The sequence below is a fragment of the Miniopterus natalensis genome, chromosome 1, assembly GCF_054644295.1.
Source record: "Miniopterus natalensis isolate mMinNat1 chromosome 1, mMinNat1.hap1, whole genome shotgun sequence".
Taxonomy (NCBI): domain Eukaryota; kingdom Metazoa; phylum Chordata; class Mammalia; order Chiroptera; family Miniopteridae; genus Miniopterus; species Miniopterus natalensis.
In genome coordinates this window covers 81,279,550-81,351,638 of record NC_142081.1, presented here as the reverse complement: position 1 = coordinate 81,351,638, position 72,089 = coordinate 81,279,550, and positions in this window count along the sequence as shown.

Here is a 72,089-nt window from a genome sequence, read left to right as displayed (position 1 = left end):
CACTTACTGTCAAGATGGCAGTTTTGGTGGCTGAAATTAGATAAGTGGATAGAAAATCAGATTAATTAAGATTGTTGATTAATCTTGAAGTTGTTAGGAGACAAAAACTTGTCTCATACAAGAGAGCTTTTACTTTAAAAATGCTGTTTTATTATATCATCCCAGTCACCCAAATTATTGTTAGATTTATATGCCATACTGCACACGAAAATAGGATTCTACCAATGGATTGAAGACATGCCATTAAATTGAGTTAGGGATTTATTAAAATGTAACCAATCCAGTTTGGTGCATGAAGGGTTACAGTAGCTTTCTTCTGTCTGTTTAAAGAGTGATTTGGTATTGAGCAGTTACAAGTTACTGTTGCATTTGTGTGTAACTCTTGACTGCTAATAATATGAGTCAACTGTATTCCTTTAGCCATTTTAGTAACAAAGCAAAGATGTATAATTGATGGTGTTGACTGAAGATGTTTAATAAGCAGCTGAAAGTAAAGTGGCTCTGTTCAGCTTCCAAAAGTGATAGAAATAGCCTCCTTTTATTTTTGCCAAGGTTGGAGAGGAGAGAACCATCCTTTCCTTCCTGGGCTAGTAAAACAGTGCTAGGAATTGGTGTCCAATATTGCCAAAGGCCCAGAGTACTGAAGAAAGTAGTGGAAATAGTGTCTCAGAAAGGGAATGTGTTATTTCAAAAATGTCCCTGTACCTTATAGTCCTGTTTTGTTCTCTGCTTTGATATTTTCTTTAACATTCAGTAATTCAACAAGCAAACATTTATTACATTTGTTAAACTCCTACAGAAAGCCACTGAGCTGAGTTTGGAGGGGATAACAAGTGTGTAGAATGCATATTTACCCTTGAGAAGTTTGTAGTCAATCTGCTTGATAGGCAAAGATGTATTTACAATATAAAACTTTTAGGGTTCTTTGATTTAAGATAGAATTTAACCATGCTCTGTACTCTGTAACATAGGTGACAAGTGCTAAGAGAATCTAGAAATAATTTTTTCTTTTGCCATTAGCATGTAAAATAATTTCTGTCTTGTTTTCCCCCCAAGTTAAACAAAATACTTCCCCTCACCACATCCCTTCTTGTCAATGCACCTTTTGAAAAGAGTCTGTGGCATGGTTTTGAGGAATAGGAGAGTAGATGGGGTTTGGGTCCAGTTTCTGCCTTTCACTAGATCTTGGACCTTGGCTGAATTACTGAATGCCTTTGAGTCTCAGTTTTCTTATTTGTAAAGTTAGGGAAATGATGGTCATTACTTCATGGAGTTTTGTGAAGATTAGAGGAGGTAAGGTAATGTAAAGTACCACATTGCCTAATGCATGGCAAACACTCAGGGATGGCTTTAAACTATTGTTGTTCATAATAACACTAAAGAAATTCTTAAAGATAAGTTACTCCTAGAGTTAACTCCAAACTCAGCAATTGATACCATTTTGGTGTAATTTAGTCTTTGACTACATATAAAATTATTTCTTAAAACCTAAGGGTAATTTCTCCATTAGCTCAAAATGTTAATCTTGTCCATAGCAAAAGTTTCATCTACTGTACTTCCTTCTTCAACCTCTTAGGCACAGTGAGAATTTATTTGTTGACAAAATAAGGTCCTCTTTTGACTCAGTCTTCTTTTAATTGCCTTTAACTCTCTCTTGCCTTCACAGATAAACTTTCTGTGCACCTGCACCTGCACCTGTGCTTGATCTTTGGCGCTCACTACTTCCCCAGACAGCACTTAACAAGGTCATCATGCCTTCCCTTGCCCCTGAGTTTGAAGGACATTTTCAGTCCTTCTTTTTGACCTTGAAGGCGCTTGGGTGCTGTTAGCTGCCCCCCCCCCCGCCTCCTAGAAATACACACTCTAGTTTCTCCTGTCACCTACTGTTTCTCTACTTCTATAGTCAAACTGACTGTTATGGGATGAGTTGTTTCCCCCAGATTCATATGTTGAAGTCGTAATTCCTAGCACCTCAGAATGTGCCTATCTGGAGACAGTCTTTAAAGAGGTGATCAAGTTACACTGAGGTTACTAGAATGAGGTCTAATTTAACTTGGCTCATGTCCCTACAAGAAGGAGAGAGAGGACAGAGGCAAGCACAGGGGAAGACTCTACGAAGGCACAGCGAGAAGGTGGCCATCTACAACTCAAGCAAAGGGGCCTCTAAAGAAATCAGCCCTGTCGACACCTTGTTTTTGAACTTCTAGCTTCTAGAGCTGTAAGAAAATAAATTTCTGTTACTTGAGTCACCTAATCTGTGGTACTTTGCCATGGCAGCTCTAGCAGACTAATGCAGTGACCCTGCGACAGTGAGTCTGATGGCGCCACACCCCAGCCGAAAACTAACCATTCTTTATGGAGCTATGGATCAGTACCGGTGTTCTTTAACCGGCACGCTTTGCCTTCCTGACCCGGGCGCTGCTTTCCCGCATTTTACCACACCTCTCCCTCTTCTCCTTCCCCCACACCTTCTCTTGGCTACCTTTGTGAATCGTTCAGGTCACAGCTTGGAGACCTCTTCCTCCTGAGCACTGAAGTTGTTTCCCAACCCCCTGCATTTACTTCCACTCAGCACTTACCACTCTGTTACATTTTCTGGTTACTTGTTTGTATTTCCCCCTGGGCCATAAGCTCCACGAAGATAGAGAAAACATTCCCTTCACTTGTATCCTCAGAGACTGGTGGGGTACCCAGCATCTACTAGGGTCTCCAGGTTTGTTGAATGAATGAATGAATGAGAGCCAGTTGCTTAGCAGAAGAGAAAATCATTCTTCATTGTAGAAGGTACTTCTTATTCCCGGACTACAAATATGCCACTTTGCCTACTTCTGTGGGTAAATTTCTCAGCCTCAGATCTCTTTGTTCTGCCTAAGTACCCACTGCTGCAAGAAAAGTTAAAAACTGATACCATACAAATGTAAAACAGCATTTTTAAAAATCCTGTCTCCCCTTCCTCCTCCCCCCTCCCCCTTTCTTTCTCTCTCCACCCCCCTCCAGTCAAAAGTGAATCAGATATAAATGTATTACTTTGGAAATGATTAACTCATCTTCTGAAACTGCATAAATGGGGGCACATCAGGGAAATGAGTCCAAAAAGTGTTTGGTTTTCAGATGGTAATTTAACCAGTATTTTTAGCACGTAAGGAGACAGCAACCAGTATTTTTACTGGTGGAAGGAAGTGGGTAAATTTGTGCTTAAGAAAGGTCTAGAAGAGTTCTTGTGCTAGTGCCAATTTTACAAAAGTATTCGAAGCCCAGGAAATGAAACTCTTTCAACACCTTGGCATTAGAAATTCGGCACTGAGTGCCCTTCCGAGGGGAAGAGGGCTCTGCCTTAGGAACAGCTGCTGGCTATAAAGAAATAGTTTTGGTTCTGGCAATGAGGCAGAGTGAGGGATAACTTCATCCATTATCGATTAACATGTTTATAGTTAAAGCTGATTTTCTGTAACAGCAGAGATGGAGCTCAGGGTTTCAGGATATATATATTTTAAACCTCCGGGCACACTCAACATTTAAATTTTTTAAAGCATTACCCACACCGTGGATACTCATAAGCATCTAACTAAAGAGAATCAAAATTAGAACTTAGAAGGAAAAATATACAGACCACTGGCATATTTTAAGTGTTAATTTTAAAATATGGACTCCAAGTAAACCCCAGGATATCACAGGATACTGTCCATTATTTTGAAATAATAATAAAGAAAATTAGGAAAAGGAACATGTTCTCTTCAGTTTCAAATTAAAAACAAAAACACCAACCTCTACAGCTCTTTAAAAAATACTCGTTTATTTATTAAAAATAATCTGCCTCACTGAATTTTCTTTGATTTATTTTGTTGACCATGCCTGACTTATGGCACCTATAAAAACTGACACATGCTTTCATGTCCATGTGTTCCCAGAGCAGAATTATATCAGGGCCTGATGCTAAAGCATTCTGTAGCTACTATTATCAAATGCGGAATCTCATTTTAGCGGTAATAAAAGGCCCCTAGTATTAAAACACTGGGTTTATAGATGATAGATGAAAAATGTATTTTTCAAACCGTGGCCTTTGTGGTAGAACATGACTTGCTTACTATGGAAATTTCTCCAGCTGCCTAGAAACGTTGCTTAGCAACCCCTGGAAACACAGAAAACCTAATATCATTTCCGAGTTGCTTGTGGGTACAGGGATTATTAAAAATATCAGTTAGAGAAAAAGGACTACAAAGTTTGTTCTTGGGCACCATAACAATGAATACTTTCTAATTTGAAAGTTGCTCTGTGCCTCTTTCCCACAGAATTTCACGTGCTTTGCGTGTGTTCCCCGTGAATGCCCTAGTTTCTAAGTCTCAACAGTGCAGAAAAGAGGGTGATTTGAAAAGGTCACACTCTTGCCATCTGAGAACTCAGCTCCTTCCCCTGGGCCTCTGACTCCAGGCTGCTCCCTGCTTTGGTGAACAGCAGCCGGCCAGCTTTGATAGCTGCCTTGCCTCGGCTGCCAGCTTCCTTCAGACCCAGCGATTTCTGATTTCTGGGTGGACTGCGAGTGATTTGCAGCTGGCTGCTGCCCTGGCTCTGTTCTGCTGGTCAGCCAAGGCTGTGGGCAGCTTGTTCCCGAAAGACCACCCTATGCTCCTGCTTGCTGGCCCGACGCCCTTGCTTCTGCCCACAGGCTCCACTCAAGCGATGGCGCCAAGCTTGAGAAAGGCTCTTGCCTCTACAGCAGGCAGATAATGTTCTGTGTTGTGAGGAGAGTCAAATGGCTGGCTGGGCTCTGGCTTCATGCTACTCAAAGTCCCTGTTTCATTCATAGGATTAGAAAATTGTTTAGTTGGACAAATGTATTGATGGATTTTTTTGTGTGTGATAGAAATTAATCTCCCTAAATTAACTTGAACAAATGAGTTGTAGCCCAGCTGAAGCTGAATATAGCTTTGAGCATGAATATATTCTTCTGGCCAACTTTCAAGAGCCCATCTCCACAAGCATTTGAATGACTCCTAATAATTATAATAGCAATAGCAGTAGCAATAATGAATATAGCACCTTAAATGTTGGTAGCATTACAGTCTACAGATGACTTGGACGTCCGGGTCCTCATATGATGTGTGTAAGTGCCTTTGAGAGGGGTTAGTGTTATCATCTCTGTTTTGTAGGAGTTGAAGGGATGCTTGAAGAGGTAAGTGGCTTGTTCAAGGTGGAAAGAGTGTTCTTGAACCTGAGTTGTCTGGTTTCCAGTCCAGCGTGCTTGTTAATATTAAGACATTTGGGTTGAAGCCTGTCCATAGGAGAAAGTGCAGAAGTGAACAATAGAAAGATCCCTGAATTGGAAGAACTGGACTGGAATCTCCTGCATGATTTTGGAGTACTCACAAGCTCTGTGGATTTCCATGATACGGATTTCCTCATCAATTGTTAGAAGTTAAGCCACATCATCTCTAAATCTTAAAATTCTCAATAAAGAGTGAAAGTGTCATGGATGAAGCCACACACTAGTCACTACTGTGAAAAACTTCAGAAGTAGTGATGGCTCATTGATAGTTCAACCAGAGGCAATTCCTGGTTTTAGGATCAGCCTTCATTTAATTTTTTTTTTCTCATGAGAAATTAATTTTACTTTTTCAGCAAAAGCCTGACAGTGAAAATATCAGTCCCAATTTCCTGCTCCTTTAACATTAATTGAGTGCTTGCTGTTGTCCTATCTTGTGCTAAACACCTCTCATGCTTTACTGAGTAAATTAGTTCAACAACCCTGAGAGAGCTAACCATGTGGTCTGAGAACTACACATCAACCGAATGAGTTATAACCCTTAAGAAGGTGAAACCTTGGAATCTGCATTCTTAACAATCTGCCCAGGGGGCTCCTGAGCACATTGAAGCTTAAGAATCACTGAGGGCCACCCTGGCCAGTGTGGCTCAGTTGGTTGGGCATTGTCCTGTACATGGAAGGATTGCTGGTTCAATTCCCTGTCAGGGCACCTGTGGGCTAGATAGATCCCTGGTGGGGGTGTGCAGGAAGCAGCTGATGATATTTTGCTTTTATATCAATGTTTCTCTCTCTCCTTCTCCCTTCCTTGCTCTCTCTATAAAATCAATAATAAAATATATATATTTTAAAAGAATCTCTGAGGGGCAATTTATGCCTTTTCAAAAAATTAATCGCATGTGTGGTGCCTGCTCCCTTTCTTATCCTCCATTTACATCTTTCCTCTTTTCTACCTGGAGGGGAAATCTTAGGAGCCTTCCTCCCCATTTCTCCATTTACCTCTCATTTTTTGCTGCTATCATTCCTTGCACCGTCCTTTCTGCTTCTCATATTAGGAAGAACCACAGTTATGCAGAAAAGAGCTATTTGCTCCTTGACTATTTGCAAAGTTTACAGAGCACTTATGTATCTTTCAACTTGGTAATTGTTCAGTATGGTCATTGAAGAGGTTCTGTGGATGCTTCACACGCCACTGAATTTCAATTCCACAGAAATCATCAATCACTCCACCTTCTGGGATGGATGTTTGCATCTCTGTCAGCGAGAGTTACTAGACCTTGAATGTGAACATTCAAGGAAGAAGGTGTTCCTGTCAGTGTCACCAGATGGAGCACAGGTCTGCAACACTCGGAGTCGCCATCAAATTGGCCCCTTGATATTTCTCTTCTCATTTCATTTTTCCCCTTTCTTTACTCCCCAACATCTATAAGCCATACCCTTACTCATTCATAAATAACTCCTTTCTTGCATGCTTCTCCTCTCTCTTCTGCTACCCATGGTAACCAGGCCACAGCTAAAACAAGTGCCACAAAGAGGTCAGCTCATGAGAGCCCTTGGAAAGGCTTGACTTTCTACATTCTTATCTCTGTGTGAGGCTGTTTACATAGAAACTGCCAGAGCCAGAAAGAGGGAAGTAGGCAAGTTATTATGTACAGGGCCCTACTCCTTTGCCATCATTTGGGTTTAATCACATCTCTGGTTTCACTTAAAATCTCATGCCTTGTAGGGTTGAGCTGACTGTTCACAAGCCCTAGGGTGTTAGTCTCCTCCTGTCTGCTCCACAATGTAAACAGCATGTCCTAGAGTGTGTTCTCATAATTCCCTTAGGCTCTGCTGATGTGTGGAGGCTGCATGGGGAGGGACACTGCGTATTCCCTTCCTTTGAATGTCCCACTGAGGAGTCATTTGGAGAGAAATATGGTTACTTTAGCTTAATCCACAGTTATTCCATCAGGAAGCACTTATTAACATAAGGTTCTGTGGAACATAATCTTTTAGAATTCTCTGGGAAATGTAGCTGAAGAACCAAGGGACTTTGTCACTTTACTGGTAGGTTCACCATAATTGTTACTTCCATTCGTTCCTCTTTGGATCCACGGCTGGGCGTTTGCTCCTCTGTTAGAAGAAGACTAGAAGAAGAAAGGTGAAACTGACTTTGTCAGAAAGGACTATTAGGCTTTTCAATTCTCTTCTAAGTTCAGGATCCACTCTTTACCTCACCCTGACCTTGTAGGCTGTCTATATCATTTACTTTGTGCTACCTTTCCAACCATCACTCCTCCTGTGTTCCTGAGCACTCTCTCGCCTGCAGATGCCTGCTGCTCCGCATGATAATGCTTTCTCACATTTATGACCTTTCTCATGGTGTTCCTCTATTTTCATCCGTCTCTTTTATGAAGACTTTCCTGACTGACACCTTTTCTCCTCCCTTCTTAATTAACCAATGAATTCATTCAACACATGTCAATTGAATGCTTATTGTGTGAAACACTGCGTTGGGCCCTTATGATACAGCAATAATGAGGACAGACCTAGTCTGTTGCCACGGAGATGGGATTCTCTGTCTTCTCAACCCTATGTCACTTTGCTTATTCGGCCCTTACAGCAAGTGCCTTTATTCATTGCCTCTTTTTATAATTTCTATTTTGAAACAATTTCAAATTTACAGAAAGGTTAATTTCTATAAATGTATCCCATATATCCTTCACCCAGAGACTCTATTTTAGTTTTCCTTACAGCAGTGGGATCCAACCTAGGACCAACTTTACACCTTAGCTGTTATGTTGCTCAAATCTCCAAGCTGGAATCATTCTTCAGTCTTTCTTTGACTTTCCATGACCTTGAAGACTTTAGAAGATTATAAGCCAATTTGGGTTTATTTGATGTTTCCTCACAATAAGACCCAGGATTCTGGGCCAGGATTTCACAGAAGGGTTGCTGTGTTCTCATGTCATCCCATCTGGTGGCAGTTGCTGTCTACTTGTCTCACTGCTGGTGGTGTTGACTTTGATCCCTTAGTTAAGATAATGTCTTCTGGGTTTCTCCTTTGTAAAGTTACCTTTCTTCCCTTTTGTAATAATAGGTATTTTGTGGAGAGCTACTTAGAAACTATAAATCTAGTTACTTATCCCACATTGATCTACCATTGATGTTTCCTGCCTGAATCAATTATTAATCTAATGGTTGCCAATGGTAATTTTTCTAATTCTACTATCTATGAACTAGCATTCTATAGTACATAACTGTGTATTTGTGCATGTATGTGTGTATTTATATCAGTGCGTACTCAGAGACTTACATTTTTTTCAATGAGTTATCATTTATTACAATTATTATTTATTTTGATGCTCAAATTGTTCTAGATTTGGCCCATGGCAGCTTCCTGAAGCTGGTGCACTGAAAGAACCATAAGTACACCTTCTTTCCTTGTCACAGCCCACCCCTCCCCCAAATCAGCCACTTCTCCAGCTCATGATTTGTTTGTTTTAATGAAGGAATGCCGTTTAAAAGACAAGATCTGTGCTAGACCTATATGTCTGCACATGTATACATCACACATTTGCATTTCTATATATTTATCTATCTTTCTAGGTACACATTAAAAACTGTGAGTTACCCCCATACCTACGATTCCAGTCTAGGACTGCAGGGTTCATTCCCCCTCCCCGCTCTTCATATTTGAACCTTCCTTCTAGGACAGTGGAAAGCCCGCTTCCACCCTCCTCTGTGTATTCATGTATTCACTCAATTCCCCAGCCTTCTGACCTCACTCAGGAGATTGTAGCACCCTGCTCTGACACTCTCCTTGTGCAGACCCTGGGTGTCACTGGACTGTCTTACTACCAGGGAGGGGGAAAGAAGGCAGGTTCATCACTTTTGTGTGTGTAAAGAAAATGAGATGCTTAAAAGAAATCTCACCTTGACAAACTATAAAATGCCTCTACCTAACTCTTTATAAATAATATAAATATAAATATAGATATAGGTATAGATATAGATATATGTAAATTTGTTAATTTCCTTTAAAATCAACCAGTAAAAATGATAACTTTATTTGAGCAAATATGTTTCAACTTATAGTCATTCGCACACATATTTTGTTCCTACCCCAGGACTCTAGGTTCCTTGAGGTCAGGGGTGGACCTTTGTCTGTTCTTGAGTCCATGCAACACCTTATACCATGTCTGGAGCAGAATGTGTGTCCAATTTGTTAGTGATTATTTTCCTTTTCTCAGAACTGACCAGCTATTTTGCAGAATCTATTGAACTTAGTCATTCTTCTGACATTGCATAGCTTCAGTCTACCCAAATATCTCACCTGGATGTCTTAGGAAGCTTGTGAGAAATACAGAGGTCAGAAGTTTACATACTAGAAAATCTTTGACAAGCTGAATAATGTCCTTAATTAGGAAAATGGTAAGAAAAAAAATGGTGTGGATGAAACAAAGGAGGCATTATGGAAATGCTTATTTACATAAAATTGTTGGGCACATTTACTTTTCCTCGCATGTAAAATTCTAAGCAGTGAACAGATTCTGTTTAAAACAGAAATAGTCAGTTGATTAAGGCAGACATGTACAAAATTTTTACTTTGAAATTGTAAAATGGAACAATAGTAAATTATAAAAAATAAGTTATAAGCTTAAGGGTGAACTTGTTTTAGGTATAATTTGGCTTAAAAATTATACCTGTGGCATTTTGCTTGGAGTGTGGTAGTCTATACCAGGCTTTGAGTACGTGTTACACTATGTTCAAGTTATGACAAATTCAAACCCCCACTACAAGAATTCTTCTCCTGCAACAGTTCTCATGACCCATCTGTAAATTCATTGTCATTCTTTTTGTCACTGTCGTCTTCTTCAGATGACTTCAGACTGTGTCTTCCTTAAAGTCTTTCTCACTCCTCTTCTGGCCTCATAAATTAGATTTTGGAACCACTTAATTTATAACCTAGCTGAGATAGATTAAAGAAGTGATGACTGACACCTGATAGAACATCAACCAAGGTTAAAAATGCAATTTCCGTTTCATTAAACTCCACAGAAAAGGTCAACTTTTAATAATTATATAATCTACTAAGCTGGATCCTCAAGAGACTTCTGGTAGGTTAGCTTATTACAGAGATGTGCACATTTGAGAAAAGATGACCTCATTAAGCTTTTAAAATTATACTATATATAAAATATTTATTTATTTATCAACTTGAGGTTTATTTGAAGAGACTAATTGAGACACAGACTTGACCTGAACAAGGTATGAATTAATTTTCTTTTTCTTGCCGGCATCAGTGGGACTCTCTAGAACTGAAGATGGAGGCCTATCAGGTCTATACGATCATAAAATATATTTATCTCTTGGTATTGACAGCATTATGGGAGTTGGGAGAACATTTGAGGCCTTGCTTACAGAAATAAGCTTTCACAGAATGTTATGTAGATAAAATGTCTCTCCACAGCACAACATCGCTTCCCATTCTCTCCCGATTTGACCGTCTCCAATTGCAATGGCAACTCACATCCTACAATAAACAGTGGCGGCCACTATCCATACAAGGAGAGAAGTAAGCTGTAGTTTTGTCCTCACTTGTTTTTTTAGTGGCCCGAACTTGCTCTCCTGTCTTCCGGACACACCGGGATACACAAGCCTGGGCTGGTAAGCATTTAAAATTCCTATCTGGATTAGCACACTAACGGTAAATATTCACCTCAACATCCAGCATTCATACTTCAAAGATATGGTGAAAACTAGATTAATTTAGTTGTGGGGGGGAAAAAAAGTTCTTTTAGGGTAAAAATGATGTGCATTGGACATTGGCTCTGCTACTTCCAAGGCAAGTTTCTTCACTTCTCCAGGTCTCAGGTTTCTTGTCAATAAATTAGGATAATAGTATCACAGACAGTGATTGTGAGTATCACATGAGATTATGTCTCAATGTGTGCTTCACACAATGCCTGATATGGAGTAAGTGTTCAGAAGGGATAGTAATTTTTATAATTACATAACACATTTGTAGAAGGGGAAAGATTTTAATTTTTGTTGTCTACTTGTACTCCATTCTCCAGAAGAGATTGTAAAACTTTAGTTAAAGGATAATTCAAGTTATTACAGGGGAAATAATAAACCTATACACAAAAATACAGGAAGTTAGTGGTATCAACTAACCATCTTCAAAGAGGATCAGAAGAGGAGAGGAATGCAGGCAAACATATGAGGTTGAGTATATGGCACTTTCCCTTTTCCCATTGTAGATGGCCTACAGAGCTCTTCCCATTCAGCCGAATTGTCATCTCCTCTGGGCCTCCCTCAACTGTTCCATGGGGATTCTTTAAGATTATCATTTTAAGGCTTAATCAACCCTCATTACTACAGAACAAAACATAACAAAATAATCATAAACAGAACTTTCAAGGTGCTGTGTAGAGTCCTGTTTTCATGATCAGCTCACTAATTTAATTTAAAGTTCCTCTGAGTTTGAGTTCTGAGATATCTGGCTAAGAGGGTTAAGCAAAATCAAACCTATGTTTTCCAGAGCTTCTTCTAATTGCTTAAAAAGGAGAGGCCTCCCCTGACTACTTTAATACCTAAATAAAAGATAGATCACTTATAATTGTAATGATATTAAAAATATACTTGGTTTAGTATGCAATTTGGTCAAAATGATGCCTGATAATTCAAAAAATTAGTCATTTCTTTGTGTCACAGTTAAAAATTTAAAATCTGAAAAGCCTACTGAGTAGAAATCTTAGACAAAGCAGAAGATAATGTTAGAAACAAATACTTTAAGTTATTGAAAGAGGCTATGAATTGAAGTAGTCTAGTTAAGGCCACACTTGTTAGTAGGTCTACTGGGGACTCGGGGAGGATTTACAATGCATCCATATGGTCTCAGAAGGCCAGACATTCCCTATGTCCTACAAATGTTTCCACTTAAACCATACATCCACTTACTCAGAATGGGGTGTGCCTTACAAACATCACTCAAAGAAAAATGTAATTGGCTAAAAAAGTTAATTGTTGTCTCTCTCTGATTATCCCATAGACCTTGTAATATCTCATTTCCCTTCAAAAGCAAAATACTTCACTGTGGTCAATACTAGGATACTAATTCATGTAATAGAAGTAGATAGTATTCAGATATGTCATATGTATCTCTGAAATTGTAAAGAGAAGAGGAAAGTCAGAGAAATGCAATGTCCTGGAATCCAAGAGGGGAAAGGATTTTGAGAAGAAGGTGATAGTCAATAATGCCAAATAGAACAGAGAGGCCTTGAAAAGTAAGGGTTTGGGAAAAGCTACTGGATTTGGTGAGGTCATTGGTGTCCCTTGAGAGACTTCAGAAGAAAAGTGGTTTGGGAAGTCTGATTTTTTAAATGAATATGGGGTTATGGTGGCTGGTTATGATGGGGATTTTAAGGTGTGTGAGTGAGAACAGTACTGGATGTAGAATATCCTTTAAAGAACTTTGTGAAAAGAAGGATACTTTGAGGAAGGTAGCTGGAAAAATCAGTAGCAGCATCCAGGAAACACATCCTTTAAGCCAGTCACACCTGAGGATCTGAAGACATAAAGGCTCAAACCTGTGCAAGAGGGGTGACAGATTCTAAGGAGGGAATGGGAAGACAGAAGAACTAGATCCCCTAGGTGTAAGGAATGAATCTTATTTTATACTTTACTTCCTAAACATTAAAAATAGTATCAGTGTTTATTAGAATGCTGATGTAGGCTTTGCAAAATGATATCAGGTATGCAGAGGATCTACTCCACAGCTTATGACTAGAATTAATGCTGACAGCCCTGAGTAAGACTATCTTACAAAGCTTCCTGGTCAGAAACACTTTTATAAGCAGAATCTAAGCTGATAGAAATAACTTGTTAAAGTCTTAGGTTATATTAGTTCTCTGAGGGTGGGGCTGGTTATGGATATTTTACATCAATTTGTCACATTCTGCTGAACAAATACAGTAAACATTCCAATAGGAATGCAGACCTTAAAAACAATGCCAATAATGAGAAGTCCAGGCTGTCCATGTGGAGTCAACCAGCCCAGTTCCGACTCTTTCATTCTAAAGGGCAAATGAGTTCTGAGACTATTTACATTCTATTAGGATTAACTAATTGAGATTTTGGCCTTTTTCTCTAGTTGACTGTTCCTTTACTTAAAATTAATTTGTTACAAGGCACAGTGAGTTAATTGGTATGATTAGCTCCCTCGTCTCCATGCTTGCATTTTTAAGAACCTGAAAGTCAAGGTACTGCTTACACAGATTATTTGCAGATAGTTAATTCTTGAGTTATTGTCTTGGGATGGCCATTATCATATTATTAGCATGTTTTTTATATTTCCTGATGCTTTAGGAAGAAGCACCTCACCTTTAAGTCTCATTTTAGAATTTTGTCAGTAAATATTAAAAGGAGCTCCTGTTCTGTCAAAAATATTTTTGTGTTACACACTTTTAAAATATGAAATTTCAAGTCCCAAAAGAATTGATTTCCTATACCTAATAGGTTTAGGGAGGTGGTGGTAGTCAGCTTTTATTTTCATGAGGTTGTCATCATAATGAATAATCAATGAGTTTCAACTTGTACCTGTTGAAAATTTGAAGCTGAGGAGAAAAGCACACCACTAGGGGCCACTCTGACCTTAAAGCATTAACCAACTAATGACAATCCAGCAGTGACAACGAAGTGATATCAACAGGTAACTGTTGTGGTCAAGTGAAGGTAGTTTGTGTGAATTTAATATCCTAAATTTGGGATGTCAAGTTTCAGGCTTGATAGAATTTTTGTTTGAAAATGATTTTATTCAGATCCTACGCAAATATTTTGTGTTAGTTGACAATACTAAATCGTTCCCCAAATCAGCAAATTTGGAAATACTGCCAATTTTCATAAAAGAAAATGGTATGTTTTAATGATTCTAGGATGAGTCATCAATTTAGAATTGGTGTCAGCTTTCACTACCTCACTGGGAGAACTATTTAACTGTTCTATTCTAGCTTGATTGTCTATAAAAAGATAGGCTTATATGCCTCTTAAAAATGTTATAAGAGTTGATTAAAGTGTGTAGTGCCCTGATGACAGTAACTGTTAAATATTATTATGTAAAGCAATGTAATGATAGTAAAATCAGTATAATGCCTGAGTGAAGGAGCTGTTTGCAATCAAACTACAAATTAAAACATCAGTCATGTGTGGTGGATACTCTCTATAGTATCTTCTATGTAAAGAAGCAGCTAGTCAGCTGTTGGCTACTGGGGTTTATCCTACTGGGGACACTCTGAGAGCCCTTGGAGAATCCACCTCAGGTTTGACTACAGCTATGGTTCAGGACTGGTCAAGGGTTGCTCCATGCTGGGAGAAGTCTCACTTCAATGATTGTGGACATTTCAGAATGACTGATTAGGTTCCCCAAGGCATCTCTCCTTGGGGCAGCAGAAAAACCTGGGGTAGAAAGTTCTAGCTATCTGGAGCAGCTGAGATGTTGTCAGATTACAGATGTGCAACACTGGTTACCACAGCAATGGCTGGAGTAAGATGAGACTGACGAATGTCAGAGGGATGGAGGAGGGCGGGTGGGTGGAGGGGGAGAGAGTAACCAAAGAATTTATATGCATATATGCACAACCCAAGGACATGGACAATGGTGGGGAGAGGGACTGGGGAGGAGGATAGGACGGGGTGGAATGGGTCATTGGGGAGAAAAAGGGACATCTGTAATATTTTAAACAAAAATAAAATTAAAAAAAAAAACAAAAACAGGTCTGGAGGATGGGAACTGGGGACAAGTGTTTGATGCACCCAGCAAGTGAGGGGTAGAGCTGGTGGTTAGGTCTTTCTCACTCCACTGCCCCCACGTGCTGTATCATTGTCTCCTGCACTTTGTGTAACAAATACACCTTTTCATAAGCATTGTATTCTTTCTTTGCACTGAAATTCTTCATTTAATTCTCATTACTTTTAGTAAGAGTATTTACTGAAGTGCTTCTCAAAATGCATCATGCATACAAATTACCTGAGGATCTTGTTAAATGCAGATTTTGATTCTGTACATCTATATGGAGGTGTGGTCTTCCAGTCTACAGTCCTAACAAGCTCCCAGGTAATCCGCAGATGCTGTTGGTCTGCAGGCCACACTTTCAATAGCAAGGTCACAAGGTAAAAGTGTAAACAAAAAAGCATAAATAGGTTGTATATTTGAATTGAATAGAACAGGTGTGGCAATGCACCTTGAAGTTGCTCACTCAACAGAGCCTTTGTCAAACTTACCCTCTAAGTATATTTTGAACGATGGTGAATAGTGTTATATAAAACCTTTTCCTAGGGCAGTTCAGAGTGTTTTTTTTTAATGTTAGCTATCTGGTCATTTCTTTCTGAGGGTACTAATTTTCTTATAGGAAAATAGTAATAATAGACAAGTAATGTGGAAAATCAAATGCTTGCTCCCCACAGAACATAATTTGCTTGCTCTGCAAGTACATCCTCATTACAAACTGCATTCTCTAAACCAAAATAACAGTTATCATTAAGGTACACTGAGCCTAGTGCAGCTTTGTCTTTACTTCCTAAAGGGACAGACGTTAACTTTTAAAGTCCTGCATCATCTGCTGAGAAGTTTCATTCTGGGAACACTGTATTTATTACTGGCAGATTCAATTTGATTAGATTTTCATTCATAGTATTTACAATTTAAGAAAAGAAACAAATGAGGGAATCACAGAGATCCTATCATACATTTATGTAGTTCTCTGAAAATCACAATTAACTTCTGCATATGGTTTCCACAGAAGCACTTTGAAAGGGAATAAGTAAAAACATACTTCTAACATCTTAGCTAAATGAGATTTGATGTTGCAATACTACACAGCAGATGAAGAACAGACTTGAAACATGGGGACTTAATCCCAAATTCCTGTGATGATTTTAAAAATATTTAGATACTTTTTCTTCTCTTGGGCTTATTATTTACTCAGTGCTTGACACGAATCCATTGGGCATCCACTGTGAGCACCAGGTATGTAATGAGGGACATTACTGAGCTCCTGCCCTCATGGAAGCTACACCTGAGGGTGAGGGGTGGGAGGCAGACATAAAGCGACTAGCCACACAAACGCATATACGATTGCCTACTGGAGTAAGAACTATGAGAGAACCCCTGCGAAGAGCGCTAGGGGCAGAAGGGAACTCACCACATTTGATGGGTTAAAGGAGCCAAGTGCTGCTGGAGTACAGAGCCAATGAGGGTGGCGCTGGTAACTGCTTATGTGAAGCGCACAGGGGAGCAAGTGCGGCGCCGAGAACTTTACCACCCTTACCTCAGTAAGCTCCTACTACTACTTTGTGCAGTCCATCCCTTTACTCTCCTCATTTCATAGGTCAGAGGCACAGAAAGGGTAAGCAAGTTGCCTAGGGTTTCACGTGTAGAGAGGGTTTGAACAGGGAAAGTTTTCATCACCGACCCATTGCTTCTCTGCAGCGTAAAGGAGTCAGGGCCAGGCAGGTAACACAGTTGGCAGCTCGATCTTCCCCTCTCCCAGTATAACATGCAGCTTCAAACTTTCAATTGCTGTGTGAAAGAACAAGAGGTTAAATGACTTCAATAAATAAAAATAACATTTTAAAATTATTTTATCTTATATTTTCAATCACCATTTATCCCCTCTATGCCCTCTTCCACCTCCACCCAACCCACAGCAATCGCCACACTGTTGTCCATGTCTATGTCCATGAGTTCTCTCTTTTTCCCCCTCAACCTCCCCCCTCAAAAAACTCTTCCCCCCCACACCAGAGCTGTCTGTCTGCTCTCTATCTATGAGTCTGTCTCTGTTTTGCTTGGTAGTTCATTTTGTTCATTACATTCCACACATGAGTGAAATCATGTGGTACTGTTTTACTCTGACTGGCTTCTTTCACTTAGCATAATGTTCTCCTGTCCATCCATGCTGTCGCAAAGGGTGAGATTTTCTTCCTTTTTACAGCAGAGTAGAATTCCACTGTGTAAATGTAGAGCTTTTTTATCCACTCATCTACTGATGGACACTTGGGCTGCTTCCAAATCTTGGCTATTGTAAATAACGCTGCAATGAACATAAGGGTGCATGTATTTTTTAGAATCAGAGTCTTGGGTTTCTTTGGATAAATTCCAAGAAGTAGAATTGCTGGGTCAAAAGGCAGATCCATTTTTAATTTTTTTGAGGTAAGTCCATACTGCTTCCACAGTGGTTGCACCAATCTACATTCCCATCAACAGTGCACAAGGTTCCCTTTTCTCCACACCCTCGCCAGCACTTGTTTGTTAATTTATTGATGAAAGCCATTCTGACAGGTGCGAGGTGATATCTCTTTGTGGTTTAATTTGCATCTCTCTAATGATTAGTGACTGATTAGTGACATTGAGCATCTCTTTTCATATGACTATTGGCCATCTATATGTCCTCATTGGAGAAGTGTCTATTAAATATAAAATAACAGTGAAATAAAATAATAGTTTACTAGATTATGAGACAATTTATAGTCCTGGTAAGTAAACTCTCAAAATGCATAACCAAGTTGTCATTTCCAAGGACTTCTCCATGAGAGGTTACATGTGGAAGAAAATAACTAAAAACTATTTTCACATCTGTGTGGTAATTCAGGTCTCATTTTCTGACCATGACATTAACATATCTCTTCTATGATTTCTTGAGGATGTGTAACTGATACAACCCAATGAGACTCACCTCCTTTGTATTTTTGAGGCAGGACAACTACACAGTAAAACTTTAGAAGTCATTGCAGCACTCAAAGAAATGGAATTTTATGTGATTTTTTTTGTTGCTATTCAGAGTAGTTTAATGTTGTTATGGATTTATCTTAAGCTTTAAATGATAAATGACTATAAACAAAAATATTTATTACAATTTTTATTTAATTTCCTACTTATGCCACATACATTTCCTCTAATGTAGAAACCAAGCCCTTGGAAGTGTGCTTGCTGTCATTGCTGTTGCAGTTCTATGAGTGACAATGCTGTAGAAGAGAATGCAGCTGACACAGGGCCATTGTTATTATAGCGAGCAATGCTGAAGTCTCCATGTAGCTAGAGTGTATGAGGAGAAACTCAGGAGAGCATAAATAAAGGGTTCTTAAGTTTTAGGCCTTTCTCTTTTGCATCTAGGTATTAACAGATGTCATGGTTCATAGTGGACAGAAAGAGAAGGGAAAACATGGGTAAACCACAAGCTGGATGGACAACTGTGTCTTTGAGAAGCTAAAAGTTAGCCATTGGGAATTTTGATTATCATGGAATCATAGGAGTCAGAACTAATGTCATCTGACTTTCTCTTTTAAAGATGAAAAACAAGGCTGAGATCAAACGTGAGTTTCCCAAGGTCATATATCAAGCTGGTAACAACAGTGAGAGCTTATGAGTCTAATCCAATTCCAATAAAAATCCATAGAATTCAAAATATTTCTTTTTAATTTGATCTTGGACATGATATACAAGCTCTTTGGACTTTGGTGCAAGATTAAACTGATTAGTCCTTCTTGAAGACATTTTGGAAATATGAATAATGCCTTTAAAATAGTCATATACCTTAAATCAGTAATTTCACTTCTAAGATTTTATACTAGCAAAGTAATTGAGATGACTATGAAACTCCATGTGTAAGAATGTTTGTCATAGTTTATAAAAAAAAATTTGCAAAAATAATAGAGTAATTAGCTTAAGTAGAGTGTGGTATAAATATAAGGGGAAGTATTATGCAGCTATTAAAAATCTCTATTTTGAATGTTAATTAATGATATGGAAACAAATAAATGTAACATTATATAAAGTGTCCCCATTAAATACACACATACACACCTATGCAAAGAACATGTGTAGGTGAAGAAAATATATAAAAATGTGTTTCTAGTAGTTATCTCAGGATGGTGGAATTGCAAAACAAATTTGGGTTCAAATACCACTTTCCAGCTGTGAGATCCTGAGTTAAGTGGCACTTAATTTGCAGGGTCTTAATTTCCTCCTATGTGAAATGAAGAAAATAGCAATAAGGTTTCTGTGAGGGTTAAATTAGCTAATATATGCAAAGCATGTAGTTTAGCATGTACCAAGTACTCGACAAATGGTATTTATTATTAATAATGAATATTACAGATTTCTATGTTTAAAATTTTTTATTTTATTGAGGTATAATTCACATATAACATTTATAACATTTTGTAAATTTAAAGTATAAAATGTGTTGATTTGATACAGTTATATATTGCAATATAATTACCACTGTAGTGTTAGCTAACACCGCCATCATGTCATATAATTATCATTTCATTTTGTGGTGAGAACACTTACGATCTAGTTTCTTAGCAGCTTTGAAATATATAATACATGATTGTTGGCTGTAATCACAATGCTTTGCATTAGATTTCCAAAACTTACTCATCACCCAGCTGCAAATCTGTAACCTTTGACCAACATCTCCCCAATTCCCCCGCCCCTCTAAACCCTGGTAACCACCATTCTACTCTCTGTTTCTACAAGTTTGGCTTATTTAGAGTCCACATGTAAGTGATATTATAGAGTATTGGTCTTTTTCTGTCTAACTTATGTCAGCATAATACCCTCAAGGTCCAATCATGTTGCTTTTAGACATTGCAGATTTATTCATTTCATAATCAGAAAAAATGATAAATATTATACATTTCAAAAAGTGGAAGTCCAGAAAGTGGAGGCAAACTAAAAACCAAGTATAAGAAGAGTTGGGAAATGAGCGGAGAACACAAAATATACCCAATGAAGTAGTAACCTTAAGTGGTCCAATTTAAAGTTTAAATCATAATATAACATTCATTTTTTGAGTTCTTTGTGCATATTTATGAATCATTTAGTTCTTGATATCACCCCATGAGGAAGGTGCTATTATTATCATCATTTTACAGATGAAGAAACTGAGGTATAGAAAGTTTAAATAATTCATCCATGGTTGTAGAGCTAGGAAGAGGCAGACTGGGGCTATGTAGCTGCCTAGATTGGCCTAACCATATGCTAGACTGTCTTCTCACGTGAGGAGCTCTCTATGATTTATCTAAGATAAAAGTAAATAAATTGTTTAGGCTAAGCACAATAATTCTTGATGTTGAGACAAGAAACACATTTCTCCTGACTGGCTCCAGGAAGATGACACTGCCTAATTTAATGATGAATATCCTCAACAATATCCTTACAGCAGACACAATGACAAGTTTCATAGGACTGTTTATTATATAGTGTCATTCTTGGTAATCTATGGCATTGCAATAAGGCACAATTCATTAAAAGGCTTTATGTCTTAGAGGAGCTTGAAAGTGGACACTGAAAAAATCTTTAACATCATTCTCTTTTGTACTGAAAAATCTTTAAAATTTCTTAGAGGAATCAAAGAATGATTGGGAGCTTTGCCTCAAACTTGAAACTTAAACAGGACTTCTAAAGGGGTAAAAAATCTTTAAAACACAGGAGTAAGATAGTTTCTACTATTCTTTAAAAATTCTGATCTTAAAAAATTCAAAATGTAAAATGTTGACTAGAATAACTTATAAAAAGTTGCATTCAGTTGTGAAATGGGAAATGACCTCGGTTTGCAATTGGAAAAAAAGAGTATTCATTAATTTGGTATAACGTATTAAATAATTCAGTTGTCCTGGATAGACTTAAGTCTGTCACAGGTTGGACTCTCCAGAAACAGGCGCTGAGATGGAGTTTGGGAGCAAGATGTGAAAGCAACAGGGAGAAAGCAGGATTGTCCGTGTTGGGACAAAATGGTCTGACTTTTTACCCCCTGACATTTATACACGTACCTGGCTTAGTTATAGGATGTAAGCTGCCCCAGAATGGGAGTGATCTGGGGAAAAGAGCTCTTTAGAGCTGAGGCAGATCCTGAAGAAACTGCCATCTTGGGGTTTTCTACTAATTATATTTCTCACAGCTGGGCATCAAGTCTTCCTTTTAAAGGGGGCGTGGAGCCTGGCCAACGTGGCTCAGCAGCTGAGCATCGACCTATGATCCAGGAGGTGGCAGTTTGAGTCCCAGTCAGTGCACATGCCTGGGTTTCAGGCTGGATCCCCAGCAGGAGGCAGGCGATCAATGACTCTCATCATTGATGTTTCTGTCTCTCACTCCCTCTACCTTCCGCTCTCTGAAATCAATAAAAATACAGGTGTGTTTTTTTGTTGTTTTTTTAAAAAGGTACCTGGATACTATATCTTTGTCACTATAAAAATACAATAAAGAATCCTAAAGAGTATAAGCAATAGCAGAACAGTACATTTTTGTGTAAATTTTGCATCTGAGGTAGGAAGTGACCTTGAGCAAAGTGAGCTTTATTATGTCTGCTTATAACTGGAACCAATAATAGCCTATTCTTTTAATATCTTGACAGATATATTGGGAGTGGATGTCTGTTTAAACTGAATGAAGAGTCCTGCTTGTTGTAGGTACCTAATAGTATGTGGTCAATTTCTAGTGGGATTAGCAGCATTTTAGTCTTCTTGGGCTGCCATAACAAAATACCAGAGGCTGAGTGGCTTAAGCAACAGAAACTTATTTCTTATAGTGTGGAGGCTGGGAAGTCCAAGATTAAGGTGCTGGAGAGGCAGTTTTCATTCCGAGGCCTCTTCTCATGGCTTGTGGGTAGCCACCTTATTATCTTGCTCACATGGCCTTTCCTCAAAGCCTGTGCACACAGTGGGGGGGGGGGGGAGGAGTCACTTTTTCTCTTCTTATAAAGCCACTGGGTCCTACTGGGGACCCCACCATTATGACCTCATTTAACTTTAAATATCTCCTAAAGATCCTTTCTCCAAATGCAGTGACATTAGAAGTTAGAGCTCCAATATATGAGTTTTGGAAGGACACAAATCATGTCATAAAGTTGGTAAGCATTGGAAAAATGGTGCTTACAACAGGGGTAAGCAAACTATAGCTTGTGGGCCAAATCCAGCTAGTGGAAAACTTTTGTAGGGCCAATGGGCTAAGAGTGGTTTTTATATTTCTAAAGGATTATAAACAAACAAAAAACCAGAGTAATATGCCACAGACACTGTATGTGGCCCACAAAGCATAAAATATTTACTCCCTAGCCCTTTACAGAAAATGTTTGCCAATCTGGGGCCTAGTTTCAGATAAATATACTGTACCCAGTTTCAGTAGCTCAAAAAATGAGAATTAGAAATTAATTTTATTTCATTCCTTAGAAAGAAGAGATTAGCTTGCTCATCAATTGTTGCAGGAGGTATTTCTTAAATGGACATCAGAGTGGGAGGGTTGACTCAGATGAAGCTTCTTGAGTTGGAACCCTAATTGTTTTGGACTTTCTGTTTTCTCTGTTTTGGAAAATGACAGCACATATGTCTGGTCAACAATGGGTAAGCAACATGCAGCCATTTGTGAAGTAGTGATGCAGATGCCTTGAAAGGGCTGGTTAGGGAGAGTGCCCAAACCAAGTCAGGTGGCTAGGTAATTGGGAATGTGAGTGACAGGGATATCAAAGAATGATACAAGTTCAGATGATACTAGAATAGGTAGTCTAGGTGATAGTATAGCTGGGTGATCACAATGACAGAGACATGTCATGAGAAACATTTTATTGTACTCTGGCTGATAACTTTATATCTGAACGCTTTGTGATGGCTTATTTTGGTAAAATTTACTTTGTTCCTTGGAGGTAGTCAGAAGTTATTTGAAAGTTATGGGCTATTCACATTCAAAAGGCCTTACTCTATTGTCCCCAAATGGTCAGTGTCTCTAACATCTTGCCGTCCTAGAAACAATGAGTAAATACTTTAAGGTTACTTGTGAGTCTACAATGAAGAAGTGGAATACCAATCCAGATGTTGGTAATAAATGTCTGGTGGTATAACTGTAGACTAGGCCATGAGATCAAAGATTAATTCACCTACAAAACCAAGTCACCCTTCATAAGATATAACAAAGGCATAATTTCAGATCTAGTGTGTTTAAAACACTCTTCTTTTAAAAATTTCAGTTATGACTCATTTCTTTTTAGGTGATTTTATTAAAGCAACCAAGAATTTGAGACCATAACTACTGCTTAGTTGAACAAGATTTTCAGTCCTGAAAAAATGTTATTTGCGTCATGGTAGAATGCCGCTGATGGCTTTGAGTTTCATACCAGTTTCATTGAACTTTAACTTATTTAAGCAGAAAGAATCCTGCTGAAAGCCCTGTTGCTTGACAACCCCTTAAGTGCATGCTGGGTGTTGACTGTTGCTTTAGAGAGAACTCCTTAGTTGATTATTTGGTTCAGCAGCCCATGTTATAATTTTTTCTCTTCTCATGCCTTATTACCCATTTAAAATGTTTTCATTAGAACAGGGAACTTTGTACATTTTGTTCTTGGATTTTTACTCAGTGAGATTATTATTTTCTCTTTGAGAAGATTTCTCATAAAGGAAAATGAAAATGAGCATGATGAGTTTTATTTATAAATTGGTATTTTCTACCAGTTAGATTTCAAGGGCACTCACACAAAACAATTTGCATGTATATACATTAGCTATGTGAAACTAAGGTGCCATAATGGAAGCCAGCATAAGTTTTCAGAATGGGGGAACATTACTTTTGAGACAGTATAGGACCTGGAGAGCATTATGCTAAGCGAAATAAGCCAGGCAGAGAGAGACAAGTATCACACAGCCTTACTCATATGTGGAATCTAATGAACAATATAAACCGATGAACAAAATAGATCCAGATACATAGAAGCACGGAACAGACCAAGGGATCTCAGAGGGAAAGCAGGGGTGAGTGGGTGGGTGGGGAGAGATTAACCAAAGAACTTAAATGCATATATGCATAACCCATGGACACAGACAATATAAGGTGAAGGTCGGGGGGGAGGGGTACAGGGTAGAAGAGATCAATGGGGGACATTTGTAATACTTTCAATAATAAAGATAAATAAAAAATAGGAAAAACCCCATAAAAAGATAGGGGAACATTTTACTGAATATTAAAGATCATCTGACTGTCTGAAGAGTGGTGCAGAAAAGGTCAACTCCTGTAAGAAACAGAGAGTATAGAGTTGCCTGAAGCTGTCAAGATGTTTCACCTTTAAATCCTCTGCAAGGATGGCAGACAGTACACAAGGTTAAGGCAAAAGACAAAATAATATAGGATATCTTGAATGTTTTGCCAGAAGGATAAGCTTCTTCCTACTTGTTGAACATAATAGGACTGGAAATAAAGCATTTAATAACTTGGCTATGGTCAGCCCTGAAGGGAGATGTTCCGTGCTCACCGGTGGTGCTGTCATATATTCTCTGTTGTTTACTTAGGACAAAAACAGGTAATGGCAGGTTATGAGTTCCAAAACAAACAAACAAAATCACAGGAGATTAAGGGTTTATCATTCGCAGAGATGTCTGGCTAGGTATTTTGTTTCTTAAAATAATTAAAATTTAAAAATATTGTATCTTGTGTTAGCTCAGATAAATTTTTGTTTAATTTTTTCTTTTTTATGTAAGAAACTCTCAATTGTCCATGATAATGGAGTTAGGGAAAACATGGAAACAAATCTGAAGACAGGAAATTGTTAGTCCTTACAGACCTCGTTAATTCTGTATCCTCCAGCACTAACTCATGAGCATGAGCCTCAGCTGCTGACAACTGTGTTTCATTTCTTTTTTACTCTTTTGTTCATTTGCCGTTAAAGATAGTGGTGGCTTGGCCGGCAGGGCGCGGCTCAACTGTTGAGCGTTGACCTAGGATCCAGGAGATGGTGGTTGGATTCCCAGTTGGGGCACATGCCCGGGTTGCAGGCTCGATTCCCAGTTGGGGGCGTGCAGGGGTCAGCTGATCGATACGACTCTCTCCTCATTGATGTTTCAACTCTCTCTCCCCCTCTCCCTTCCTCTCTCTGAAATCAATAAAAATATATTAAAAAAAAGAGATAGTGGTAGATAATAAAATAGCCAGAAGAACAAACAGAGGACCTACATGATTAATCAACTAGCTGGGCAAAGAGCCTTCAAAATTTGAGAATTCATTATGAATTGAAATGCTGCATTTTAAATACTGACTATTTATTTTATAAATTGTAACCTAGTTTTAGACCCTAACCCAGCCTTTATTTTGCAGAGCAAGTTTGTACTTGGACAATACAAATGCTTAGACTTACCGAAGGAGAGGCTATTTTATCAATATATTTCATGAAAGTACAGATTAATTTTGAATTGGTAAGGGAAACAACTAGTGCCATTTTCAATATTTATTGAGGTATTTTCTATGTTTAATGTACTCTCTACAAAAAGTTAATGAAGTTTGAATGACATGCAGAAGAGAACCTCCCAGACCCCTGCATAGGTTTTGTATGTATATTCATGCATTTAACAATAAAGAGGAAAGCAATGATTATTAAGTCTTAATTTTTATGAGATTTAAATACACAAACAACAGTATGGTGATTGACAAAGGGAAGAGTGTGGGGAGAGATAGAAGAAGTATAGGGGGGATAATTGATGATGGAAGGAGATTTGACTTGGGATGCTAAATACACAATACAATATACAGATGATGTATTGTAGAATTGTGTACCTGAAATTTATAATTTTATTGACCAATGTCACCCCAATAAATTCAATTAAAAAATAATTATTTGGCTTAATTATAAAATGATCAAAAAAGTATCATGGGAACACCAGTTAAGAAATACTAATTGACAGTAAGGGTTATTATTAATTATTGATGTTACTTCAAAGTTAGTTCTAGGCTGACTTGTCAGTATGGTATTTAAGGTCCTGCAATATCTCATCCTCACCTTCCAGACCATGAGTAAATGTCTGCTGCCAGCATAAGAGCTTTATCAACTTTAGTGAGATTCTGCTGGAAGGATGTGACTTTCCGGGTTCCTGGCACTTGGCACACAGATTAAGGGACCAACTTGATGCTTGTGTGTTGGGTGAAAAGAACTGCATTGGATGAACTCCTATGTTTGTAGCTACTCCTGCCTATTTTGGTGGGATGACAGTTACAAGTTTATTTTTCATTCTATTTCTATCTTTTCAAGTTTACTGGTCTTTTCGTCTGCATAATCTAATACATTATCAGTTCCTTCCAGTGTAATTTTTATTTTAGAGATTTTTTAAATCTCTTAAAGTTCCATTTGGCTGTATTTTATATCTTTCATTTACCTCATCATAATGTTCATGTTTTTCTCCATTTTCTTGAACATAGATAGGGAGTATATTTATAGTGTTTTCAGGTCTTCACCTGCTAATTCCATCATCTGTGTCATTTCCGACTATTCCTATTGGTAGATTGTGGGTTTTTTCCTGGTTATTGCTCATACTGCATCTTTGCTTGTGTCATAAATTTTTACTGGATGCCAAATGTGCATTTTACATTTTGGAGTGCTAGATATTTTCTTTATATTCTTTTAAATAGTGTTGGACTTTCTTCCCCTGGCATGCTGTTATTTGAATCAGTTTGTTCCTTTTGTGGCTTGTTTTTATGTTTGTTAGAATGCATCCAGAGCAGCTTTTTGTCTAAAATTATTTTCACTCCACTACTGAGATAATACCCTCCTGAGAATTCTACCTGATCCCCACGTATTATGAGGTCTTTCCACTTGGCTGGTGGGAACACAATTTCCAGCCCTGTGTGAATTTTGGATGACTACTTACTTTCCATTGGTTCTTTTTCTACCCCCAAGAACTTTTATTTATATCTATGCCAGTACTTGTCAGAAGATTCAGGGGAATTCCTCTGCAGATCTCTGAGGTTTTTTCTGTACAGCTTCTTCCTCTCTGTGTCTGTGCTTTGTTGACTAAGCTGCCTTAGTCTCTCTGGACTCTGATCTCTAGCTCCTCAGCTCAGCAAGATTGCAGGGCTTTATTTGTGTTCTCCCTCCCTGTAGGGCCTGGACCCCCAGGTGGTAAACTGGGAAATGCTAAGGGTAACCTCATGTTTCTTCACTCTCATAGATCGCTGTTCTTCTTTACCTGTTGTACAATATCTGAAAACTGTTGTTTTATGTATTTAGTCTGGTTCTTTAGTTGTTTATGTTAGAAAATCAAGTTCTTTTTATTCCATCATGTTGGGAAGCAGAAGTCCGTCATTCCTTTTTAATTTATTCCCTGGAGTAATTCTACTCCAACTTTCTTTCATCAACTCCTTGATTGTTCTTAGTACAGTTTATATAGAAAATATGTATTTTTTTCTTTTCCAGTTTTCAAAATACATTTTTGTAGCACATTCCAAAGGAGACCAATGGATTTTTAAAGTATTATGAACTCATACTATTTTTGATGTGTTTTAATATATTGCAGTTATTATTCTCATGGATGCTCAAATTACATCTTTGGCCAGTGATAGGCTTTTCAATTTAACTCTTGTATTATTTTGATACAACTTTAATAGTCTTTGAATACTATCTTACTTTTATGTCATGACAGGATCCAGAATAGATTCCTGGATTCTTGAAATCATATTTTTATAAATTTTATTGAGTCTAAGACAGCACATATGAGCACAATTTGAAGATAGACACAACTGCATTATTATAGATAATTATTCTATATGTTCAGGAAGTAACAGTAGATGGTATCTATCAGGTTACAGAAAATGGCTGGAACATTACACAAATCAGAAGGCATCATTAGGCAATGAAATTGTACAAATCTGACTGCATTTTTAGACAAAAGAAATCAGAAAGATAGCACTCAGGATAAAACTGAAGTGGAGAGACAATTAAAGTAAAGATTTGAAGGGGCTGGATAGAGTAGCAGAAACCTAGTTTGAAAAAGTGAAATTAAAAGTGAAAATATCTGATAGAGTATGCTTAAAATTGTGCGTAGAAGGCAGAGCCTGAGGGTCCCCAGGCCTTGGAGCTCTTACCAGGAGACAATCATTAACTGCACTTGAGAAACCTCATTATATTCATCATGGCACCATAACAAATGGATTTGGGTGAAGCTGATGATGAGTGACAGGAAGCTACATTAATGTGACCCATGTTTCCTCATTATAGATCCACAGCTAACACAGACAGAACATCCTTCTTTGACAATCAGGGTGTTCCCTTTTCAGACTGGTTTTGTCACTCTAATTTCTCATTTTATCCTGTGAAGTCCAGCCCTTTTATGATAGTTCATTCTTTCTTTAGACAGGGTATTACAAAATTATTAAGCTTAAACTTAGCTAGAATCACAATTTTGTTACATTTCCTGAATTTACCTTTATGCCACTGTGATGAAGTTTTGGGATGCTCCGGAAAACTCTCAGTCTGAGATCAAGAGTGCCTTGGGCAGTGTCATTGGTATAAATGGCATCTCATCACTCAGTGTGATTCCTCTAATTTCACTCCCTGATTGTAACTTTAACTTTAGATCAGACATTAACACTTTCTGTTCTATATACCTCCACTATAGATATTTATGAGTTTTCTTGAAATCAACTCAATAAACTTTATGCAATGTTTAAAGCTTTCAAAGCACTTACTTCTGATATAAGCCTAAATAAGATCCATTAATTAAACATCGACTACATTTTGTTTATTTTTTAATTATAGCACTTAACTTTGTTCACAGTTTCTTAATTTTGTTTTGATATTCATGTATCAACTTCATCACATAGGTATGCTATGGTATAATTCCATTCTCTGTAGTTTTTCTTACTGTTGAAAAATAATGTTAAGTTAGCTAAGAAGGCATTTAATTGGTCATTTGGTACTAATTTTTTGGTCATTATATTGTTTAAACTCTAAAGGGTTCTTTCATAAAACGAGATTGGTTATAAAGTAAGCACATTCAATAACGTGCTTCAAATTCTGAGTCTAAAGGTTGGCTACCCTCATTCCTAGCCACTCTGTATAATTTTAAATGACTACATTTGCATTATTTGAATTCATGGCATTTTCTCCCATTCTACTATACTTTCTTTTGAGGGTAGGAATCTTATTTTAATTATAACAACGTACGTGCACATTGAGTAACTTACTCAGTGCTCAGCACTCTGGTAAGCATTTATAAAGATTATTTTATTTAATCCTTATAGCAACCTTATAGGGATAGGTATTTTTGTGACACTTATTTGACATATGTGAACATTTAGGATTAAAACTTGCACAAGGACACATATTTGGTATCCAAATCTGTGCTGTCTGATATCAAAGTTTATAATGCTATCCACTATGATAAATTGATAGGGATATTAATAAGAATAACCCTTGTACTTAATCACTGATAAGTTAAATGTATAGATAGATAAATAGATTAGATAGAGATAGAGAGTGAGAGAATGAGAGCCAGGGGACAAGGCACAAACATGAATCATTATGCTTTTAAATTAGTCCTGGAAATTGATTGTGTCTATAACATTTATTTGGGGAACTGCCTATATTTCTGATTTGCTCTTTTTTAGTTTTAAGTTTCATAAAATTTTTATAATGGTTCAGAAAAGTCTGATGTGCATAGATACTGAATCCTCTACACCCACAAAGAGACTATACATAAATATAAATATGTCAGTGAATTTGTAAAAAAAATTTGTAATAATGTTATTTCTTTTAAGTCATGGCTAGTCTGGAAAATTATTATATAACCATAACTTTTAAATAGTCAGCATGTCATCTGTTTATCATATTGACACAAATGTACTTTTCTCAAGCAAAAAGCAAGTCAAGAAAGATATATAACAAGTTATTAACAGTGGTTGGTTATTACTAATTGGTGGAGCTAGGGATGTTTTAAATTAAAAAAATTTTTTCCTTATTTATTTTTTTAAGTAAATACAATGTATATGTATTGGGATAGTCATGAAGAAAAAAAATAGAAGCTATTTTTTAATTTAAAGAGACATTAACATTAAGCATGATCCTTCCCTGTGCCAGAGAAATTTAGGGCTAGCCCTGTAGCGGTAATGGTTGAGGCAGGGACCATTTGGTGAGTAAGGTACTTGCTTGGGGCACAAAACTTAAAAGCAGGACAAAAAAACTCAGTAATGAAGTTAATAATATTTTTAAAAATTGAAATTAATGCAAAAATTCATAATTTCAAATAAAATATCAAAATTTCAAAGCATAAAAATTTCTAATAAAGACAGAATTGGATAGAGCTGGGATTAGGGAGAGGTGAGTGAAATAAATCATGCAACTGTAGTAGTGTTGAAATCTGTGTTTATGGCTCATATTTATAGTAGAGTTTGCAGTAAGTTTTATTTCTCTAGGGCAAGAAAATTATCTGCATAATTAACTCTCCAGGAATAATTCTTTGGCTCTACAATGTTTACTACTGTACCAAAAATGATATTCACTGAGTTTTCTATATTTTTTCCCTTAGGTGGCTGAAGGTGGTTCAGAAAAAGATAGTGGAATAACAGACTTGGCTAGTCATTTTTCTGCATACATAAAGTACTTTTTCCTCAAATATTTTTTCAATGCTTTGCACAAAGTAATTTCTTGTGAAAGGAAAGAACAAGAGGCATTAAAAAAATTGAAAAGCACTTTGAAAGGGACAGGAGGCTGAGCAGTGTATGTTGAAGTGGTCTTTAGGGGGTTCATGCTTTGTCTGTCTCTTGGGTGCTTTTAAACAGAGAGGATGGAATAGGCCCCAGTCTCTGTGTCTGTGAGGTAAACATGTGCACTAGCCTTTGATAGCAGAGCCTTCTAATCTTTAAGGAGAACTCAATGAGGTGCTCTTTTAGAGGCCAGCATCTTAATTTAGTAGGAAGATGGGTGGAGAAGAAAAATCATGACACAAGGTAAAAATTCATGTTTCAGGGATAGTCTTTAAATCCATTTTGGGGGTCAGAACTGTATGAAAAATTTTCTCAGTCATATCAGCATGAAGGTGTGTCTATACTCTTGATTGGTGTAGGTTATTTGGGGATAGTTGTTTTCCTCCCCTTCCCTTCCCTTCCCTTCCCTTCCCTTCCCTTCCCTTCCCTTCCCTTCCCTTCCCTTCCCTTCCCTTCCCTTCCCTTCCCTTCCCTTCCCTTCCCTTCCCTTCCCTTCCCTTCCCTTCCCTTCCCTTCCCTTCCCTTCCCTTCCCTTCCCTTCCCTTCCTTTTCTTTTTTCCTTCCTCCCTTCCTCCCTTCCTTCCTCCCTTCCTCCCTTCCTTCCTTCCTTCCTTCCTTCCTTCCTTCCTTCCTTCCTTCCTTCCTTCCTTCCTTCCTTCCTCCCTCCCTCCCTCCCTCCCTCCCTCCCTCCCTCCCTTCCTTCCTTCCTTCCTCTCTCTCTCTCTTTCTTCTTTGTTGCTCCTTTCCTTTCTCTCTCTCTTTCTCCTTTTTCTTTGCTTTAAAAATATTTTCCAAAATTTCTTCCTCCCCACTCCTCAGCAGACAATTTGCAAAGTATTTGATTCAGAGTTTATTGTTTTCTCAGCAGAACTCCAAAAGTGATGTCTTTCATGGGACATGTTTACATGATATGAGAATATCTAAAAAGTGAAAACTACAGCAACTACTAGTATGCCAAATGACAACAAATAATTCTTGGCTAGAAAGCTGCTTAAATCCCCTTTCTACTATAAAATGAAAATCTGGATTTGTTTTATTTTTATTGAATGTATTGGGGTGACAGTGATATAGGTTTCAGGGTTACAATTCCATAATACATCATCTGTATGTTGTATTGTGTTCACCACCCCAAGAAATCTGGATTTATTTTAAAGATATTTTGCACAACTCACTGTTCCCATGATAATCTAATCAGCAATGTCAGCCTGCCAGTTTAGTAATTGAAAGGTTGTCTCCATTAATTAGTTTTACAACCGGATGGCTTGACTCTCTCGCTGCCATATGAAAACTGGCAGAGATGAGTATGTTGTGCTTAACAAAATAAATAACTCTGCCGAATTTGAAAAATTGAGTTAATTTGTCTTCTCTCTTTTCAGTGGCAGATGCAAGATGACAGCTAAATGAGTGATCAATTCATTTAAGAGGAAAATGTATATCAATATTGTCAACTACTGCCATTGAACAACCATACATAATTTGATAGCTGACATACTCCTGTAGGCAAGTGATGTGAAAGCCACTAAAATTACAGTAATCTTGATCTATGGCAAGGAACTTTGAGCCCTTGATCATTCATTCACCTAGGTATTGGAGGGATTTATAAATTACTTCTTGGGGAAAGTTTAGGCCTTGCCCTTGGGCCCTTTCTCACCCACTTTCTATTCAGAATCACTTCCTTGGCAGGGTCCGCAACTGCCCTCAGGCCAAATGACTGTTAAAGTCACAGAGAAGACTTCACTTCTGCCTCCTGTCAGCCACTGTGAACACATTTTCTCCTGCTCAGCTTTCACGTACTCAGTACACATTTTTTGAAAGCCTCCGTTGTGCCAGGATCTATGCTGTGGACTGGGGCTCTGTGGGTGAACAAGTGGCCCTCAAAGTTTCACTGGGGAGAAGTGAAATTTATGGATAGAGGTCAGGACTGTACATTCTTTAACAACGGTTGTTCGAAGCCTCTTTTTGAGGCACAAACCCCTCTGAGAACTTGATAAATCTACACAGGCACTGTTCCCTGAATTTTTCATTCCTTGTTTTAAATTAAATATTTTTTGGTGACGTTGGTTAATAATAACACTGTATAAGTTTCAAATGTACATCTTTATCATGTGACATCTGTATTCATTGTGCGCTTATAACTCAGAGCCCAGCCTCCTTCTCTCACCACACATTTGACCCCCTTTACCCTCTCCTTCCTCCCGCACCCCCCTCCCTTGGTGATCACCATTCTGTTGTCTGTATGAGTTTGTATTTTTGCTTGTTTTCTTTGTTTTTTGTTTTATATTCCAATAGGAATGAAATCAAATGGTTCTTGTCCTTTTCTGTCTAACTTATTTCATTTAGCACGATACTCTCAAGATCCATCCATGTTGTCACAAATGCCAACTATCTATAGTACACATGTGCCACATCTTCTTTATCCAATCACCTGTAAAAGACACTTAAGTTGTTTCCATGTCTTGGCCACCATGAATAATGCTGCAATGAACACAGGGGTGCAGAAATCCTTGCAAATAAATGTTTCCAAATTTTTTCAGTACATACCTAGAAGAGGGATTTCTGGGTCCTATGGTAGCTCTATTCTTGATTTTTTGAGGAGCCTCCATACTGTTTTCCATAGTGGCTGCACCAATTTTTTATGCTCACCAGCAGTGTGGGAGGGTTCTCTTTTCCCCACATCCTCACCAGCACTTGTTATTTCTTGTCTTACTGATAATAGCCATTCTAACAGGTGTAAGGTGGTATCTCAGTGTGGTTAGGAAGTGAAGTTACAAAGTAATGTGATAAGTAGAGTGGCAGAAATACATAGGTGTCCTTAAAAAGTGCCCAGGAAATAATTATTAACTTAGGGGGAGATCACAGAGGGGAACGATTTTTTGCAGAATGAAGAGCAGCTTGCTAAGTGGGTCAGTGGAGGAAGGGAATTTTTGGAACAGGAAACAATATGATATGGAGGCAGACATGGCATGGAGTGTCTGAGGAACTACCCTGGCATATGTGGTGTAAAGTGGGGTGGGGGATGAGGTGGGAGGGTTAGAAGGTCTAAATCACCAAGGGCCATACTTAGATTTCTCTTGTAATGTTTCTGGGTGAACATCTTGCTATGCACACATCTTCTGGGTATCTACTGGAAAAATTTGGAAACATTTATTCACAAGGATATCTGCACTCTTATGTTTATTGCAGCATTATTCACGGTGGCCAAGACATGGAAACAACCTAAGTGTCTTTTACAGGTGACTGGATAAAGAAGATGTGGCACATGTATACTATGGATAGCTCTCAGTCATAAAAAGTGAATATTGGCATTTACGAAAACATGGATGGATCATGAGAGTATCATGCTAAATGAAATAAGTTAGAAAAGGACAAGAACCATTTGATTTCATTTATTCTCTGTAGTTTTTCTTGATTTTCAGATTTAATTTTATTTAGAAAGTTTGAAAATATAAGAAGTATGTTTTAAATCTCTACAAAAAAAGAAACTAAGAGAAAAATGTATAATAAGTAAGTCTTCTTAAAAGCTGCAATGACCAGCCCATTCCCTATTTGTTAGCATTGGAAAAAAATGTATCTCTTAGTAGCTGTTTAGGACTTTTTTACTGTGTTTTAACTCATTAAATTATATATGTGGATAATATTATTTGAAAGTTGTTAGCATATATGACCTTCAAATACTAGGGCATATTTTAGAGAAGCATAGCAGAAACATTGACTCTTTTTCTTTTAGGTAAGCATGTCTTCTCATTTAAATAAAATGATTAAACCACAAACACTTCAAAATTTGTGTTACATAAATTGAATTTGATAGTGAGAGAGTATTGTGTGGCTTTATTTGCATCCATTAATTTACTCTTAGGTCAGTGATGTGGTTACAACTTTTAAAAATTACTTGTTCAATTAAACCTTTCTTTTTTCCATCTCAGAGGGCTTTGTCTAGTGTTTAATGTCTCTTAATTTTATTCCTCTATTACATCAACAGTATACAGATGATGTTTGAATTTTGCCAAATGAGTATTTATTTACTTTTTATAAGTTATTTTTGTGATATTAAAATATTTATGAGTAAGAAGTTACTGCACACATAAAGAAATGCTTGACATTACACATCTGTCCATTTGCTGATGTACATTCAGTGCAGCTCTCAGCCTATCTAGTTACTCTGACATATCCTTGAAAACTATGTGTAAGTTTTCTTCCTCTGGCAAGACAAACTGAAAAATACCGATTAGATATTCATGGCAATAATACTGTAACATTGTTTATCTCCTCATTCCTACATTTTAAAAACTGCTGTTGATCCAAACAAAAATGGCATTGTAAACTTGATATGCGTGCACATTCACACTGTAATTCACATGCATATTTGTTGTTTTCTGTCTGAATGCTTCAGCCCTCTCTACTCTGCTCTTTGTCCTATCCAGAGACCTTTATAATTGCGACATGGCTGAGACTATCAGAGCAAAGGGCGAAGGGACTGTAGCTCAACAGAAGGTAAGGACAGGGATATATGGTTCTTCTAGACTCCTGTTCATGGGTGCTCCATGTAACTTCTGCTCTATGTGGTGCCTTTCAAGTTCCCAAAGGCAGGGCATCCATGAGGATGATTTCAGCAGCAGTTAGTTCCAGATTCTCTCTACCATATGAAGAGAAGAACCCACTCTATCAAGCCCTTCTAGCAGCTTGCTGTGGATTAAAAGAATAGTTATATCAAATTCAGACTTGCCCTTAAGTAAGTGGCTGGTGCTGTTTTGAATAAAAATTCCTAGTCCTGCAGAAACTACTAAAACAACCAAGTCAAAAAAGTGATTAAATAGCTAGGATCATGAATGAAATCATCTGTCTGCCATTCTCCCTAGCAGAGCACTAGACATCCCCATCACAGAACTGGCACCTGGAGCCTAGGTGTCACACAGCAGTGAGGACGGCCTGAGGAGTATTTAGGGCTTCTGCTGACCAACAGTAGACCCAACATTCAGCAATGTATTCAAGCTCCTATTTTCATAATAGTTTTGATTAAAAAGAATATATAATCTTCTTGTATAAGAGATGTGGTTGGGATTATTACTTTTGCTTTTAGAAAACCATAACAACAAAAGGTCATCCTGTGTGTGTAATATGTCAAATAGTAAGAATAAAGTCCAAAATCCTACAGTCCAGGGTTCTTGACTCTGGCTGTTCCTGGGTAGTGTGTTAAATATACACAGGCCTGGGCCCCATTTCAGGAGATTCTGATGTGCAAACAGGGTTGAGAACCACTACCCTCAGGGTCAGGTGAGGGAGCCTGTCCTAAGCTAACCCAGGAATATACTGATTTTTTTAAAAAATAAAAGAAGATCCTTGATATTCAACACATCTTTAATTGGTGGTAATTCATTTACAATGGAAAAATGCTTTTTGCTTTCTGTTTTATATGCCATATATGGGTAAAATCAGATGGTTCTTGTCATTTCCATCTAATTTCATTTAGCATGATACTCTCAAGGTCCAACCATGTTGTTGCAAGGGGAAGTATTTCACTCTTTCTTATGGCTGAGTAGTATTCCAGTGTGTGTGTGTGTATGTGTGTGTGTGTGTGTATCAATCACATCTTCTTTATCCATCAGAGGATACTCAGGTTGTTTCCATGTCTTGCTGTTGTGACTAATGCTCCAATGAACATCGGGGTGCGTATACCTTTATGAAAAACTGTTTCCAAATTTTTCTGGTAGATACCCACAGGAGAGATTACTACATCATATGGTAGCTCTATTCTTAATTTTTTGAGGAAACTCCATACTGTTTCCCATAGAAACTGCACCAATTTACGTTCCCTCCAGTAACATATGAGGGTTCCCTTTATGTACATCCTCTCCAACAAGTTATTTCATGTCTTGCTGATGATAGCTATTTTAATAGCTGTAAGGTGATACCTCACCATGGTTTTGACCTGTATTTTCCTTATGGATAGTGAATTTGAGCATCTTTTCTTTTATCTGTTGGCCATCTTGGGAGAGGTATCTGTTTGGGTCTTCTGCCCATTTTTTATTTGAATTGCTCATTGTTGTTGAGTTGTATGAGTTTTTTGTATATTTCCTCTATTAGACCCTTATCAGAGATACTGTTTGCAAATACTTTCTTTCACTCAGTCGGTTGCATTTTAGTTTGTTGATGGTTCCTTTTGCTGTGCAGAAGCCTTTCAGTTTGTTGCCATCCTATTTATTCATTTGTGCTTTTATTTCTCTTGTCTTTGGGGTTGTGTTCACAAAAGCCCCTCTGAGACCAATGTCCGTAAGTTTAGTACCTGTGTTTTCTTTTATGTATTTTATTGTTTCAGGTGCTATAGTCAAGTTTTTAGTCTACCTTTGAGTTAAATTTTGTGTATAGTATCAGAGAGCAGTCGCCTTGTTTTGCACATGGCTTTCCAGTTTTCTCAACACCATTTATTAAAGAGGCTTTCCTCTCTTCATTGTATGTTTTTGGATCCTTTGTGGAAAATTAATTGCCCATATATGTGTGGGTTTATTTCTAGGCTATCAATTATAAAACAGAAAGCAATGAATGAACAACTGAAATAAACAAACAAACTCATAGTCACAGACAACAGCATGAAGGTTATCAGAGGGAAAGAGGGATGGGGGAGGTAGGGGAGGGTAAAGGGGGAATAAATGGTGATGGATGGAGATAGACTTTGGGTGGTGAACACACATTGCAATAAACAGATGGTGTGTTATAAAATTGTACTCCTGAAACTTCTGTAATGTTATTAACCAATGTTACTCCAATAAATTTAATTTAAAAATGCTTTGAAAATATTTTAGCCTGTGTATATATGGGAGAAGAAAGGAGTAATTTGACATCATAGGATCTGAACTTAGAAAACCTGAGGTTAAGACTATGATCTCCTACCTAGCTAGGTAACCTGGGGCCACCCTGAACTCAGTTACTTCTGTAAAATGACAATATTAGCGCCTCTATTATGGGATGATGGTCATACTTGTAACTACTTTATCAGCTGAATGCACAGAGAGGAAGGCCATGTGAAGACAGAGGCAGAGGTAGGCATGATTCTGCCACAAGCTAAAGAGCACCAGGAGCTGTAAAAATTGGAAGAGACGGGGTGGATTCCTCTCTAAAGCCCTTTCCTCTAGAGTGTGGCCCTGGAATGCTTTGATTTTGGGCTTAACTGGTATCCAGAACTATGAGAGAATAAATGTCTGTTATTTGAAGCCACCCGACTTGTGGTGAGTTGCTATAGCAGTCCTAGGAAATGAACACAAAGTTTAGTTGGAGAGACTTTGGGAGGGCTGCAGTCAGTGGAGGCTGGCCATCCCTGAAGAGCAGGCTGCTTTGAGGTCTCACTCCGTACTTCTCCTAGTTTCTTCTTTTCCTCTGCTTTTGGATTCAGATTTTTCACCTGATTCTCATGGGAGCAGGAGTTGGTATTCTTGTGCCACTTTTGTGATTGGAGGTGAGAACATGATAAGAGAAGGAGGTACAGGCACAGGGTGTGGGGTTCATCTGTGAGAAATACCTTGAAATGTTGAGGAATTTAAAGAAACAGGCACAAGAACTAACCAGTGTGGGAAGGTTATTGCTTAACTGTAAAATTAAATGAGGTCCTTTTACCATTGGGAGTATCATTTGCCCATGAATAATTGATATAATAGAGTTCCCCCCAAATGTCTTACAATCATGTTTGCACCATTGATTTGCTTAATGAATTATTTTGTGGAGATGGTAGAAACTTCAGTCTCAACCTAATTAATTTGTGGGAGTCTAATTTAGTTGATTCTAACTTACTGACAATTTATTGTACACAAATTCAAATCATGTATTTACTTTTATGCTTGCTGCTCAACTTTATTGTAGGTTATAGAAATATAATAAATCAAGAGAAAATATCTTGGGACAAATAATTATATGCTTAGTACATATACTGGTGTGTGGCTAGCCTAACAAGTCATTTTTGCTGACCTGAAAATTTTTAATCCTTCTGTACCTTTACTGGAAATAATACCTCTAGTTACTAATTGGAATGCTCCTTATTTTTAAAAATGTTGAATTATATTATTTTACGTGTGTTCCACATCAGCAGTGATTACTTTCTTTTAAAAAGGTAAACATAATCTTAAGTAAGTAAAAGTAATCAGAACATCCTGGAAGGCTGCAGCCTTCCTTTCTTCTGTTTCAGTGTGGTTGCTGTTCTGTGAACAGCTACAAATGTTTAGGGGCTCCCTCTAAAATGCAAATCATCCCTTGGTTTCATTAGAGGTATTAGGTCCTTTCAAGTGTAGGAAGAGGAAATTTTGAAGCTCTTTCCCATGTTTTAATGCTCCTTTGCAAGGGGAAAAGCCCAAATGAGTTTCTAATGGCTTTATTATTATTATCTTTGAAATACAGTATGGCTATTCTTCTTCATTCCCTACAGTAAGGTAATCTTATCTTTATTTTTGCTTTTATAAGTCTGTTTTTTTTTGCTCTTGATATTCCATTTGCTTTTTTGACACATGACAACTCTTTTAGTTTGGTCCTACTGGAACCATTGCTGTCTTTAAAATGGAGCTCTATGAATTGAGTATTGTTCATAGAGTAAATAATAGGTAGATGATACTTAGATAGAAAGATAAATAGATAAAGACGCATAGGGGCAGACCTCTTTTTATGGTTTTCCACCAAATTAGATAATACAGTCTCTATTATGAGAGTTGTTCATTAGCCACTCTATTCACCTTATTAATGAGTAAATTTGTTTACTTGGTAAGACAAAGAAGATGAAATGCAGTACTGCCTCATTGAATGTGCTTTATAATCCATGAGCTCAGATGTAGCATGTAGGTCAAGGTCCATGAATCAACAATACAAGATGAGTTTTAGAACTGTAGAGGTCTCTTGTTAGTGAGAGATTGTGAGACAAATGTCTTCTATCATTTGAAGTCAGGATCACCAGAGACCACGGGAGTGACATATTAGATTAAAAACTGGCATTAGCTGAGAGAGAATGAGAACATTTGATTTCTATAGATCTTTGGAGACAGATTTTAAGTAGTTGCAAAAGAAAGCTGTGCTCTAAGATTTCTTGAAAGGTCTTATAAAACAACAAGACACTTGAATATCTTAAAGAAAAGTTGTTTTTTGCAGAGCAGCCTATGGACTCAGTTGGCCTTAATAAGCAACTCTTCAGAGACAAACTAGTATTATTGGAGGTAAGGGAGTGACTCCTGGTGGATTCTTACTTAAGGCTTCTAACTAGGGTGGATGGTTGGCAGCTGTCTCAGGTTCAGCTGAGGTTGTGCCAGGTGGCAGGTGGGTCAGAGCTAGCAGAACAGATCAGTCCCAGGTTGCACTGAGGTAGATTCCCTTCAAAGGAGCAACCCAGGGTAGCTTATTAGCTATATTTATATTGCAGACAGGCCAAGCTTTTTATGCTGATTCCATTACCTGTGGTACTGCTCATTCTGTTTCCCCAGCCTTCAATGGTCCATGTGAGTGTTTCATAATGTAGTGGTTGCCAGATCAGCAGCATGAGCAGAATTTTGGAATTTGTTAAAAATGCACATTTGTGAGCCTCACCTCATATCTACTGAATCTAAAACTCTGGGGTAGGCCCAGCAATCAGTGTTTTAACAAGCCCTCTGGGTAATTTTCATTCATGCTAGAATTTGAGAACCAGGGATTTGTCCTATTCTCTCTGCCTGAATTTCCTGATTAAATCCTTCCCTTTTCTCAGAAACCTCCCACATATATAACATAATATCCAACAAAACGCCTAGTACATAAAAATTAGTTGATAAATAGTTGTCCTATGAATGCTAAAAGCTCCTGTAGAGTTTTTAAGGGAAAGGAGAATGTCTTGTTCCTACTCTCTAGCACTCTACAAATATCAGTAAAACATAGAGCCTGCCCTCAAGAAGCCACAAGTAGAGTGTGGCAGCCACATAAAAACAATTATACTACCGTGTGCAGGTACTGTGTTTATGAGGATCATTCTTTCAAAATATCTACCACAATTATTTTATATTCTTTTCCTCATAACTGCCCATGCTTCTCTCTGATCACGTGTTCCAAATTTTAGTTGGGAAAATACAATGACTCTAGCCATAATGAAGCTAATGAAAGAAGAAAGATTTTAATAGCATCAAGTCCTTAAACAAAAGACAAGACACTGAAACCATTCAGCTGTTTTTGCTTGGGTGGGAGTGGGGGCAATGCATTTATAGTTTGATGGGCTGTGGGATCCTTCCAATTTAATAACAATATCTTAAGATAAAGTGAGGTGTGGTGGAGTAGTGAGACTCTGGGTTGAAATCCCAACTCTACCATATATTTGCCATATACACTTTAAGTTATTAAATTTCCCTGAACCAAATGAAAACATTAACATTCTGGTCAGGCTCTGTAAATGTTCCAATATTAGACTTTTTTGACCCACAAAAACTGAAATTTCACATGATTCTAGCTAATACCTACCTCACAGAATTGCCGTGAAGATTAGTGAAGTCACTATGTAGAGTGCCCGGTGCATAGTGGGTGCTCAGTGACAATTAGATCTAGTCTCCTCACGTGAAAGTGATGGGTGCAGTGTTCAGTAGATGCTCGTGGATTAAACCATTGCAGGAGGCCAGCATTTTCACTACGTAAGTACAAGGTCGGTCCTTGATATCTTCGCCCTGCTTCATGCCAAGTACCTTTCTCCTCCTCTACCCTGATTAATTATTTTACAGAATATTCATAGTTGAGAAGAGACCTGGTTTTTATCCCACATTTACCACTTTTATAGGGATTAAAAAGTAATATCTTCATTATTTAAAGTATTTATAGTTTAGTGTTGGCACCTGTCTTGAAATGTACTTTGAATTGCATGTAACACTTAGCCCTATTGTACTTTAGTTTAAGCACAAAGAGCTTATGGCAGTCAATGTTTGTTATATTAAAAATCGTTATTCATAAAAACATTATTCATGGTTTTGTTTGGGTTCTCTGGAATGTCACAAAGCCTGAGAAATGACTGGAGGATGGCTTTACCCCCTTGTAACAATGATGTTTCCACTCAGAGGCATCTCTGAGGACTGTCAAGTCTCTGTAGGTGGCATACATTCCACTTTGAAATTTGGTCCCCATATACCAGCTGATAAAGAAGAATAGTCAGTTTCCAAGGCAAAGGCAAGAAGCAGTGATGATGTTACACAGAAAACAATGTCAAAATTTCTGACTAGCTGCATGTTTAGAAATGGAGGGGGGGAAAAAAAGGATTGGACATGTTGCAGGTTTTTGTTCACTAAGAAAATAGTCATTGTGGTATTATTCTATTTGGGTGTCAGCATTGGCCAGAGTTACTAGAAAAGCTTGTTTCCATCTTGAATCTTTATGTTGGAGTTACAGTTATGTTAGATTTTCCACAGCTCAGAGACAACATCTAGCTCAGGTCAAAAGATCATGTAACTTCTGACAGTTACCAGCAAAAACCATCTAGTTGTCCGCCATCTGCTCAGTCAGTGGTTCGTTAATACTGGTCCTATTCTTTCCTTTAGCAGCCAGCATAAAATGCTGTTGTCAAAGGAGGAAGATATTTAGCATCCTCTTGCCTGTCTCTCTTCTGATTCTTCTTTATTCCCCAGATGGAAGTTGTGAAAAAGTTTTTGTGATTGCAAAGCATGGCCTTTGGGAATCTCACTGTTTCTTTTTGAATATTTCATTGTTTCCCACCAGAAGGCAGAAGGTGCAGGTGTGGTGAGAAAAGCATGAAACCAGGTACGTTCACTGATTTCTATTGATTTCACTGGTAAAATAAGGGGATGTGAATTATAATATGGATCAATGACTAAATATTTCATAAAGCCCTTGCTGGCTCCAACAGTTCATATGACACTCTAACTCCATTTTATTGTAAAGGAAGAAGTGAGCTTTCTTGCTGTGACTCCGAAGACATCACTATTTCTTTATTAGCTAAGGATGCCCTCACCATAAAAACATTTACAACTTGACTCTAACCCAGAAATACAGAGTGGAAAGAGCATTGGATTTTATGTTCCTTTAGTATCCTCACTACCTGACTCCTGAAAACGTACCTATTAAAGTTTTGCTCAATAAGTCAAATTGGAAGCCAGAATATCTGTGCTGTGTTCTGTCTCTGGAACAAACCAGTCACACAGCCTTAACCAGGTCACTAGTGGTGCCTGGGCACTGTGGTGAGGGGGCTGTCTCAGGTGGCCACTAACTTCTTTCTTAGCTTTAAAATTCTGTGAAGCTGGATTCCAAAACAAATTGCTTCCTGAAAGCACTTTCCACTTTCCATAGACTCTCACATTTTGAACATTTATGAAACAAAAAACAGTTATGTTCAGTATGAAGGGGTTTTTTTTGTTTTGTTTTTTAAAATTTTTGTAATGCATTTATTTGAACAGTTCTCTTAAGCTTTGAAAATATTATAAGCAGTTTTTACCATTTATTCAAGGTTTTAATTGGACACAAATGAAACTCAACAAAATGAAATCACAAATCAAAGGTTAAACCAATGGCCTTACTCTTGTACAAATTGCCATTAACATTCAGCTATACTATAAATTCAGAAAAAAACAAAACACAATTTATATAATTTTAAAACATTTTATAACCTGAGATTTTCCTACTACAAACTACATCCTTTAGGAGCCATTGGTTGTTCTTTAATATTCTACAAGCTATGCTATGTTTAAAGCGGCTGCAATTAGAGCAACAAAAAAGATTAATTAGATTAGCCTACTTTCACTTGGAATTTCACAGGACAGGAACACCAGGACCTTAGTTGGTTTCCTTTTTATGGAACAGAGCTGATACAGGGGAGGGAGAAAGGAAGGTAGACTAAAGAAGGGGTGAAATGTAGTGATGTCGCGCACTGGGCAGTTGGAGAAACTAAGAAGTGTGAAGGCAGACCCTGGTGGGAGGAGAGGTCAGAGAGAAGAGCAGGAAACCTCTGATGGCTTTCGCCAGGTTACAATTAGTCAAAGGCCTAGTGCTGTGTGCCACGTATACACATGGCTGGTTCCTCTTTCCTGTGAGTGTGTCACCATTAATTCTTAGCAGTCACGGTCTAATTGTTTATACTTTCTGATTTAATCCCAGCTCTTTGGGTGGCTTCTTAACCTCACTGTGCTTGAATATCTTCATATTTAAATTGGGGTAATAATAGGGCTTGCATGACAATACTTGCAAAATTCTTAGATAAGTGTGCAATGAATGTTAGCTATTAATATTAATAAACATCAAAACATTAATTATTATTGTTTTAATTTTTACTACTACTACCCATTCATTAGAAAAGACGGGCCAGCTATCTGCTTAAATGGGAAACGTGGAATATTGAGAAGCTAGTTTCTGCTATGGTCACCAAAAACTTCTCAAACAACTCTCCCCCTAAAAAAAAGAAACCTTTCCTCTCACATGACTTTAATTTAATTTATAATAACTTTATTCTATTAAGAAAAACATTGCCTTCTTGCTGTGGTCTCTTTTAAAATGGAAATACTCACTGGGGGCAGCATATTAAGTTCCTAAAATATTATTATAAAATAATATCTAGATCTTTTCTCTATGACCAGTGGGGAAGGGGAAGGTAGGAGAGGGGGGAAGAGAGAAATTTAATGGTAGAATCAAGAGGGTTTACTGATGTATTAGATGTAGGGTGTGAGGAAAAATTGGAAGGATATAATTGCTGAGACAGAAAACTTGGAAACAGATGATTTTGGGGAATGGCCAAGAGTTTGCCTTTGGGCACGTTAAATTTTAGATCTTGGCTAGATATCCAAGGAGATGTTGAGATTGAGGACAGGGCATGTGACTGTGGAGTTCAGGGGAGAGGGCTGGGGTGGAGATAGAAATCTGGAAGTCATTACTTCAGAGGAGGGAGCAATCAACTATGTCAAACTCTTCTTATAGTTTAGTTAAGATGAACACTGAGAATGGCTGACTGTATTTGGCAACATGCAGTTCTCAGAGCAAAAGTTGGTGGGGATAAAAGTATTATTTGGAGTGAGTTTAAGAGAGAATGGGAGGGGAATTGGTATCAGCAAATATACACAATTCTTTGAGGTATTTTTCTGCAGATGGTGGTAGCTAGAGGAGGAGGTAGTATGAGAGATAGGAAGGGGGAGACTGTCTACTTAAGGTAAAGCCCTGGCTGGGTAGCTCACTTGGTTAAAGCATTGTTTCCATCTGCCAAGGTTGTGGGTTTGATCTGGTCAGAGCATATACAAGAAACAACCAATGAATACATAAATAAGTGTAACAACAAATCAATCTCTCTCTTGCGAACAAACAAACAAGATAAAGAAATGGTAGTATATTTGTGTACAAATGGACATGAAAAATGGAGATGGAAGAACTGGGAGAAAGGAAATAATTTCTAGAGTAATGTCCTTGAGTAGGTAAGAGGGGGTGGGATATAGTGCACGAGTTGAAGATTGACTTTGATACAGGTAGGGACAGTCTATCCATAATGATAACAGAAAGAAAGGCAAGGCCAGAAGCAATAGTTGGGTAGATGTGGTGGAATTTGGTAGAAGTTCTTTTGATTGCTTTTATTGTCTCACGAGGAACCAAGGTTATCTTATTATCTGATGAGAGTGAGGAAGAAAGAGGAGGTGTTGCAGGTTTGAGAAGGAGAAGACATATACAATCATTTATAATGAGTAAATATTCTGAGGAAATAGAACAGGATTCCTGGGTAAAACTATGAACTCACTTGAGGTTATTCATTATGAGCTTTAAAAGAGACCAGTCAGAAGGTTCCTGTCAAAATGGTGGTGTAGGTAAACACGGTATTGAAATCCTCCCACAAACACTTCAAAATTTTAACTACAGAACAACCATCATTTAAAACTGCCTGAAATACAGATGAATGATTTTCCTACGATTAAGGAATTAAAGAAGAAGCCACATCAGACTGGTAAGAGGAGTGGAAACTCAAAACAGGCTTGCTCTACACCCACATGTTCAGATAAAAAAATCTCGATGCAGAGGTCCCCCCTGAGGAGTGAGGGGTCCCAACCCAACACCCCGCCTACCAGCCTAGGTTCCAGTGCCAGGAAGAGAAGTTCCCATAACTCTGATTGCAAAAACGAGCAATGATTGAGGCCGAGTGAGACGGAGGCTGCAGGAGCCCCAGGAGTTCCTCTTAAAGGGCCCATGCACAAACTTAATCAGACTTATTTGCTCTAGCTCCAGCACTTAGGCAGCAGCTTGAAATGCATCAGGGACACAAGGGGAGGAACTGAACTATCTGGCATCAGGACAAGAGCTGGCAGCTTTCTCACAGACAGAAGTGCTGGGAGAGGCCATTATTCCTTTTCTAAGCCCTCTCCACACAGGGCTGCTGGTGGGTACCATATCTGAGTCTCTGTCAAACTGGTTAATGCTATTAACCGTGCCCTGGTGATTCTGTGAGACACCCAACTTTCTGGCCCATCCAAGCCATTTCTAGTAGTTTTTCCATGAAAATGGCCTGTCTTGGCTTATGTTTCAGACTCCTAAAATTTGTCAAACAAGTAGTATCTGGACTCAGCATGCCTTGTACCTCCCACTAAGTGGTCCACGTTCAGCACTAGCAACAGCAGCCTTGGTTCACAGGTTGGCCTTTCCCAGGCACCTCCAAGCCCAGCACAAGTAGCAGCCACCTGCAAATTGATTTGTAGTTAATGCCTGGTAGCTCTGGGCAGGGCACAGATGGTGGCTGGCCTTGTCCTGCACCTCCAGGGAGGCCCCAGAGCCAGCACCCTGGTGGACAGTTTCAGACCACATCAAAGCACCACCACCCAACAATATCCACAAACAACACACTCAAGGAGCAGACTCAGTCTGCACCAGAGCCCCGCTAAAGTAAGGCCTGCCCTGTGGGGTCAGTCCCTGCACAGTTGATTCTCCATGGTCACAGTCTGTCCTTGCAGTCAATCAGCCTGGGGGCAAATCCCTGCCATTGAGGTGCCAATAGCAATCAAGGCTCAACTAAAACAGGACTGTGTACACAGCCTACATGGGTGTTCACCTGCTCAGGTGATCAGGGAGGCTGTGCCACTGTTCTTACAGAACACCTACTACATTAGGCTACTTTACCAAGCCTGGGAGATGTAGCAACTCTACCTAATACATAGAAACAAACACAGGGAGACAGCCAAAATGAGGAGACAAAGAAACATGTCCAAATGAAAGAACAGAACAAAACTCCAAAAAAGGAAGTAAACAAAAGGGAGACAAGATGCAAAGTTCAAAACACTGGTTATAAGGATGCTTAATGAACTTAGGGGAGGAGCAGATGAACTTAAAACTTCAACACAGAGATGGAAAACATTAAAATGGAACTAGATAACATAAAAATGGACGAGTCAGAAATGAAGAACACATTAACTGAAATAAATACATTACAGGGAATCAACAGTGGAGTTGATGTAGCAGAGAATCAACTCAGAGATTTAAAAAATAAAGAAGCAGAAGACACCCAATCAGAACAACAAAAAAGAAAACAATCCAAAACAATGCGAATAGCATGGGCACCTCTGGGACATCAAGCATACCAACATTCACATAATGGGGGAAGAGAGAGAGCAAGAAATTAAAAACCTATGTGAAAAAATAATGACAGAAAACTTCCCTAACCCGGTGAAGGAAACAGACATACAAGTCCAGGAAGCACAAAGGGTCCCAAACAAGAGGAACCCAAAGAGGCGCACACCAAGACACATCATGATTAAAATGCCAAAGGTTAAAGACAAAGAGAGAATCTTAAAAGCAGCAACAGAAAAGCAGTTAGTTAACTTTAAGGGAGCTCCCATAAGATTATTAACTGATTTATCAACGGAAGCTTGGCAGGCAGAAGGGAGTAGGGAGAAATATTCAAAGTGATGAAAAGCAAGGACCTGTAACCAAAATTACTTTACACAGAAAAGCTATCATTTAGAATCAAAGGACACATAAAGAGCTTCCCAGACAAGAAAAAGCTAAAGGAGTTCACCCCCACCAAACCAGTATTACAAGAAATGTTAAAGGGTCTTCTGTAAGAAGAAGAAAAAAATATTAAAAATATGAATAATAAAATGCCAATAAATACATATCTATCAACATTTACTTGAAATGTAAATGGCTTAAACACTCTAATCAAAAGACATATGGGGACTGAATGAATAATAAAACAAGACCCTTTCATATACTGTCTACAAGAGTCACTTCAGATTGAAAGACACACACAGACTGAAAGTAAAGGAATTGAAAAAGATATTTCATGAAAATGGAAACGAATGAACAAACAAAACAAAGAAAAGCTGAGGTACCAATTCTTATATCAGATAAAATAAACTTTAAAACAAAAGCTATATAACAAGAGACAAAGAAGGGCCCAGCAATTTCACTTGGGTATTTATCCAAAGAAACACTAAACTGAAAAGGCATCTACATTTATATGTTCATTGCAGGATTATTTACAATAGCCAAGATATGGAAGCAATCTAATTATTCATCAGTAGATGAATGGGTAAAGAAGTGGTGCACATATACAACTGAATATTACTCAGCCATAAAAAGAATGGCATCCAGCCATCTGCAACAACATGGATGGATATACAGGGTATTGTGCTGAATGAAATAAGTAAGATAGAGAAAGACAAATGCCATGTGATTTCCTTTCTATGTGGAATCTGAAAAACAAAGTAAATGAACAGCAGCACAGAAACAGACTCATAGATACAGAGAACATTTTGACAGTTGCCAGATTGGATAGGGGTTGGGGGGAATGGGTGAAAAAAGTGAAGGGATTAAGAAGTTAAAGAATAGTCACAAGAATAAAAAGTAAAGCATAGGGCATATAGTCAAAAATAATGTAATAACTTTATGGTGTCAGATGGGTACTAGATTTATTGGGGTGATTACTTAGTAAGTTATATAAGATCTAATCACTGTTGTACACCTGAAGCTAATATACTGTATGTCAACTATAATTGAAAAAAAAATTATTAAAGTAAGAAATGAAACACACCTGGAAACAGACCCCCCCCCCCAAAACTGTAAATCCCCCACAAAAATAAATAAATAAAAGAGACCAGTCAGTATTTTGAGCATTTTATGTAGTTTATCTTCATATGCATTTAGTTATTTAGGTTCAGGTAAGCAGTAGATGGAAAGTTAGATCAAGCAGGATTAGAGTTTGCCAAACAGGTACAAAAAAAAAAAAAAAAAAATGACAGAAGACCAGGAGAATTCACAGTGTATATGCCTGAGTGATTATACTGCTAAACCTTGGAATATAGAATGGATATGCTAGGAAGTGAGGATATAAAAATAGTAAGGGACAGAGGAAGGTAGAAAACCAATGGATTATAGCTCCTCATGGAGTCATCATCAACATACTACTATTGAATGGCTACTTTGGTTACCTAGCTGCTCTGTTGGTACCAGCACAAAAATAAGCGCCAATACACATAGAATTGTAAGATCTCATGACCAGTGAAATGATACAATATGTATAAGGTAAAGGGTAATACAGAGAAAGGAATAACCAAAGTGAGGATTAAGAATGAATTCTGAAAACATAAGACTGTGGTTGATCTCAGTAACTACAACAATATTAGTTGCAGGATCATAGCAATCAGGGTAAAAAAAGTCCTTTATCCAAACTGAGCTAACAACTGAAACCCACAAATACCTGTCTAATGTTACTGAACACCAGGCATTGTGCTAGGCTTTGTATAAATATAAAGCTGTAAGGAATTCTGGGTCCTTACCCAAGTAATTTTCAATCTAAATGGTCTCTGGGCAGATCTTTCCCCACCCCATGCTTCCCTGTCTTTTTCCCTAAAGCCATCTGGTAGAAATGTTGAAGAGGAAGAATCTAGAAGGATCAAGGCAACCTTTAGAGAAATACATTGATACCAAAAAATAACTGCTGAATACCTACTATATACCAGCAATTTTGCTAGACTTCTGATATTCAGAGAGGGGAAGCTGTTATGAGGCCCTAATTATTAAATGAGAACTATGGAGAAGTAGGTGGACCTGATTGGGGACATCAGGGGAGGTTTCCAGGTGGAAGTGCCTGAAGATGAACCATGGAAGCTGACTAGAGGTTGTACTTGTGGATGAGAGAGCTGGTCCATTCTGTTTCTTTCTCTTTGGATGTGGGGAGGACCCCTCCTTCTATCTTAAGTCATTCTTGTCTCCAGTGCTCTATAGTTCGTCCCTCTCATCTTCTGAAGGACATATTGATGACTTATGCTCTGCCAAATGCAAGTTTCTGACTCTAAAAATATTGTTTTTAATAATATTTATTATAAATAATATTGAAGTAGTATTATTTATCTAGTTTGTTTATAAACATCCTAACAGTGGTTCTTAGTTTCTCCTTTTTATTGGCAGTGTGTGAACTTTATACCTGTCAATTATATATATATTTTTATGTTTTCCCATCTGAGAACAAACCACTTTAGCAAGACAGTATTCTAGAGCTGCTACAGCTCTTGAACACCATTTATATATGTGGAAGTAGTTCTAGAGAATTAAATCCATTTACAACCTTACTTCATGCCTTTATAGATAAATAGAAATTTATGCCACACACTTTAGTTTTCAGTTGTGCTGAACTTCGTTGCTATCTGAAGTCTTTCTTTTTAAAATATCATATTCCCCTATGTACTTTTCTATGTGAAGAATCTGAACAGGAAGATATTTCATGGTGGAAGATTAGCTGTGACTGATGTCTCTAAATCCGCTTTTGATCTCATAGACACAAGTTCACCCCTGTCCTGGTGGAAAAAGCATTTTTCTCCATCCTAACTCACTCAGCTGGTGTTATTGCAATTTCATTTCTTTCTCCTCCAGGCATGGGCAGAGGTGACACTAAAGTTTAGGTTAAAAAAAAATCTGAGAGAGACAAAAAGATGGTGGCTTACCCACTGCCTCCCACAACCACATCAAAATTACAACTAAAATACAGAACCACCATCACTCAGAACCTCCCAAAATCTAGCTGAATAAGAGCCCTACAAGGAAGGAACTGAAGAAGCACTGAGACCAGTAGGAGGGGCAGAGACACGGCCGATAGGGTGGGTTGGGGCTTTACTGTGAAAACACGGCCATGGGCCCACACCCGGTGCCCCAGTTTAAACCCAGGAGGGACATCTCGGTGGTGGAGGTTCCTCGGAGGAGCGAGGGGTCTCAACCCCACATCAGGCCCCCATCCCAGGGCTCCGGGGTCAGGAAGAGAAGTCCCCACAACTTCAGACTGTAAAAACCAGCGGGGACTGTTGCTGAGGGACGCAGAGGCTGCGAGAGTCCCAGGCAGCTCCTCTTAAAGGGCTCGCACAAGGACTCACTCAAGCTCACTCCCTCTGAGCTCCAGCACCAGGCAGCGGCTTGAAAAGAACCTGGGACACTTGGGGGGGAATTAACCTGCCTGAAATTGGGGTGAGAGGTGGAGGGGCAGCTTTCTCTCGGACAAAAGAGGTGGCAGAGGCCATTGTTCTTTTGGCGAGTCCTCCCTGCATAGAGCCAGCAAGCAGGCACCAAATTTGAATCTCCACACCTGACTCATACCTTTGGCTCCACCCTGGTAATTCAGAGACCCCGCCCCTCCCTACTTGCAAGCTTGTCCAAGCCATTTCCAGTGGCTTTTCCATGCAAGTGGCTTCTCTAGCCTCATGCTTGGGACCTTTCTAAAATCTCTCAAACAAGAAGCAGTGTGCCTCATACATCTAGATAAGTGGCCCCAGGCCTGTCACTAGTGGCAGCCTGCATTGGTTCATAGTGTGGCCTCTCCTGGATGCCTCCAAGCTCAGTATAAGTAGCAGCCAACTTCGGTTTGCTGTGCAGCTCATGCTGGGTGGCCCTGGGCAAGGCACTGGCAGTGGCTGACTTTGTATCTCCCAGGAAGCCCCAGAGACAGTGCACCTGGTAGTCAGACTCGACCACGCTGGATTACAACCCTACCACATCCACGAGTGACACACTCAAGGGATGCACTCGTGAACACCTAAGCTTCACTGAAGTAAATCCTGCTCCATAGAGGTGTCTCCAGCACAGAAGCTCTTTGGCTATAATTGCAGCTGGTCCTCACAGCTGATTGGCCTGGGTGTTCAGTTCCTCCCAGTGATGCCAACAGCAATCAAAGCTCAACTACAACAGGACAGTGCACACAGCCCACACAGGGGAGCATCTAGAAGGCCCAGCTCAGGTGACTGGGGAGGCTGAGCCACTGGGCCATACAGAACACCTACTACACAAGGCCACTCTACAAATTCCAGGAGACATAGCAGCTATACCTAACACATTAGAAACAAGCACTTGGAAGCAGCCAAAATGTGGAGGCAAAGAAGCATGTCACTAAGGAAAGAACAGAAGAAATCTCCAGAAAAGGAACTAAATGAAATAGAACCAAGCAAGCTACTAGATACAGAGTTCAGAATAATGGTTATAAGGATGATCAAGGATATTAGTAAGACTATTATGAAAACAAGTGAGACCATCGATGACATAATAAAATACCTATCAGAAATAAGGGCTACATGAACTGAAATGAAGAATAATTTACAGGGAATCAACAGAAAAGTAAAGGATGCTGAGAATCAAATCAGTAATTTGGAATATGGGGGACCAAAAAGCACCCAACCAGAAGAGCAAAAAGAAAAAAGAATCCAGAAATATGAAGACAGTGTAAGGAGTCTCTGGGACAACTTCAAGAGGCCCAACATTTGTATTATTGGGGTACAGAAGGAGAAGAAAGAGAGTAAGAAATTGAAAACCTATGTGAAAAAAAAATAACAGAAAACTTCTACCTGGGGAAAGAGATAGACTTACAAGTCCAGGAAACACAAAGGGTCCCAAACAAGAAGAACTCAAAGAGGCCCACACCAAGACACATCATAGTTAAAAATGCCAAAGGTTAAAGACAAGAGAGAATCTTAAAAGCAGCAAGAGAAAAGCAATTAGTTACCTACAAGGGAGCACCCATATGACTGTCAGCTGATTTCTCAACAGAAACCTTGCAGGCCAGAAGGGAGTGGCAAGAAATATTCAAAGTGATGAAAAGCAAGGACCTATAACCAAGATTGCTCTACCCCAGCAAAGCTATCATCTAGAATTGAAGGTCAGATAAGGAGCTTCTCAGACAAAGAAAAGCTAAAGGAGTTCATCACCACCAAACCAGTTACTACATGAAATGTTGAAGGGTCTTCTTTAAGAAGAAACTAATGAACAAAAGAATCTGACTAACTAAATAGATCCAGAGACATTGACGCATGTAACAGTCATATCTCAGAGGGAAGGGGGGTGGGGGTGGAGGGAAGAAAGAGGTTAACCAAAGAAATTATATACATATATGCATAACCCATGGACACAGATAATAATGGGGTAGAGGCCTGGGGAGGGGGTGGGAATGAGGTGGAGGGGGTCAATGGAGGAAAAAATGGGACACCTGTAATGCTTTCAACAATAAAGATAATTTTTAAAAATCTGAAACAGATGTGGATAAGCTCTCAATTCCAATATTATTTGAAGGAAAAAATGCAAGTTCCCTGCTAGAAGATGTTTTTAAAAAATTTAATAAATTCAAAAAAATGTATTTCTTTTAATAAAAAGTTTTATTTAGTTTCTAAAGGAAATATATGCACTTATATTATACACTTTAGGAAAATAGATGGTGCAACTAGCTCTGGATGGATATTTGAGCTTTTTTTCCAGCTACATAAAACTAGATTAGTGACAAGCAGATGCTCTCATTATCTTCAGTGGAGAGTCTTGAATGCAGCCTGTGAGCTTCTGAAGAGTCTGGTTTTGTATCTAAGTGAAAAACTTTTGCACTCAGCCCTTTTCTCTTTCTTCCTTTTGCACTGACACATTAGCAGGCTGTATTAACTCTGAAAATCAAATTGATTCCTATTTCTGTACTGGAGAAATGCTCACTTTGTGAATAAGAACATATTTCACATTGTGGATTTGAAGTCACTATAAATAATCCTAGATTTGAGAATTTGAAACATGGAGTCAATCATGAATATGTCTATAATAGAGATGGGCAGCCTGGCTGGTGTTGCTCGGTGGTTGAACATCAACCTATGATCCAGGAGATCATGGTTTAATTCCCTGCCTGTGCACATGCTGGAGCTGTGGCCTTGATCCCCGGTGGGGGGTGAGCAGGAAGCAGCTGATCAATGACTCTCTCTCATCATTGATGTTTCTCTCTCTTTCTCCCTCTCTCTTCCTCTCCCTGAAATCAATAAAGACATATTTTAAAAAATAAAATAAAATAAAAAATATAATAGACAGGCAAATTAATTATTGCAGAAGGTTTTTTTAGGTGGGTATTTTATGTGTGTTTGGATGTTAGAGATTAGGTGCTTTTAGGGTCAGGCCCATGCCTTATTCATTACTAGATTTCTTACTCCCACCCTCCCTCCTCCACACACACACTTTTGTATAGACGGCACCTAGAAGAAATTGTAATAAATTTGTTCAATGATTGAAAATAATGTTTTATTTAAAATAAATTGATATTACATTTGCATTTTTGGTACATTGGATTCTTATGGCTAATTTAGTGCATCATGAGACGCTTATGCTTAAATTTATGATGACTGCACAGCTTAAAATTTCTAAGAGAATTCCATTTTCATGTAATGTAATCTTTTAATATGTGTCAATTACAACTATTTCTGTAATTTTTTATTTCATAGTTCTATAAGCTTTATTTGTAAATACATGAGCAAAAAAAGAAAATTTTACCCGGCCAGCATGGCGCAGTGGTTGAGAACCGACCTATGATCCAAGAGATCATGCTTTGATTCCTGGTCAGGGTACATGTCCTGGTTTAGGGCTCAATCCCCAGCAGGGGACATGCAGGAGGCAGCCTATCAATGACTCATCATTGATGTTTCTAGCTCTCCCTCTTCCTTCCGCTCTCTGAAATCAATAAAAACATATAAAAAAGAAAAAAAGAAAGAAAATTTCTGACATATTTCAGTGCTAATGGAGGACCCAGAATATTGAAGATTTACAGACATATTCAGATCAGTAGCATTGGGTCTATTCTGTACTGTATTAGTCAGCTCAGGCCACTGTAACAAAATCCTATAGACTGAGTGACTTAATAACATAAATTTATTTGTCATAATTCTGGAGGCTGGGAAGTCCAAGATCAATGTGCTGGCCATTTCAGTTTCTAGTGAGGACTGTTTTCCTGGCTTTTAGATGGCTTTCTTCTCTCCATGTCCTTACATTTTCTCAGTTTACACACACACACACACACACACACACACACACACACACACACACAGGAGGGAGAGAGAGGGAGAGAAAGAATTAAGTCTATCATAAAGGCCCACATGGCTTCTTTCAATCCTAATTACCTCCCCAAAGCCCCATTTTTAAATATCATCACATTGGGGACTAGCACTTCATCATATGAGTTTTGGGGGTGCAAACATTTGGTCCATGACACACACAGCTCATTTCTTGCTCAGCACTGCTTATCTATAGCTACTATCTCCACTGTCAGATCAGCTTCTTTTGCCTCTGACATTCCTGCCAATCCAAAAGGTGAGCTGAGAGAAACAAAAAAACATAATCGGTGAGTGAGGAGAATGGAATAAAAGCATAGTGGTGGAACGAATTAAGTTAGACCACTGCTGGGAGTCAAACCAATGAAGTGATCAGAATGTTATTATTTTAACTACTGGAAAAAAATTGAAAGTAAAATCCAAAACATATGAAGCTTAGTCAGACAGTGATAACCAGGGCACTGAAGTGGTGCTGAGATGCTTGCCAAGGGGCTTCTGGAGCAGCCGAGCTGATGACACTGAGGCAGATACCAACCCCAAGGATGGGTGGTCAAGGATACGTCGGGGTTTCTCTGGGACTATATCAGCGGTGCGGGCCTGGGGGCTAAGAGGTGTCGGCCCCTGAAGGTTCCCAAGTCCATGTGTCTGTGGTTATTCATAGTTACAGCAGCCACAGTACCCCAGTAGCCGTTTTGTTTAAATAGTCAGGAAAATGAGGGCAGAGAAACTTCTTCAACTCCCCCATTCATGTCACTCTGTCAGGATGCGGAGACAGCTCATTAGCTAAGATTTCTACCCTGGCTCTGTAGTGATGACATGGACGTTGAGATCCTGGAGTGTGGCCGCAGGGAAGTGCAGCCTCATTCAATGGGAAAGTAGTGCAGCTGCTTTCCTGTGGTAATATAGTTAGTGCAGCAATGTTGCCACTACACAAAACCTCTGGAAATCTGTCAGTCCTAACGGTCCCTCTAGACCTGAGAGGAACCAGAGCACCATCTCAAATGCAATCTGTTGATCAAGAGTTGAGTTTTCTCTCCCCCGAATATCATCTGTTCAAGTCATGGTACCAGAGAAAGGCCAACCGTAGGAGAAGGGCCGGAGAATTAACTAGCGAGTCCCACTCTTGAGATGGTTCCTGGAGCTGGTCTTTTCCACTTGAGCCGCCTGTTTCTGGGATTGAAAGTCTGCAGTGGTGGTTAGAAAAAGCTACCAATGATTTAGCTACTGGGTTATTATCCACACTGATAATTACCTGCGTTAATGGGAGAGTCTTTGGATCAGGAGTCATGTTTCATCCACCAGTGCATCTTAAGCATTTAGCATGTTAATGAACGCAACCAGTATGAGTGAACTAGATTTTTCTAAAAACAGAGGCAAAATGGGTTCTAAGTTACAGGATCCATAATGTATTCCTAACTCAGACAAATGAAAACCAAACCAAACCATTCTTTCAAAACTGGGAACAGTCGCATGCCAGGTTCGCACCAAAGGTTCAATGAGAAAGTAGTTTCCTCCTCTCATTTCCCTTCAGTTTCCCGGAAGGGGATGATTCTCACAACAGTACCAGATACCATATGTTGCATGCTTATTATAGTTAAAGAACTGTGATATACACTTTAAATTACACTAAAGACAATAACACTAGCAATAGCTAACGTTTGAGTACTTGCTATGTGCCAGGCACTAAGTGATTATATGTAATAATTACTTAAACTGTATCAATCTCATGTTGCAGGCGGGGAAACTAAGGCATGGGGGGAGGGCATGGACCCAAGATCGCTCAGCTGGGAGGTGTGGAGTCAGACACTGAACTTCGGCAAAGCGCTGGCTGTGAGCCCTTGTTCAGTGCTGCCCCTGGGGGCTCAGGCTACCCCCAAGGCTGCCACTGCCCCTTTGGTGCTTCTGTGCAAGTTTAGAAAGTGCATCTTCCTCAATAATAAAAACTATTGCAAACGTAATGCCATTCTTCAGGAGTTATGCAAATTGGATTATTAAACATAAAATAATAGATGTTTTGAAGTCTTAGTCAAATTTTGGAAAAATTTGTTTCAAAATATACATCTTGCTTTCATAGAAATTAAATACTATGGCAGGTTGAACGCTTACTTTCTCTATTATCTCCTTTTCTATAGAAATAGTTTCTAGAGTTGTGTTACATCTCTTTTGTGACATTTTAGGCCTTAAAGAGTTAATGTATTTTACTTTTTAAGAAGTTATTTTCTTCACTGGTGACTAATACTAGAAAAGTCAAATGTGTTCTGAGAGCCATAAAGTATTTGGATGTGTTTGATAAATTATTCCTGAAAGTATGTTATGTGTATGTGTGTGTGTGTGTGTGTGTGTGTATTTATATATATATATGTATATATATATATATTTGACTTTCAAATATATAATAGCTTTTAAAGAAAAGTCTGACCATATGATACATGATATTATAAATTTTTTTTTTAAAGATTGTGATAAGAACACTTGACATGAGATCTGCCCTGTTAACAAATTTGTGAAGTGTGCCATGCAGTATTGTTAACCATAGGCACCATGTTGTACAGCAGGCCTCTGGAACTTAATCATGCTTAACTGAAACTTTATGCCTGCTGAATAGCAATTTCTTATTTCTTCTCCCCTCAGTCTTAGGCAACCACCAGTCTACTCTTTGCTTCTATGCATTTGACTTTTTTGGATACCTCATATCCATGCGATAAGGCAGTATTTGTCCTTCTGTGACTGGCTTATTTCACTTAGCATGTCTTCAAGGTTCATCCATTCTGATTTTCACCTGTTTTAAAGCTAAATAATATTCCATTGTATGCATGTGCCGTATTTTCTTTATTCATTCATCCATCGGTGGACATTTCAGTTGTTTTCATGTCTTGGTTATTGTGAATAATGCTGCAATGAACATGAAAGTGCAAATATTTCTTCTAGAATCAGATTTTGATGTTTTTGCATAAATACTCAGAGCTGAGATTGCTGTATTACTTGGTAGTCCTCTCTCTAACTTTTTGAGGAATCTCTGGTACCATTTTTCATAGCAGCTGCACCGTTTCACATTCCCACTAACAGTGTGTGAGGGTCCCAATGTCTCCACATTCTTACCAACATTTAAGTGTGAGGTGATAGTTTGTTGTGGTTTTGATTTGTATTTCTTTGATGATTAGTGGTGTTGAGCACAAAAAGATGCACAGTATTACTAATTACCAGGGAAATGTAATATTTTAACAAGAGAAATAACTGGTTTTTCAAAAACAACTAAATTACAGATATGGCAACACTATCATATTCCTTACTGAGGTCATCAGTCAGTATAAATTATAATATTTTACAAAGTTGTAGCAATTCACATTCATAAAACTTTCAAATTATATATGTCATCTGGAAGAATACGTCTCAAACTGTAGTATGCATTAGGATCATTTAGAGATCACATTAAAATGCAGATTCTAATTTGTTAAGTTTGGTGGGGCCTGAGGTTCCCCAATTCTAAAAATCTCCCTCCCTAGCCAGTTTGGCTCAGTAGTTAGAGTGTCAGCCTGCAGACTGAAGGGTCCCAGGTTTGATTCCAGCTAAAGGCATGTACCTTGGTTGCAGGCTTGATCCCTGGCGCAGGGAATGTGCAGGAGGCAACCAATCGATGTATCTCTCTCTCATTGATGTCTCTCTCTCTCTCTCTCTCTCTCTTCTACTCTCTCTAAAAAGAATGGGAAAAATATCCTCAGGTAAGGATTAAAAAACAACAACTCCCAGGTAACCAATTGTTAGTCGATGTTGCTAGTCCATGGACTACACTTTGAGTAGAAAAATCTAGAACAGTGGTCATTATCATAACCTTTAAAGACAATATTATTATATTCAATATGGAAAAAATTACTTTTGAAATTTAGTTTTGGATCATAGCAGTGATAGTGAGATTTATTGGTGAAATAAAACTTCCTCTTTTTTGTGGTAATTCAATGTTGAAGAAGTTCATGTCAGAGTTAATAAAATGGAATTGGTTCAGAATCAATGATAATATTTCAGTAAGCAGCATCACTTCATGTTTCTTCAAAGAATTTCTTCTTTTTTTATTCTTTCAGTGGCATGTTTGACTGAAGTTTGGTTCCGGCACATTTTGTGGGTAGCATTAAATATCTTTTGTAAGGAGGCTGCAGTATTTTTAACAGGAGTTAATTTTTGTACTGCCAGAGTTTCCACAACAAAAAATAATCAATTGTCACATTAAGTGAGTGATTACGTGGTAATCTTTAATTTATGTCTAAGCAATATTTTGTGTATTATTAATGGAAAATAAAGATTTGTTGTTAAATAGGGATTTACTTCATCATGGAAGTGTTTATAGATTTAAGTTAAGAACTCAGAAATACTATTCCAATACAATAAACCGATAGCAGATGATATGAATTGTACTATACAGCATCAGATTTAATCTCTGCACTAATACCAACAGAGGATTTTTTGGCTCACGTTTTCAGATACTTCGCTCTCAATACACAGAAATATAATTCCTTGTGTAAAAACACAGGTTATCTTTGATGTTTGACCAACAAGGTCTTTTGAAGATCAAACTTGTGTGTCTTTTTTATCCAGGAATGGTTAATATATACCGATTTTATTTACTGTCTCTAGATAATTATCATAATAAATAAATTGCCTGTTTGGGGAATTAATAAGTTATGATAAAAATCTGACAAAGGTTCAAAATGATGAAGCTGTCTGCGACGTGAGTGTTGCCTCTTGGCTGTGGAGCCCTTGTGGAGTACACAAATGCACAGCCCTCCACGGCCACCTGGCTGCCTCCCTCAGCATGTTTCATTCAGGGCTGTTTTCTCATGGAGTCCCAACTGCAGCTGTACTGGTTTCATTTCACCTGGATTTCCACTCTCCAAATTAACCCCAAGAAGTCAGCTGTAGAGAACTAGGTAGGACACTTGCAGTGTAGTGTAGTCAGTATAAGCAGCAGTGATAAGATCCATTTGGGTTTCTGTATGGAGGCCTTTTAGAGAGAGAGTTGATGTTTGTAGGTCCTCCATCTATCAAGTTTATAGGTCAGCTTTTGAGCAGAAAGAAAAATACATGAAGGACTTCGCATTTAACAGCGGACTCATAGGTAGCAGACAGGGAGTCTGTGTCTCAAGCTCCACAGATTTTTCCAATCACAAAAGCAGATCCTACCACCAGCCAGTACTCTATGCAAAGGAAATTAGATGTACAGCTCTTCCTTGCCCAAGGGCCCACCACCCCTAAACAATTAGGCCACATTCTGGCTTAATTTCTATGTAACCTTGACTAGACACTCAAGTACATGATACAAATGTCATGTTTGGAATGGACCTGTAGAACCATCTAGCCCAATCTCTTCTCCAGTACAGGGATTCCCTTTCTAGCTTCCTTGATCACCAACCTTCTAACTGAGGGTTTCCAGTTATGGGCAGCTCAATAGTCCATTTCATTTCAGCCCATTTCAGGAGCCCAGGCCTAATTGCTAGAAATATTTTCTGTGAATTAAGTTCTCTTAACTATCAGTTAATTAATTGCTGCTTTCCTTGTAACTTCATTTGTTAAACTTATTTTTTCTGGAACAGCATAGAATTTGATCTTTGCACATACAGTGTGAGGCAAAAGTAGGTTTATAGTTGTTAATGGAGGGGAGAGGGCCTTGTCTCCCCCAGTTGTTGCCGGGGGTGGATTTCTTGAGATATCCTGAGAAAAAGAATTTTCTGAGACTCATGTGGGAGAAGGAATGATATTTATTTCTGTGGAATTACATCCCTGAGTTTCCAAGTTCTAATTTTTCTCACTCCAGTAATAGAAGAATTGTAGCTGGGATTTTAGCAGAGTCAAAATCAGAGGCAGTGTCCAGAGTTTCCTTTCCATTGGAGCAGCACTCAATCCAGCATCAGGCTAGTACAATTTGTGTTCCCCACTGCAGTTTATCAGTCCATCAGAAATAGAAGCAATGCAAGAAATATTAAAGGGACTGCTGTAATATGAAGAAATAGAGAGAGAAACATAAGCATAAAGAATTAAAATGGCAATAAATAAGGACCTATCAGTAATAACCTTAAGGACTTTGAGGGAGAGATCAACAGCATTATAGTCACAGTCATGGACCTGAACACCCCACTGACTTCACTGGATAGATCTTCCAGGCAAAAAGTCAACACAGAAACAGTGACTAAATGGCACACTAGATCAGATGAATTTAATTGATATTTACAGAACCCCCTAAAGCTGCAGAATATACATTCCTCTCAAGGGCACATGGGTCATTATCAAAGATAGACCACATATTAGGACACCAAACAAGTCTCTACAAGTTCAAGAGGACTGAAATCATATCAAGCATCTCAGATCACAAGGGCATTAAATTAAAAATCAACTACAGTAAAAATACTCAAAAACATTCAAACACATGGAGGCAAATAGCATGTTATTAAACAATGAATGAGTTATCAATAAGATCAAGAAAGAAAAAAAAACTCCCTGGAAACAAATGAAAATGAACACACAACAACCCAAAATCTATGGGACACAGTGAAAGCAGTCCTAAGAGGGTAGTTCATAGCATTGCAGGGCTACCTCAAAAAGCAAGAAAAATTTTTAATAAACTATCTAACCCTACAACTTAAAGAATTAGAAAGCTTCCCTGTGAAGCTGTCCGGACCAAGGCTTTTGTTTGCTGGGAGTTTTTTTATGGCTGCTTCGATTTCGTCAGTTGTTATGAGCTGATTCAGGTTTTCTCATTCTTCCTGATTCAGTTTTGCATGATCTCACTCATACGTGGAATCTAATAAACAAAATAGACTGAGGAATAAAATAGACCCAGACATAGAAGCATGGGACAGACTGATGAATCTCAGTGGGCAGGCGGGGTTGGGGGAGTAGGTGGGGAGAGATTAATCAAAGAATTTATCTGCATATATGCATAACCCAAGGACACAGACAATAGTGTAGTGAAGGCCTGGGATAGGGGCAGATGCAGGGTGGAGGGGATCAATGGGGGGGGGGGGGAAGGGGATATCTGTAATACATTCAACAATAAAGATAAATTTTAAAAATTAAATTAAAAAGGAAAATGTCTTGTAGCTTGTAAGATTAGTGCTGAATTGCTATCAAAATACCATTGAGAAAAAAATGCTCTAAAGAATGTAACTGATTGTATAGAAATGTTCAAGTTCATTTAATATAATTAGCAGTAAAGTCAATTAATATGTACTGAATGTAGTGGATGACCATGGAAGTAATTAAGCTAATTGTCTTTGGGGACTCCTTGTTACAGATTTCTTTTCCAATTTGCCATGCTCTGTCAGAGGCTGCCTTTCTCCCTTCTCTTTCTATTTCTTATTATGTTTTCAGTTAAGATCAATAAATACCTGGACAAAAGGGGCCACATACTACACCTGACAAGATCAGGGGAGGCTTACATGGCGGCCTTACAAGCTCAGAGACCTAAAGTAACGACATAGCATAAATTAAAACTTTTTAGCTCAATGCAGTTTATGATGGGTAGTCATGTCCTAGGCTAGAATCTTCCCTGACAAAAGTCAATCTTTACTTTAATTAAGCCTGTCTATTGTCTTTTTACATTTATGATAACATACCTTCTGGTATGTCAAAGTAATTTTCTTTTTCCAGACCCATCAGAGCACTGGCGCTGCACCAGAGTGGAGACCATAAATCCCCTCCTTGTTATTGTTATATTAATTGTTGACTGTTAACTACCCTGTTCCCACCTACGTAAAAGAAGTGTGTCTATCATTTTAATTTTTATCCAGTCACAGAGGTTTCCCCAGTTTGCTTTCTCCTGCCTCCCTAATCTATCACCAATGGATCTGATTGTAATGTATAAATCAGGGTGCCGAACTACCATTTTTCCGGAGCATTTTCTCAATCCATTGAGATTTTGCTTCCCGGAGGTTGTTAGTTTGGCTCAAATACACTCACAAAAATTCTCTATAGGTTTTACTATTCCTTACGTTGACAGATCCATTCAGAATTTAAACTGTAAGAATTCTCATAGGAACTCTAACTCTATCCTTTCTTCTTCCCATTTAATGAGGCCCATTATTTTCTTCATGAAAAATTTGGGCTGAGCTTGAATAAATCGTGATCATTGTGGTTCCAGCAGCATGTTAACGAGCAATAGGAGGGTGCATGCTGGTTTCAGTTCCAATGGCAGGCTGCATGTGGTGGCCATGCTGCAGAGGAGGGCTGTATGGCTGGTTGGCTGAAAACTGAGGAGAGTGCTGGGGAGGATTATTGGCACAGAGTGCAAAAGGGGGGCAATGTCCCTGACTAATGGCTGATGCCAGCATGGCCTTGTAGGGCCAGTGGATGTGCTCAGAGTGCTCTTTCCAGAGGGCACAACCTTAGAGATTTCTTCATAGTGTCTATTCCTGATCTTGCCAAATCTTGGACATGAATTTTTCTTTTCTTTAGAATGTGTTTTTTGAATTAGAAAATTAGTTTATGTTAGTCATAGAACAATAGGAAAATACAAATGACTGAAAATGACACAACTGCCAGATTAACTGAATAATCCTCTATATTCCCTTTCCACCTGGTCCCCATCCCAGTTCAGCCCAGGTAAGAGTCCTGGTCATTGTAACGTGATGGATCACTGGAGGGGTTATCTCCACACACTTGACACCCTGGGGGAATACCTAGGGCCAGAACAGTGAGGGATCCAGTTTCATATCCTGAAGGGCCTGCTTTGAGGACCATTTCCTTTGATTTCATGAATTTTCTCCAGTGTTTGTCTGTTTTCTAATTCATTGATTTCTGCCTTTATCTTTCTTAGGTCCTTCCTTCTACTTACTTTGGGTTTAATTTGCTCTTCTTTTCTTAGTTTATTAATGTGAAAGCTTATATCTTAGATTTTAGACCTTTCTTCTTTTCTAATATAAGCACTAATGTAAGTACTTATATTGGAGGGAAAAGTATCCCTCTAAGGAATTGGTTACATGCATCTCACAGATTTTGATGTCTTGTATTTTTAAAATTTTTACAGTTCAATTATATATTCTAGTTTTTCTTGTGGTCTTCTCTGATCCATGACTTATTTATCAATATGTTGTTTAATATCACAATACTTGGAGATTTCCAGAAATTTTTGTTATTAAAATTTCTAGTTTAATTCTGTTGTGGTCAGAAAAATACTTTGTATGTGTCAATGTTTTTCTCTTTATCAAGACCTTATGGTAAAAAATTTTATTTACCTTTGTGAAAGACATGGATGTCCTTAAAGAGAATCTTAATCTGTTTTGGGGTGGGTAGATTTCTATAAATGTCAATTAAGTCAAGTATAGTATAGTTATACATTGTTATTATTTTTGCTTTAAAATGTCAATGATCTTTTGAAGAGATTAAAAACATTCCTTTGTGAAGAGTCAAATTTTACTCTGGTATCATTTTACTTTTGCCTAAAGAAATTTCTTAAACATTTTTTTTGCAGGGCAGGTGCTTGGAATAAATTCTCTCAACTTTTGTTTTTCTGAAAAAAGCTTTATTTGCCTTTATTTTTGTAAGATCTGTTTTTCTGGCTGAAGAATTTTATGTGACTAATTTTTTTCTTTTTTCTTTGAGTAGTATAATGTGTCTCCATTGTCTTCTGGTTTGAATAGGTTTTGATAAGTGCTGTCATTTCAGTCCTTGTTCCTTTATACATATGTTTCTTTTTGCTCCTCCTGACTGTTTTTACAACTTTATTAAGGGGTGTTTTGCAATTTGATTCTGCTCAGCCTTGGCATTGTTTTCTTTATATTTTATTTAATTGGCATTTTCTGAGTTTGGGCAGTAGATTTACATATTTTTTTCATCAGATTTCAAAGAGACCATTGTTTATTTAAATAATTATTTTTCTTTTCCCTGCTGCCCCTCTTCTTATACATTGTTACATGCATGTTACAGTGCCCGATATTTTTCCACAGATCACTGATTTTTTTTGTTTGTTTTTTGGTATTTTTCTTTTATTTTCATTTTGGATAGTTTTTATGGCTATGTCCTCAAATTTGACAATCTTTTTTTCTTTTGCAGTAACTAACATGATGTTAACTCCTTTTAGTGTATTGAAAATTTTATTTTCTTCTTTTAAAAATTTATCTTTATTGTTGAAAGCATTACAGATGTCCCTTTTTTTCCCTGTTGACCCCCTTCACCCGGAACCCCACCCCAGTCCTTCACCACACTATTGTCTGTGTCCATGGCTTATGCATGTAAGTTCTTAGGTTAATCTCTCCTCACCCTCACCGCCATTCTCTCCTCAGCATGCTCATATTTCCTCTCCTTTCTTGAAATATGAAGCATTTTTGTCCACTAGTTCTATCATCTCTGCTTCTGAGTCTATTCCTATTGCTTTGCTTCTGTTATGTTACAGTTTCCTTGCTTTTTGCAATCCAGGCTATTTTTTACTGGGTGCTAGACATTGTAAATTGTACATTTCTGGTGCTGAATTTTATTATTATTTTTTAATACTATTGGATTTTATCTTTGTGTTCAGTAAAATTACTTTGTATCAGTTGGACTGTTTTGAGGTTTGCTTTTAATTTTGTTAGGCCTTTAATCTACAGCTAATGAAGCTCCATTCCTTAGGCAGTGCGCTTTTGAAGATTTTACTTGATGCCTCATTTATTTTAAGATTTTTCTACTCTGGCTGGTGGGAACCAAACAATTTCCAGCCCTGTGTGCTTAGGAAATTGTTCTGACTACTCGCTTTCAGGAGTGTTCTCTACTGTGTAATTCCTCAGCCACAGACTCAAAGGGGCCCCTCTGAAGATTTCCAGAACTCTCTTTCTGTGCAGCTCCCTCCTTTCCTGTACTCCGCCTTACAAATTCTAGCTGTGTTGATCTTCCTGGGCTCTTATCTCTGTCTTCTCAGCTTAGCAAGACTGCCCAGCTCTGTTTTGACTCTTCCTCCCCTCCCCAAGCCCCGTTCCCCTCCTGACACCTGTTAACTGCCTCACGGGATATAAACTCAGCAACAGCAGGGCTCATCTTGCTTGTTTCTTTCATGAATCACAGTCCTGTCTTGCTTTTTGTTGAATGTCTGAAAATCATCATTTTATATATTTTGTCTGATTTTCTAGTTGTTTATGATCGGAAGGTAAATCTGATCTATGTTACTTCATCTTGGCTACTAGCAAAACCTCTATTTTTAAGAAATATTTAGTTTCTGATAAATCCTGCAGATTAGAGAATACACTCTGTATTACTTCATTTGAAATTGCTAAAACTTATTTTAGGGCCTTTTTTATTTTTCTCTGTGCTCTATTGATTTTAATTATTGAAAAGGTGTGTTATGATACACAGTATAATTATAAATTTGTCTATTTCTTCTTATCATTTTGCTTTTTATAGTTAAAGTTTATGTTATTAAAGTTATTCAAATTATGTTATTAGTTTATATTAAATTTAATATTGCTCTATCTTTCTGATGGATTGAACCCTCTAAATTATTAGTGGCTATCTTTATGACTAGTAATGCTTTTTGCTTTAAGGACTATTTTGTCTAGTATTAATATGATGTTTTGTTTTTATGGCATATTTTTTTATTCCGTCACTTTCAAACTTGTGCTGCATATTTTACTTCTCTTTTTTAATATGTTTTTTTTTATAAATTGATTGTAGATAGAGAGAGGAAAAGAGAGAAAGAGGGAGAGAGAGAAAGAGAGAGAAACATCGATCATTCCATCAATCATCTGTATGCCCCCTACTAGGGATCAAGCCTCCTGTATGCCCCTTAGTGGGGATCAAGCCCACAGCTCAGGCATGTGCCCTAGCCAGGAATCAAACTGGCTACCTGTCAGCGAGTGGGACAAGACTCAAACAACTGAGCCACACCAGCCAGGCCTGCTCTGTATGTTTTAAATAATTATTTTATATATCATATCTATATCTCATCTGATACATTTTCTTTTAATTGAAACATTTAGTCTATTTATGTCAAATGTAATTACTGATGTATTGATTTTAAGTCCAGTGTCTTATGTGTTTTATATTTGATCTGCCTCTTCTGTATTCATTTTCCTCTCTTTTTCCCTTTTTTGTGTGATAATTATTTTATAATAAAATTTATATAATATAAAAATATAAATGCAAAGTATATAAATTAAAATACTATGTATTAGATATACCTGCTATAACTCCCAGTGTTCATGGCGTGGTCTATTGTAGTAAATGTGCTGTGGGACTCAGTGGTGCGGTCTCCTTCAACTCCTGCGCTAGATGCTCGAGGAGTGTCACTTCTGTGGATTATTTGTGCTCTGTTATTGTAATTGGGTCTTGATTGTTGTTGTTCCTTTTGTGGATGGGATCTCTCAGGTTGGCTAACTGTGAGGATCAACCCTCACCACATCATGTGAGCTATTGTACAGGTGAGATCTTTGTTTCTTTTCTTTCTTCCTTTCTCTTGTTCTTCCTTTGGATAAAACTTAGAATAGAATATTGCAATCTTTGGTTAGTTCACCTCAGTCTTTTTCACTGTGAAAACTCCTTTCACTGCATTTATCTTTACGCTCCAGTTTTTCTTATACTATTCTCACTGCCAGGGTGACACAAGTCAGGTCCTGAGCTGTAGGATACTCACTCCACCCATCTTTGCTGGGGCAGCTTATTGTTTTATACCTTTTCTGGGCCACTGGCTTCAAAGTTTAGCAGCCTCTTAAGAAAATGCCATCATTCTTGGCCACTAACAGACTCCTTTGCTGAGCTTTCTAACCCCCCAAACAATGTCATTAACTTTTTTCTTAGACTTAAAACAATGATTTTCCTTAAACTTAAGGAGGCTATGAAATATTAAATATTATTTTATTTCAATTTAACTTAATTTTATTTTTATTATTTTTAAAAGTTTATCTTTAATGTTGAAAGTATTACAGATGTCCTCTTTTTCCTCCCTTTGACCTTTTCTACCCTGCACCCACCCCCCTCACCTCCTGCCCCAGGTCTTCTCCACACTATTGTCTGTGTCCTTGGGTTATGCATATATGCATATAAGTCCTTTGGCTAATCTCTTCCCAGCCACCCCCCACCCCCACTTTCCCTCTAAGATTTGTCAGTCTCTTCCATGTTTCTATGTATCTGCATCTATTTTGTTCATCAGTCTATTTTGTTCTTTAAATTCCACATGTGAGTGAGATCATGTGATACTTGTCTTCCTCTTACTGGCTTATTTCACTTAGCATAATACTTTCCAAGTCCCTCCATGCTGTCCCAAAGGGGAAGAGATCCTTCTCTTTTTAGAGCTGCATAGTACCCCATGGTGTAAATGTACCACAGCTTTTTTTATCCACTCACCTACTGATGGGCACTTGGGTTGTTTCCAGATCTTAGCTATTGTAAATTGTGATGTTATGGACATAGGGGTGCATGTGTTCTTTCTGATTAGTGTTTTGGGTTTCTTAGCACAAGAACAAACACTTAGATCAATGGAACAGAACAGAAACCCCAGAAATCAATCCAAGCCATTATACTCAATTAATATTTGACAGAAGAGGCAAGAGCATACAATGGAGTAGAGACAGTCTCTTCAGGAAATGGTGTTGGGAAAGTTGGACAGGTACATGCAAAAAATGAAAGTAGACCACCAACTTACACCATACACAGGAATAAACTTAAAATGGATAAAAGACTTAAATGTAAGTCCTGAAACCATAAAAGTCTTAGAAGAAATCAAAGGTTACAAAATTTCTGACAGCTCTCCTAGCAATGTGTTTGCTGATACACCTCCTAGGGCAAAGGAAACAAAGGAGAAAATAAACAAATGGGACTGCATCAAAATAAAAAGTTTCTGCACAGCAAAAAACACACACCCATCAACAAAGTGGAAAGGGAGCCCACTGTATGGGAGAACATATTTGCCAATGATATATCTGATAAGGGGTTACCATCCAAAATATGTAAGGAACTCATACAACTTAACAAAAGGAAAACAAACGATCCAATTAAAAAGCGGGCGAAGGACCTAAATAGACAGTTTTCCAAAATGGACATACAGATGGCCAAGAGACATATGAAAAAATGCTCAAAGTCACTAATCATCGGAGAGATGCAAATTAAAACCACAGTGAGGTATCATCTCACACCTGTCAGAATGGCTCCATCAACAAATCAATGAAAGACAGGTGCTGGCGAGGGTGTGGAGAAAGGGGAGCCCTGGGACACTGCTGGTGGGAATGCAGACTGGGGCAACCACTATGGACAACAGTGTGGAATCTCCTTAAAAAATTAAATATGAAACTGCCATTTGACCCAGTGATCCCACTCCTAGGAACATATCCTAAATGTTATTTTCAATGTCACAAATGCAAACAGATTCTAAAACTTAAGAATTTACAAAAAATCACAACTGAGTATGGAAATCTACATATTTAACAAATTTAAAAATCTAGAATATAAAATCCCCTTGGAAATAATTAGCCAAACACCAAGTATCTTAAATAAAACTTAGTTTCTAAGATGTTATATGAAACATAAATTGAATTGGAAACAAATGGAAGTTTTCATGCACAAATGAGAGTTCTATCAATTTTAAAAACAATGAAAATACAATTTCTCAGATTCTTCTCATTCAATGATATAACTTTAAAGGACTTTTAATGCCCTCAAAGGTAAAAAAATTCTTTTAATGTTAAAATTACAAATAATTTTATTTTATAAATTACAGAAGTTTATATTCCAAAGCTTCTAGAGAAGAGGCTCTAATATTAACACATTTTAAAATTCAACTGTAAATAATTATATCTGGGGATCACTATTAACTATTAATAGAGAGTTAATCATCTGTGGGAAATTCCCAAAAGAACTGAGGCTCTAGCTTTTACAAACAAGCTCTTAAAATTATTTTACAAACAAGAAAAACTTGTACTGCTAGACTACTGTACTCACTTTCCTTGCTGCTGTAAAGTGAGATTTTGTAGCCGTTCAGCAATGAATCATTTTTATTTGCATCACATTTTCTAAATATATATAGATGCCAGCAAAGGAGTAAATACTTGTTTATATCCAAATACTTTCAAGCTTATGAATTAGTTTTATTTAACTTGTCAAAGTTAACCATTGGCATTGTATACATTATTTTTCCAAAATTATGTTCAAATTTCACACATCTGTCTCTTCATAAAAGGGACTTCAATTTGACTTACTTTCACTAAAACTATAATCAAGCTTCAAACCTTACTTTGAAAAGATCATTCTATTAAAATAGTGACTCACAAATTGCTTATTTCTTCATTTTTAATAAAAAAAATTAGTAAGAAAACATAAAAATAAATTTAATATATAAAACAACTTTCTAAAAAATCACCCTCTTAGAAGAAAATGTCATTTAGAAACTATTTCTTCAAAGAAACTAGCTACATTAAAAAATAATGATGTGTATTTTTTATATTATTTCTTCTCAAAGACCTTCCCCTGTGATTCCTCTACTATGATTTCAACTGATTATGTGGAAGTTAGAAAAGAAACGTATTTTTTATTACTCAGTCACTTTTAGTTTCTTCTACTTTCTTTTAGAACAAGAGGCAGTGACATTTTAAAGACCATCACACATATAGTGGAAATAGAATTAAATGCAGAATGTTGACACACACAAAAACAGACATAACAAATTTCAAGGAGTTTTTGATAAAACAAACAAAAAAGACTAGTCCTGTAGTCAACATAAATTGGCAGTGAAAGACTGAGACCTTTGATTGTGATCACAAAGAAAAACTCAGAGTAAATATTGCAGAGTAGAAAACATGTGAGGCACCTTACAGCATTTTCGTCTCTGTAATTCCACAAGTCTGTTGGAAGATGCTCCAATCAGAGTCTAAATCTGTGATCCTTCTATGAATGTGACAAAGTACTTTGATGGAGAATCCTGCCACCAGACTTTCTATATGTTGCCTCTTCATGTCATGCTTTGTCATTAAATTTTAATCTCTTCAGGAACAACCAAATTTGTTGCTGCTACTAGCTCATATTTTCCATCTCTACTTTTTGAGGAATTAAAATCTGGAGGAGTATTGCTGGGATCGCATGAGGAATCTCTATATCTTGTTTTCCCGGACATCAGAAATGTGATGAATGTGATGTGATGTGCTTATCATGAATGTGATGTGCTTATCATAGCAAGTTTGTTTAAGTGATTCATGAATAAATGGGGCATTCCAATATTATCATAGTGTCATTGTATTAAAAAACAACAACAAACAAATTCTTTGAATGTTTGCTTTCCCCAGCAAATGGATTTTGTATCAACTCTGATATCTGGAGATTTTGATGGCTCCAGGTCCTTAAAAGAGAAACAGTGGTCAGGCAACTATTTGCAAGCCCTGTGGACCCACAACTTCTGGCCTTCTTGACTTCCAGTTGACTTTTTCAAAATTATTTTTTTTCTGTTCTTTTAGTTGGCAGTATTATGCTCTTTCCCTACTCTTCAGTGTTCATCCTAGGAAATCCAAATGAATCATTGGCTTATCAATGTCAAATATTAATGGATAATTCTACTTTCCTCTTGGTTAATACTAGGAGCTTAGAACACTTGACTCCATTGACATAATTTCCAATCCACATATTATTATTTATCATGACTTGATGTTTATTGTGATTTACTTACCTGTTGGAACTTTCTTTGCTTTTTATCATTTTTGTATTTTTTGGTCCCTTAATCTTCTGCAGCAATCATTTCCTTTTTCTCTGGAAAACATCTTTTACAAATCTCTTTAGGTTCGGGTCTCCTAGAGGTGAACTCTTTCAATTTTTTTATTCATCTGAGTATGTCTTTATTTTTGCTTGGTACAAATTCTAGGTTAGCAGTTTCTTTCTGAATTCTGTTGTTGCTGTTGAAAAGTACCAGTCACCCACCTTTCATCTGAACACAAGTTGCTATGTCTGCATTAAAATTTTTCATTGGTTTATCTAGTTTCACTATGATGTTTAGGTATAGATTTCCTTTTATTTATTCTGTTTGGGATTCACTGGGATTCCTAAATCTGAAGGTTAGCGTTTTTATCAATTTTGGAAAATTCTAAGCCCAAATCTCCACAAATAGTGCTGGTGTCCATCATCTCTCTTCTTCTTCCAGATGCCATAACTT